The 53,063-nt window shown below is 43.1% G+C and overlaps 2 protein-coding genes across 2 annotated transcripts; both read right to left on the bottom strand.

Annotated features, from left to right (window-relative positions):
• Positions 1–10,938: 10,938 nt before the first annotated feature.
• On the bottom strand, positions 10,939–22,211 carry LOC140703709 (keratin, type II cytoskeletal 3). The gene is made up of 9 exons (XM_072987083.2): positions 21,971–22,211; positions 21,801–21,913; positions 16,839–17,053; positions 16,577–16,637; positions 15,780–15,875; positions 13,980–14,144; positions 12,850–12,975; positions 11,632–11,852; positions 10,939–11,053 (listed from the first exon to the last, which is right to left on the bottom strand). Exons 1-9 carry the CDS (start codon positions 22,209–22,211, stop codon positions 10,939–10,941), a joined length of 1,353 nt encoding a protein of 450 aa, XP_072843184.2.
• Positions 22,212–31,609: 9,398 nt separating this feature from the next.
• LOC110090293 (keratin, type II cytoskeletal cochleal-like) lies at positions 31,610–52,045 on the bottom strand. Its single transcript, XM_078384608.1, has 9 exons — positions 51,122–52,045; positions 47,237–47,448; positions 45,129–45,189; positions 43,961–44,056; positions 41,921–42,085; positions 40,827–40,952; positions 39,017–39,237; positions 37,782–37,810; positions 31,610–37,653 (listed from the first exon to the last, which is right to left on the bottom strand). The coding sequence occupies exons 1-9, from the start codon at positions 52,043–52,045 to the stop codon at positions 37,073–37,075; spliced, it is 2,415 nt and encodes an 804-aa protein (XP_078240734.1). The 3' UTR covers positions 31,610–37,072.
• Positions 52,046–53,063: the final 1,018 nt, after the last annotated feature.

Genomic DNA, 53,063 nt, shown 5'->3' with positions numbered 1-53,063 from the left:
AGTCGTTTAGTCATGTCCAACTCTTCGTGACCCCATGGACCAGAGCATGCCAGGCCCTCCTGTCTTCCACTACCTCCCAGAGTTGGGTCAAATTCATGTTGGTCACTGCGATGACACTGTCCAACCATCTCATCCTCTGTTGTCCCCTTCTCCTCTTGCCTTCACTCTTTCCCAACATCAGGGTCTTTTCCAGGGAGTCTTCTCTTGGGAGTTGTCACCAGAGTGCAATTTCTCCGTCCTGTGACATAATCCAGCTCTCTACCATATCAGACCAGCTGGCTTATAACCTAGACACATCTGGCCTGCAGCAACCCTTTCAGGCAGAGTGATTTCCTAGCCCTATCCTGGAGATTTGACATGGAACCTGTGAATGCCAAGCAGCTGTTTTAGCACATGATGACCCAAAACAGGTAGATTAGAAAGACAATTAAACATCAATAGCACCAGCTGGAGGGGACACTGACAGGAAAGTAAACCATAGCTCAGTTCATCTTGTTTATCCGGACTTTGGACCCAGCCTCCCAAACAAGACTGTTAGGAGTAGAATTGCCAGGGTAGTTGCATCCAATGACCTGAGATTCAGGGCTGGGGATCTGAGGCCAGGAAGTGAGGCCTTGAGATACCACAGGTATCGATAAACCAAGTAGCTGCGCCCTCAATCTGTGTCAAAACCTGACTCAGCAGCTAATATGGCAACCCAGAAGAGAGAAACTTTATGTGCAGCTAGGCAGGCAGAAAAGTACCCCTGGCCCCATTTCACATAGGGTTCACAGGTAAGCATCCATGTTACAGTTAGGAGTGTGCACTCTCTCAAAGGAGATCACATATCCATAACTACACAAGAACTGTTTTTGGGCAAAGGTGTAAAAATGAACCAAATAAGAACTATTTCTGCCCTTCTGGAAAAACTACAGTGTATAGCAAGGGGCAGCTGTTTTTCCTCAGGGCCCATCAATGCTGCAACAATCCCTTTGTATCCCATTTGCCAATCCTAGGTTAAAGAGATGGTGAACCATTTGAATTAAGGAAAAGGGAAATGGAGAGTAAGACCATAAACTGAACTGCTGAGACCAAAGCAGAAGATGAGTGACAGCTGAATCCTGCCCCCCCCGCCCCCATGAATCCTAAAATCTGTTCTGGACACACTAACTGCAGAGCTGTGAAGAGGCTCATACTGAAGTAACCAGATGATGATGATGTGTGTGCACATTTCCCATATATATATACCCACACGCACACACAGAATATTTCAGCTGCTGTGCCAGCCATTTAATGGAACTCTAGGGCAAACAGAAGGTCGTATCTTGTTGCTTACATAGCCTTTTTAACATTCTGGAATATTCTGATTTTTATTTGTCCTCTCCCTCAGCTTCACTGACTATATTTTACTGATGTATTAATATCTGTTTGGGCTTAGTGTTGGGATAATTGTGGAAGGATGATCGTTGTATGGGCTCTATGTGGAAATGTCACACAATTATGACATTGCATAACCCTCCCAGATCGTAACTTTTGTGTTTCCTCCTCCTTCAAGGCATTTTTTTTTTGTGGTAAACTGGAGTTCCAGAAACACAGAGATAATATGGATTTGAGGATGAAGGGAGTCGAAATGTTGCATCTAAGCTACAGAATGGATTGGCCCGGATTTGTATGGCTTTATTCAGGAACAGTATGTAGAGGGGCTTCCATAGACCCCCAAACAAAAATTAAAAGGTTACTATTACACCACAAAAGGAGTAAAGCTGTCCCTTTTCAAGTTGCAGCACTAATGTAACTTATTCTATTGTGCTTTTTTAGGGAAATTAACTTATTATAGACAACTAGTTATTTGGAAAGGTTAGAAGAATTACCTTTTCGGCCTACATTTCCCCAAAATACCCTACCATTATGGCCTGTAGGGAGACTCCCAATGTTTTAGTATAAAAGGTAACTTTCCAAGCTGTGGTCACAATTAGTTGCCTTCCAGCTCTGCTCTATGCCATGACCGAATCTATCGGCTTTCATGTTAATATGCCCCAAACTCTCCATACATGGCATTTGGCTTCCTGGGCACCGGTTGGGCACCCATGAACTAATGCAGACACTGAGCGTAAGATTATATCTATATCTATATCTATATCTGATTTTTTTGTTTTGTTTCCCATGTTCGCCAATATTTGAGCACATATATTTGCTCAAAGTGGTACCCAATCTTCCATATATATGGAACACTAATGCAGCATTAATGGCAGCATGCGCGCGCGCGCGCGCACACACACACACACACACACACACACACACACACACACACACACACACACACACACACTCAAAGTGGCAGATTAGCCAATATGGGAAACAACAACAAAAAGTGTATTGCTTGCATTAGTGGGTTTGGTCATTCCAGGAGCAATATTTGAAATTCTTTATATTCTACAAGAAAATCAAATACTTGCTCAACAACATACAAGACCCAAAGGACACGGCTAGCAAGATTCTCATACCAGCATTTATTCACATATTTCTGTCACCTGACTTGCAGAAATTACAAACTGCGGTAGAAAATGAGAGGGTGTGTTCTGTTTTCCGGTACTATGCTTGGCAAAGGTGTTTTGAGGGCATGGCTTCTCTGCCTTTAATACTTTGAGAATTTTAGCAGCTGATGCTTGACAATTCATAAATAAATGTAAGGAGGACCTTAAAAAATTAATCAAGCAGCATCAAGTCAATTTTGACTCATGATGACTCTTTTCAGGGTTTTTAAGGTAGAGAGTACTCAGAAGTGGCTTCCCATTCCCTTCTTCTGGGGTCAACCTGGGACTGTGCAGCTTGCCCAAGGCCACACAGGCTGGCTCTACTCCCAGGAAGCACAGGGGAGAATCGAACTCTCAACCATATCTAAACCATTGAGCTATCCAAAATCCAGTTGTTACTTCAACTTAAGTCAGACCCACAAAATCAAAGGACTGACATCATTATTGGTTCAGTGGGTCTACTCCACTTGTTATTAACAACTGGATTTATTCCAAAGGGCAAATCTAGCAGAGCATCTTTAGGTTGGAAGGATTTGGTCCCTGTAGTGGGAAAAAAGGCTTGCCCCAAAGTAACACCAAGAAACCAGAGATGTGCACATCTGTTCCTCGGGATTGTCAAAGGGAGGGGTGCTTTTCACTGGGACATGTTGGGTTTCTTTCTCCACAAACTATTGCAATGAGCTACCCCTCTTGAGCCAGTCCATGAGCTGCCAAGAGTCAAAGTGTATAAAAGAGGCATCCAAAAAAGGAACTTCTGCATGTTTTCTCATAAGTAAACTACAAGTTGCATTATTTTGTGCAAAACAAAGGCAATGGAGGGGGAAAATGCAGTTTGGAGCAGGAGTGTGCATTTTTGAGCATCTCACTACAACAGCTCCCTCACAACTCCCAGGAAATTCCTCCCAGTCCATGCCAGCAAGAAGACGGTTGCATTTTCTCATTTTTGCCTACAAGGTTGAGACAACCTGAATCTGGAGCTGTTTATCTGAATCTGTGAGTTATGGTGCACCCCGAGGAGAAGTTGCCTGCATCTTCTGTGACAGACACGATGACCCTTGAAATATTTATACAACAGGCCAAGAATTTCACTTTATAAGGCTGCATTTTTTCTTATAATGGACTGGCATGATGGATGGAAAAGCATTTTGAAAATATAAATATGGATTGTGATACCATGCACCGTTATCTGTTCCTTGCCAGCTTATATATTTGTGCCCGGGAGGGGAACCAATATATTGTGCAGGATTCAGAATTTCATAAGCCAACTCAAAAAATAGGGGGGTTCCCCAAACAAACAAACAAACAAACAAAAAACGCAGTAACTATGAACCTTGGATCAACACAAAATTTGGCAGTTGTTGAAAAACAGTCCTGGCAATTGCTTCCTGCTTGGTCGAGAAGTGGTCAATTGATGAAAAAAAGAGTCAGCTTCTAGGACTTCCCCCAGGCTGCCTTTTGCTATGTAAAGCTTGGCATCCTTTTTCCTGCTGACATCACAGGTACAGCATTGTGTGGCAATATTTGACCATTTCCTGACTTTTTGAATTGTGGGTATGGAAACACAATTCACAATTCCCACATGCATAAACCAGAGAGGGTTTTTTTTTTTTTTTTTTTGGTTTTGGTTTTTTGAAGAACTGGATCTATTCCATGCCAGTTCCAGGTTCAGTATCAGGTTATGTGTTGCTAAAAGGTTCTCAGTCAAGAAAGCTGTCTTCTGTGAGCCCTTGGAAAGGCACCAGAAGGCACAACAGACAGTGCTATCAGCCAAATGGATCAACCATCAAACACTTCTGCACTTGGTTGACCTCCCAGAATTAGGAGAACATCAGAGAGTGAATGAACACAATCTCATTGCTTTTCAAACAGGAGAAATGTAATGAGATTAAGGGTGCGCCCAATGCCAACAAAACAGAGGAAGCTCAGGCTTCAGGCTCTCACACTAGCCCTTCGTTCAGCTCACTGTGTGTGAGGAATGTGTGCAATGTGAAAGGTGGGAAGCATGCCCCATTTCCTCAATTAAATCTTTGCCAGGTTGGGCTCTGCTTCAGCCGCGAGAATCAGCTACACACCTCAGTTTCAAAAGAGCAATGTTTTCTGTTACACTCATGATTAACTGTTATCAAAGTCAATATAGGGCCCAGCTAGAATAGCATGGGACTGGTCTGAAGGCAGGAAACCCAGGATCAAGCCCACCCTTATGCAGAGGAGCTCACGGCTTGGCCTTGGGCGAGGCAAACTATCTCAATGCCTCCTGGGTATTGCCCAGAGCTGATGAAGGGTGAACCAAGATGGGACTTAAATCATGTGCTGAATTTGCCCTTATCAGAAGTGAAGTGGGCAGAAATGGGAGGAGGCCCCTTGGGCTCCGGTGCCCAGAATGGAAATCGTCCCACTGGCCCTTGTCACTCGTTGAAGAGCTCCTTGTACTTATCTCCTGCGCTATCCGACTGTTTGATTGTTCTTGTGTACTGGACTTCTTGGAAGGAAAACTGTAAAGTGTCCTGTAAATGAGGGAAACCAATGTCCATGATGCTGACCTCTTATGAGAAAGAGTGAAGCACAGATGTAGCACAGATATAGCAAATGAAGATAAGATAAAACACCATGAATTGATCAGCTCTGAGCTTCCAGACTCACAAACTGCTCCATGCTCTGTGCTTTCATTTCCTTTGTCTTGTATCTGGGCCATGTGATTTATAAGGCTGACTAGGCTGAATACTAGGGGCCCCACAGGGACCAACCTTGGCCCTCCAGATGTCCTTGGACTTCAACTCCCAGAAATCCTGGCCAGCAGAGGTGGTGGTGAAGGCTTCTGGGAGCTGTAGTCTAAGAACCTCTGGAGGGCCAAGGTTGGACACCACTGCTCTAAATGGACCAGGGTCAAGCTGTCGGCTGTAGTGGGGTGAAAGATTGAAGTGCTGGAGGGCTCCCAAAATACCTGAAAGCCCGGAGGTCCAGCCATGGCTTAATTCAGCCCTGCTTTGCAGTCCTCAAGGAAGAGCTTGAAAGCCTAACAACAGCTGGAAAAACCAACAAATATATCAGGATTATTCCTGAAACTCTTTGGTACAAGCGCCAGTCCTCTTCGTCTTCAACAGAGCAGTCTCCTGCTTGCACCACTGTAGCCTGGACGTTGCCTGAGGAAGCTTGGCACACTCTGCCTCTATAGCCTTGATGCCTTGAATTTCCAACAGGATTCCAAAGTTAAAGGTAAATGGTAGAAACTGGAAAGTTGATCCAATGCTATTAGCATTGAAAATTGGATTTTTTTAAAAAAAAAAAAACTTGCCAAATTAAAGCTCTCATCATGCTCACAGTATGTTAGTTGGTGTGGTCTGTGCGGAGGGCATATGGCATTCCAGTCTCCTTCCTCCAGAGGCAAAGCACATAAATCAGCCCAGTCTCTCTTCTCCACCCCACCCTTTTAAAATTATATGTATACTGAATAGACCAACTTTGGCACTATAAATGCGCTTGGCCTAGGTATATTCATTGTCTTTGAATAAATGTTGAAATGTTAAAAAGAAGAAGAACCAAATCAGTGGGGTTGTGTGATTCTGGAGCAACTACACGATGGAACATGGTAGGTGGTTTTCTGGCTACCTGTTTCAATGCAGACACCATGCCTGTGGATCCATCAGGGTATGAGAGAGATGGGGAGTGGGTTTTGTGGCTAAATGCTGACCACAACCCAGATCTCCCAACTCCCAGTTTGCAGTTCTAATCACCAGACCATAATGTATGTCAGCAAAATCACACAGGATAGGAGGGGGGAAAAATAGAGTTCTACCTTTTCATAATAGAAGAGGAATAATGAGATGAATGGAGGATACAGTTGGTTAGGCTGGCCTTTGATCTCATGCAGATCTCCATCATTGCGCTCTTATACTGTATATGTATGCATTCTATCTCAAGTATACATTACTTGCATCTTCCCAACTGATTGGAGAGTTCAGTGATTTAGGCAAGGATTGGGAGTTCGATTCCACACTGTGCCTCCTGGGAGAAGAGGCAGCCTATGTGGCCTTGGGCAAGCTGCACAGTCCCAGAAGGGAAATGATAAACCGCTTCTATGTACTCTTTACTTAGAAAGGGTCACCATAAGTCAGAACTGACTTGATGGCACATAATGAATTAATTACCTTATGTGTCCTCTCATCATGCATATTCATGCATCCTTTTTCTATTGTACTTTCAAATGTTCACATTTTATTTCTCTGAAAAGTCCTGTAAATCTTAGAAATATGCCAATACTTGAGGCAAGGTTTTTTTTGTAAAGGAACATTTTTATCCCACTTATTACCCCCACATGCTTGCTAGTGATTATATAGATTGGCTAGTTAACTGAACTTCAGTGTTCAGATTAAATTCATGTACTATTGGTCGCAGGCAGCTACTGAGCGAACAACAGAAATGTTTAATATTTGACAGAAGTAATGACTTGGGATGAAAGATCTGACAACCAGAAAGAGATGACACAATTTCTAATCTCAAAGCAATCTCTCCCTCAGTGAGTTGGTCAAACTGACAAAGTTGCTAATGGTGGTGATGGGGGAGCCTTGTAGAAGAGTCCTTTTCACCACAACACACAAGGCTTTATGTAATCAAGAAGTCAGATTTATTTCACTGAACAGGTACAAGGAAGGGAAGTTCTAGTCCAAAAGTGAAACAGGAAGCCAAACATTCTCTCCCCTCTCCCCCAACATAATACTTGCTGTAGAGAAGACGCATGGAGAAATTGTTTGTGAGCCAGAAACCTGTTTTCTTCTGGCAAAAACTGCTACAAGAAATTTAGTGATCATAGATTTTTTTTTTTTTGCTACCCTCCAACTAAATACAGTAGGAGAATTTTCTGTTCCTAGGATTTTCTGGAGGCCACTGGGGAACAATGAAATACAGTACTGTAAGAAATAAAATTGGTGTGTGTGTGTGTGTGTGGGGATGAACTATAAATGACTGGATATTCATGTCCAGTTCGGGAAAAATGGTATTTCAGATTGTTAAACCTAGTAATGGCCCCTGGTGACCTAATTCAACAGTACCTGGCTACTCTAGAAGATTTCAAAGGAGCTAGCATCTCTCTTTTAATCCCTGACGACAAGAAAGCATCCTTCCTTCCTTCCTTTGGCAGCTGTTGGGGCTGACTCATTTGGGTCAGGGCTACAAAAGACCCTTGGGGGACCATCTTTGCTCACCACTCCCTTGTAAGAAAAATATATTAATCTGGAATTAGTTAAGATTGCAAAGCAACAGAGGAAATTACAACAGTAGACTTGGAGAACTAAACTGGTTCTCCCATATAGAACATAAGGCAACATGAGGTCAGGCGTCTATAAGCAGGCCAGTAAAACAGCTCTCTCTCTCTCTCGCCTTCTCTCTGTGTGTGTGTGTGTGTTGTGTGTGTGTTCTGTGCTGTCAAATCGAGACTGACTTATAGGGACCCTATAGGGCAGTGGTCCCCAAACTTGGGCCTCCAGATGTTCTTGGACTTAATCTCGCAGAAATCCTGGCCAGTAGAGCTGGTGGTGAAGGCTTCTGGGAGTTGTAGTCCAAGAACATCTGGAGGCCCAAGGTTGGGGACCACTGGGCTACAGGGCTTTCAAGGTAAGTGGGATATTTAAGGAGTGCTTTTACCAGTTTCACTTCTCCAGTGAGTTGCCATGGCCAACTGGGGATTCAGACCCTGTTCTCCAGAGTCTTAGTCTATCCACTCTATTAGTGATGCTCGGTTTATGGGGTCCACATGTTTTGATTTAGACTGATCCATCTCTCCATGTTTTCGAGCTGTCCCACTCCTTTTTGGCACAGCGGTAGGGCTACAGTTCTTTTTGGAGTGATTCAGAGTGCTCCTAATTAGCCCATCCTAGAGCCCATGTAGATGTTTAGTGCTTAGAACTGTGGTGGTGTTATCTGAGATGACAACCTTGTGACATATTGGGTGGGTTGCAGCATTTGAAAGGGGTGACAGAGAACCACCCCTCCTTCATTTTCATTCACTGTACTATTTTTTTTAAATTAAAAATATATTTCCTATTGATGCAGTGCTCTTCTAGATAAACAAGACACATTGGCAGTATTACCGTATTTTTCTGTGTATAAAACACTTTTTCCTAGAATAATTACAGGGAAAATTGAGAATCATTTTATAAACGGAAGGCAGCACCAGGAGATGGAGGCGGGGCAAAGAAGCAGCCGGGCTCGGCCATCTTTCGCGGCTGCCCATTGACTGCTGCCCCAGATTGCCCCCTCCATCGATCGTCTCCTTGTGATCAGGCGGTGGCGGCAGTCAATGGGCAGTAGTGGGAGGCAGCCAAGCCCAGCTGCTTCTTTGCCTACGTCTCCCCATCCTGCTGCTGCTGCCTCCGCCACTGGTTGCGGGGCTCAGTGATCGTGCAGCCCTTTGATCCCTTTCCCCCCCTTCCTTTTGCTAAGGCCCGCGTTTAGGAAGTGGAGAGGGAAAGCAGTGATCAATTTTTCTAATTTGGAATTAGAAAAGGGGGGGTTGTCTTATACATTAGGTTGTCTTATAAACGGAAAAATACGGTATGTGTACCACGCTAGGCAGATGCATTGCTGTTTTACTATACCATACATATAAAGCTGCCATGGTTCGAACACACACAAAAACCTATTCAAGACAATGCAATCCATTATGACTAAAGGTAACACATTTAAAGCTTTAGACTAAAGCTTATATATCATCACATAGTACTTAAGTTTAAATTGTAAACCCCTGTGTAGTTTAATTATGCAGGCTACACAATAATCACAAACACACACTGCTAGTGAGCTGGGTACTCAGAAGGATGTAAGGCTGAGTCAACTTTAAGTTGGCTATCTGAGCCTTTCAGGATCCAATTCAGGTCATGAGCAGAGTCTTGACTGCAATTCTGCAGTTTAACCACTGTGCCACATAGCTCCTCAGTCTTAGGGTACTTAACAGTCAAAGAATACAAAGCTTCAAAAGTTTGAACAGTAATTTTGCAAAGCACATCATAATTCACACATTAGAATGGTTCCATAATGAGATCATCACTTCCCGTCACCCAGAGATATCCTCTTACAAGATAAAAGTTCAGCTAGCCAGAATCCTGTTAGTTAGGCCATCAGCATAAACTTCAGTGGTGAATTGTTGCAAGGTTCCAGTCTATGGGCCATTGTTTCGTTTTCCATTCGTTGACATATTTTTGTTAGAATTTTGATACAGTTAGTCTCTGTGGCTTGAAATAGCTGTATCAGTATCCCATCTACCCCTGGTGATTTATTCCTTCCTAGTGCTTTCAGAGTAGGTTTCACTTCACTTTGTATTGTCAGTGCACATCAAAGGAATCTGTCTTTTCTTTTTAAAAATCTCTTCTGTATACTGTTTCCATATTCTCTTGATTTTCTCCTGGTCAGATTATGTACTTCCCTGATAGTCATTCAACATTCCTAGTCTAGGCTTTAATTTCCCTTTTGTTGTTCTCCTCTGTTTCTTTATACTGCCCATTGTAATAGTTCTCTTTGTCGCTATGTGACCGTCCCAGACACATCTCTACATTTCTAAAATGCATCTGAAAACATATGCATGATCTCTCCCACTCTTTGCTCCATTTTTTATCTTTGCATGACTTGGTATTCACCTGAAGAGCCAGCCCTTCTGTGTTGTTGCAGAGTTCCCTCCAGGTGAAAAAATAATTCAAGGCTCAAAGGAGAAGTGGGCAAAATGTAACCTGTTGGCTGCATGTCTCCCTGTGGTTCCCAGCTGCTTAACACTCCCCCGTGTTCCAATTTCTTTTCAAAACAAGTTTTCCCCCCAAAATGCCAATTATGCCCACCAGGTGGATACTCATGGCCATTTCAGGCCATATTCACATAGGTATCCTAGATAGGAAAAAAATGGAAAGAAAGATAATATTTCCAACGTGTGTTAAAATTGAGTATAGCTTAATGGTTGTTTGGCTGGAGACCCTTCATCTACCAGGTGGTTTGGACTGTAACTTTTTGCTATCAATCATGTCATGCTGGCAAGGGCTTTTGGAAGAAGTTCAAACCTTCTGGAGGACTGAAGTTCCTCTTCCTTGGTGTAAGGTTTGTGTACAGACAGAGGTTAAGTTTGTTCCCATCATGATAAACCATGGTTTGTCATGTTACCTAATCACAGCCATAGTTTGTTGTGATGAATGTAGAGTTGAAATCCAATCAATCCCTCCATTAATGTACATGGATGCCCATAATCTTAGTAATCATGCTGTTTTTATACAGCTTATCTTTTAGGAGCTTCATGTGCTAATCCTGCAGACAGTACACCAGTTCTGTCCATGTATGCATCCAATGTTCATTTCACTTTTGGGCCATTATTTCATGTGATGGGCTGGGCCGTGGACAGCATGCATCGAGTTCACTACAGCTGTAAGAAAATCATGCATTTGGTGAGTGATTCTTACAGCAGTCTTTGCACTTCACAGGCAGGTAATTCAGGGAAATGTTTCAAGTTACAGAAGAAAGCAAGAAGAATCCTCAGCTTACCTTTGTTCACAGGCATTCCTGCATATATTCTGTTTTCAAAAAAGAGAGAGAGAAAATGGGAAAGGAAAGAAGAAGAAAAATTAGACAGAGTAATCATGAGTGCAGTCACACCCTCCCTCTCATGTTCCCCGGAAATTGGCATTGGGAGGCCGTTGACATGGGAGGTAGCCTACACTCGGCTTGTGAACAGATCTGATGGATTGTCTCAACACACCTGAAATAGCTGGCCAAGTATTTTTTTTCAATAGGCACAAAGGTTCTTGCCTCCAGCAAGAGATTTTTTTCACTCCCATTTGTGGCTTGCTGAATTTGTGCAAAACATCTCTAGTGACTTTTCCCTTTTTAAGCTAAGTTCCATGAGTGCACAAGAGTCGGGCTTCAAAATGCTCACAAAGTAGATTTAAAATTCAGTCTCACTGTTGAACCAGAAGTAGCCCAGAATTAACCAGAATGGATTTGAGATCCTTTTCCAGTACCCTACTAAATTACAGATAAATTAAATCTGATCTTGACTGGGAATACCACTGAACTAATCTAATCTAGTCTTTAAAATTTATAAAAAAGAAATGGAATCCTTCATTTTCTGGATATCGTATATTTAATTCACCTGTGTTCTTCTCCCTCTAGTAGTGACTTGTATGTAGCAATCTCAATATCAAGGGCCAGTTTGGTGTTCATGAGTTCTTGATAATCTCGCACAAGGGAAGCTAATTTATCCTTGTGACTCTGGGCTTTCTTCTGAAGCTCCTTGCATTTCGCCTCCGCAGTTTTCAAGGCATGGTCTCCATGATGTTCCGTGTCACGAATGGCTGCCTGAAGGGAACCAACCTGTAAAGGAGACAGGATAGAGGAAACTGAGTAAATATATTTATACTTTGATATTCTGCCAAGAAAGGCACTGAAAGGCACAGGGATTCCTCTTCACCTCAGATCAAAATCTGAGTTGGAGAAGGCTTATGCAGTTGGAATTCTTCCTTGGCCATTTCATTAAATATTTAGAGCCACCAAGGTTTTGTCTTTCTGAGTCAAGAAATACTGATTTTAGGAATATCTTTAAGGAGAATGTTGATCCCATAAAGCATCATTAAAATATTCCTCCTCATTGATTTACGCTGTCTCTTGAGAAGACACCTTGAAGAGATTGTGAAAGCCCATAAGTGTCCTTAGCTTCAGCCAAGAGCAAGACAAAGAACCGTTCCTCTCCTCTAAGTTCTCTCTAATTTGTGCAAAACATACCTAGACAGAACTGGTGTCCTTAGGAAGGAAAGCACGCACCAAGGGCAGAAGGATTGGCTGACTATGGAAAAAGAAGCAAGCAACCCATCCAAGGCTTAAAATGGTTTACTTTCCATTGTTTAAGAAGCAGTTGTCTTGGTTTAGCACAAATCTTCCACAGAAAGCAAAGAGCTGCACAAAATCTTCTACAGTCCTTGCAGATGAAGAGAATAATCTTTCTGTCCTTTATCTCAGAAGACAAGACATGTAAGGATTTACACACTCTAGACCAGCTATTGGTAATCCTGAAGAAAAAAGCAGTTTGGTCTTCATGTTTGCTCTGCCTTAAGACTCTTTGAGTTTCACTTCGCACATCCAGGTTTTTAAGTTCTCATATTGATGTATCACATCTCTGCCTACTACACAAGGATTATTTAAGTAATTGCTTACTCAGACCAGTGTTGCTTGATTCCACCAGAGTACCAGAGCCAAAGGTAGTGCATCTATTTGTAATTATACTTTTTTAAACCACGAAGGCTTAAATCTTTGAGGTTGGAAACTGTACCACAGCAGGCTTGATTCGGATCCACAAACGCAAATGGTTCCCTACCTTCTTCTTCTCCCGTTCCACCTGGCACCGTTTGATCTGGACCAGCCGATTCAGCTCTGCAATCTCGTTCTTATTTTTTTTAAGGTTCTCATGGAACTCACAACATTTGTTCTGGAGATGCTCCATCTAATACCCAGAGAGAGGACAGAAGAGCCATGAAGGTATTAACCATGGGGTGTGGGGTGTGGGGTGGCAGGAGAGCAAAGTTTGGAAAAAGGTGCCTTTTTGAATACCAATGAGCTTTTAGGTAATATCAAACCTAACACCTCCTCAGACAATATCAAACAACCTAGAAACTCTCACATTTTAACCTAGCAAAGGTGACGTGTGTGTGTGTGTGTGTGTGTGTGTGTGTGTGTGTGTGTGTGTGTGTGTGTGTGTGTGTGTGTGTGTGTGTGTGTGTGTGTGTGTGTAAATACAGTTCCAGAATACACCAACCAGAATCGGCCACGATGGCTGAGATACTCAGAAGAGGTAATCCATGAAGTAACCTTTTCCCTTCTTTATGTCATGCGGGGCAATGGTGCAGATGAGGAGAAAATCAAAGAAAACAAATATGGTGGGTATATAAACACCTCATTTTCTATGATAATCTCTGCCTAAACTCTTTTGTAAGGAGAACTATTTCGGTTTTGGTTAATTTTATTAATATCACTTATTATTGTATTATGATACTGCACTGCCATCACTCTAACAATAATAATTATTTCTGCAATAAATTTGATTGAGATGATTGAAATGTGGCTTTTTTTTAAAGACGGTCAGGCATCACCTTTTCTTCTACACCTGGCAAACATTTTAAAGCCACTGAAAAGCATTGATTTTGCCAGTAGGATGCAGAAAAGAGACAATATTTCTGTTGAGAGGGAAATGTGAGGAAAGTTGGCATCAAAAATGTTACAATGAAATTGCAGACAATTAATTCCAAGGTGGCCTCCCCAGAACCCTACTCAGGTCAGGGATTCTTGGTATTTTACTCCAAAATATTTGGAGCCCCCATGTTGCAGAAGCTTGTTTTATACCCTAATTTCTTATATTTTCTTGTTCTCTAGCCCAGTGTTGGCATTCTAGAGTACCAGACTTTTCAATTTCTTAATGGCTGCACCTTATTTCATGCCCGTTGATCTTACCTGGTTCCAGTAAAAGAGATTAACTTCTTCCTTGCTTCTTTGTGCAATGCTCTGATACCAGCTTTCAATGTTTTGGATTAGGGCATCCATATCCAGGCACCTCCTGTTGTCCATGTTGACAATCACAGATGTATCATGGAGTTGGTAATCCAACATCGAACATTCCTGTTGGTTGCACAGAATTTGAGATTTTAAACTTCAGACATGGAGACACATGGAATTAGCAACCTCTGTTAAAGCAGAGGAAGATCAAGTAGTTTACCTAAGTTAGGTCACAAAACGAAAGAAAAACCTCACCAAGTCTTCCAGCCTTGAAGAACACAAAGCTTTGTGACTCTTTTGCAGTCATAGTGCTGGTTCACAAAGGATCCTATCATCTTACACAAAGGATCAAATTGTAGAGATGGTTTTAGCTGACTACAGTAAATCAAGAGTGGGAAACTTTTTCCATTCCAAAGTTCAAAATCCTTTTCAGAGAAGTTTTTGGGAGCATCATTCAATGTCAGGTGGGAGGTCCCAAGACAGAATGAAGAGTGAGACTCCAAATATCAGCATACAGTATCTATAATACTGTCACGTGTTCCCCATATATATACTGTATATATACCTCATATATATGAGTATGTGTGTGTGTGTGTGTGTATAAATAAATAAATAAATAAATAAATTAATAAATAAATAAATAAATAAATAAATAAATAAATAAATAAATAAATAAATAAATATGGGGAACACATGACAGTATAACTTGGGGCTATAGGCAGAGGAAAGCCCACCACCCTTGCGGTGGGCCCTGGGCTAAATGGCCCTGCTGCCCCTCACTAGTAGGGCCTACCCTTCACCCATTTTCATGGTCCCTTCCTCAGGCAGCAGGAGAGAGAATTAGGCAGGAAGTTGCTGCTAATTCACTTTGCTATGACTTTCATGGCTGTCTCCTGCCTAAAGAAGCTGGGAAGTACTGAGGACACTTTAAGAGTGGGAAGACCTTTAACCTGCCTAACATCACAATGCGGTGTATCCATAGATAGAGCATGAACTGTACAAAATGCCTTTGGTTGACCACAAACATTAGTGAGTCAGTAGGATTCCCATGTGGGAAAGGATACCAGCTCTTAAGAAAGAAAGAGCCAATGGCTGGAGCTCATGGGCAGACAACATTCTTTGCATGAAGACGGCCCCAGTCTTATTCCACAGATAGATGGATGGGTAGCCTCCTTTGGCTACAGAAGAACCAAAGCTTCTCTTCCAGGCTGGCCTTATCATTAGACAGAAGGAGGCTCCTGCCTCAGACAGCAGGTTCTGGTGGAGGTGGCAGCAAGGTCCTGGCTGGGTGTGTGTGTGGCAAAATTCTAGATGCCAGGCAGCCTGCCTTGTATCCCTTGATTTAATCTGGTGGCCTCAGGGGCCATGAAGAATGCCCTGTTCCTACCTGTTTCCCCGAAAATAAGACCTAACCTGAAAAATAAGGCCTAGTATGATTTTTCAGGATGCTCGTAATATAAGCCCTACCCCCCCTCAAAAAATAAACCCCAGTTCAGAAAAACCCCGCCCTCCACCCTTGTGCAGCAGCCAGAAGAAGATGACATGACTGTAAAATAAACCATCCCCTGAAAATAAGCCCTATTGCATTTTTTTGGAGCAAAAATTAATATAAGACCCTTATATTACAGGGAAACACTGTAACTGTGAAGTAGAATTCAGCTCAGCAAGATATGGATGTGTGCCAGAGTCAACCTGATACAAATGGCTTGGCTGAGGGAATAAGATGTGCTTCCCATGGAGAAACATAAGGATACAAACCTTTGCAAAGAAATTTCTCAGGAAATCAACATTTTCTTCCAGAAGCTCCCTCTTCAGCTCCAGTTCTTTCTGGTGTTTAAAGGCTCTATCAACATCCTGAGGGAGGTGAAAAATGGGAAGAACTATTCATATATTCTCAAAGTCAAGGACATTGGTGTTGAGGGAAACCAGACTGCCACCAATCCTTGAAGAATAACACTATTTAAAGTGGAATACCTCTGATCAGAATCTGATTCTAATTTCCCAGCGTGTGGGTGGAATATTCTTCATTTATTTATAGGTATTCCACAACTGCCACATCACATTGTCTAGAATTATTTACCTCTTGGGACTCCTGTCTATGTAATGCTGCAAATGTCTATTCACTCCCCCACGCTTGCTTGAGGCATCTTCAAAGTCCTTGTACGAATGATGAATAAATTTTGGGCAGGAAACTCATGGAGTGAGGGTAGCTTAGGGTCTAACCAATGTGTGCGCGTGTGTGTGGGGACTTCACCTGCAAATTTGGGGATCCCACCTGCTCTAGTCAGAAGCCACCTGTACCAGCAGCGAGATTTAAATCTCACCTACTTGTGCATGGTGGTTGCAGACCGAGTAGGGAGACATGCCTGCTTCCTTGTGTATAAAGAGCCAAACTGCATCTTCTATATATTTAGAATGCCGTAGCTGAATTGTCAGTTGTCTCTAAATTATATAATTTAAAATTGTGTAATTTCCTTTGTATTTTATTTTTTCCCCATTTTTAAATACTTTCGTATTTTTCCCCCATTCAAAAAACTATGTAGTGCCTTCCTCACCTGCTTGAGCAAGATAAACTCATTCTCTGCATTTGTCCGTCTGTTGAGTTCTTCCTCATATCTTTCAGCATGTCAGAGAGAGAGAGAGAGGGAGAGGGAGAAAGGGGTGTGTGTCAATCAATACAAACAGCAAGTGGGAGCTGCACTAAAGTACCGGTACTCGAGAGCGCGCATCTGGAATCCTGTCTGGCCCCAGGATCCCTCGCACAGTGAGAACCGCCTGGGTTCCTCCAAAAGGGTTTAGGGTCTCTGTCATCCTTACTTGTGTCGATTCTCTTCAATCAAATCCTGTAAGGCTTTGTGCTGGCTCTGGAGCTGGGCCTTCTCACACAGGAGGGAGCTCAGTTTTCCTCTCAGGTTGCCGATGTAATTTTCACAGAGGGATGTAAGATCTTTCTGAACCATGGGTGCTTTGTGGGATTGCAGAAGCTCCCACTTGGTTGCCAGTGCCTGGTTCCTCTGCTCCAAACATCTGACCTGACACACACACACACGCACAAAAGAGAAGGTTGTTTTTTAAGGTTAAGCAGGAGAGTTCCCCCCCACCCCAAAAGGAATTAATGTGTTAATGATACTGTTTGTGGCTACCAAGAATCATCGAGGGGGAGGAACCTTTGTCCTTCCAGTTGGTTTGGCCTACAACTCCAATTAGCCCCATGTTGTCAAAGGCAAGGGATTGTGGGAATTGTATTCCATATGTCTGAAGGGTGACATTTCCCCCCACCCATGATTTAGGTTTTGGCGTACAGCTCAGTAAACTACACACTTCTCAGATCTGCTTTGTTTTCAATAGAACCCCAGTTCCACCTGGATGTAAAGCAGAGGCTCGGGAAGGCATTCAGAGAACTGCAGAACTTGCCAACGTGCTCAGCCTGGGCATTTATTTTCAGTGCCACAACTGGAGCTTGTACACAAGTCCTTTCATATATGAATCCGCTCCTATTGGCACCATTCCTCCAAGATCTGCTGATTTTAGTGGCCGAATACAGGAAGTAAACAAATTACATGTTTTTGGTTGCAGCTCTAAATGGGTGAAATGATTTTGCAGTCTGAATGTTAGGCATGTGCTCTGTCTTTGGACAAAGGTATCAATATATCACCCACATCGGTGATATCTGTTCATTGCTGGTGTGATCACAGGGCAGGGCGAAGAACCACTGGTCAGCCATGGGACGGAGCGACAACACCCGCCTGGATCCCTCCTATTGCATCTGACATTCACCTACCACATTTAGAAGGGGGGAAAGAGAAAGGAAAACTCAGGAAGATAAAGGAGAGGACGTGATTCAAACATGAGCCCTTTGTGGCTACAGCAGCACTAATTTCATATGTTGGGGAGGCAGAGGGAAAGGACAGGAAACTTAGGACTGCTGGCCTGCTGCCTTGTCCTTTGAAGAAGGAATCAAAGAGAGTTGCACCCATTTCCCTTTTAAGGCTGTTCTTATCTTCATTTAGGTGTGTGAGAATTTCTCTTGGTAGCTGGGGTTAAAAAAGAAAGGGAAAAATAAAAATCCAAAACAACATTGTTGTTGGTACCCTTCTGGCCTTGCCATCTATGACCTGGCCTTGCCATAAGTGTTTTTTCATTTGCAGGAACTGGGTCTTCATGAGAACTAGAAATGCACAAATACGATGTTATGGAACATGGCCAAAATGGCCCTGAAAAGACGCGGTGCATGTTGACCCCAAACCTGTGTGCCCTTTATTCAGGGACAGAGGCCAGGGGTGGCTACAAATTCGTTCTGGACATCCTTGAAGAAGGAAAACCGAAGCACCAGAATGGAATATTCTCCGTTGCTTCTCTCTTTGAAAAATAAAAACCTGGTCAACAAAGCAGTGTGATACCAAGTTTATCTCCTGGACAGCTGTCCGTTCTGTGGGGAGTGGAGCAGGGGATCAGGAAGAGGATAGCTCAGCACCCTCTTATCAAATGGCAGTTCCTAGGATTATGATGGGGTGTGTCATGGTAATGGTATGAAACAGGTAGAATTCTATAATGTACGCATATCATCAGATGGTGTGGTAAGAAATTATATACCAAAAACAGGGAGCTCTTGGTGTTTAATTTCTAAAGACCTAAGGCACTGTCTACCTCAAAAGTTCTTCATAATTTCGGGTGTTGGGAGTGCCAGTGTGGAGAAATGAAGTGGAAAATATGTTTGATTGAGACTCAGGTTCAAATTCCATGTCAGCCACAGCATTTACAGTACTAGGAGACTTTGGACTAGTCACTGCCTCTTCACCTGTTCTATAGCTCACAGGGTTGTTCGGAAGATAACACTGAAGGGTCATCTATGATAATAATTACATGCAATCAAGTCAGTTTCATCTTATGGCAACTTCCTCTAGAGTTTTCCACATATAGAGAAGCAGATGACCATTTCTTTTTTCTGGGAGTGTACAGCTTGCCTAAAACCACATAGGATGTCTCATCACATAAGAAAGATCATGCAGAATCAAGCCCCCGACCTCTATTTATTTATTTATTTATTTATTTATTTATTTATTTATTTATTTATTTATTTATTTATTTATTTATTTAATTTTATTTTATTTTATTTTATTTTATTTTATTTTATTTTATTTTATTTATATCCCGCCTATCTGGTTGGGTCAGGACCACTCTGGTTCCTCAGCCAGGTCCTGAAGTCACTGAGCTACCCAGCTAGTTGAGATCATCTGTACTAACCCACCTCTGCTTGAACAGAAACTCATGCACAGAGGAAGTTGCATCCAATTTAGCTTGAAGGCCAGTGGGCTTTTGTCCGTCTCTGTGTGCTTTGCTTCTCAAAAGGAAAAAAGGCATTTTAAGCAGATTACAGAGACCCTGAGCTCTGTTGTTTGAAAGCAAAGGATGTTGCAGCTTTAAAATTCCTTAGCAATCGGTTTCATGTTGAGACAAGAAATGAGAAAGATGATTTCAGTGAAGAGTCACTCCATCCCTACTCAGGATTTACACCACATGGAAAAATAGAATTGGATAACATATCCATATCCTCTGCACCTCTGCATGTATTACAGTGGTGCCTCGCTAGGCAGTTACCCCGCATGACAGTTTTTTCTCTAGACATTGACTTTTTGCGATCGCTATAGCGATTCGCAAAACAGTGTTTCCTATGGGGGAATTTCCCTGGATAATGTTTGGTTCCTGCTTCGCAAACCAATTTTCGCTAGACAACGATTTTGACAGCTCCCTCTGTGCTCGCAAAACAGGTGTTTTTGGGACTTAAGCTTCGCAAGACAGCGATTTAAACAGCTGATTGGCAGTTCGCAAGGCAGCTTTCCTATGGCTGATCTTCGCTAGACAACAATGATTCTTCCCCATTGGAACGCATTAAACAGGTTTCAATGCATTCCAATGGGGAAATGCTTTTCGCTAGACAATGATTTCGCTAAATAGCGATTTTAGTTGGACGGATTATCATCGTCTAGCGAGGCACCACTTGTATTAAGATAATGAGATTTTTGCATGACTGTCCTCCCCAGAGCTAAAGGGTGTGATATATGTTGTCCCTCCTTCACATGGTGAAGCTTTAATGTCTCACAAGGTAGCCATTGCGACAATCTCCATCACCACAACACAGCAAAAATAAAATAAAAATAAAAATATTTTTAAATCAACAAACCAGACTAGCAGCTTTCATCCCTAAGAGGAGCAGGGCTTTTATAAAGCTAATGATTCTTAATTCTTCCTTCAGAACTAAGCAACCAAATCACTTTGACTTGCAACAAGGGCAGTTCAGCATAAGAGACTCTTCTTGGGGAAATCCACCATTTGCACTTGCTTTTGTGCCACTGTTCTCATGCAGTTCTGTTAGTTTCATCTTTCAGTTTGTGGAGGAAGCGCATGAGTGGGTGAGTTTTGTAGGTAAAGTTGTCATCCCTGCTAATGATTTAATGGTTAAATCAGACGTTGGTAATTGGTTCCATTGTCATACTGCTCTAACAGTAATTTCTTAGCTGTTAGAGCAGTACAACAATGGAAGCAAATACCTCAGGAGGTGGTGAGAGGTCCAACACTGAAGGCATTAAAAAGAAAATTGGACAAACATCTGTCAAATCTGTTTTGATTTGGATTCATGCATTGAGTGGGGGGTTGGACTTAATGGCCTTCTAGGCCCCTTCCAACTCAATTCGTCTATGATTCTAATAAAAAATGCTTAATCTTCCACCTCTTTTAGCTCTGCCCACTACACCAGGCCTCCTTTATTATTACAATATCCCTATGTGGTTAATCATTTATTATTTTTATTACTGATTTCATTATTAGCTTTCATAAGCTGTATCTTCATCTACCCAACAACCTAGGACAATGTACAATAAAATAAATAACATGTTAAAACTTTATACACAAAAATAGGGAACCACAGGAGTACAAATTATCAAAGAAAAAACCCACAATATAATAACAGCTAAGAACATGTCAAATTTAGAATCAGAGATGGATTAAATATGAAATATTTAAAAATGGATGGAAGAGAGCTATCTGCATTGCCTGCATAAAGCAAAATAAGGAAGGAGCCAACCTGTGGGAGAGACAGGGGCCAATATTTGGCTCAAAATCCCCCAGCAAATTTGAGGGGTAAGTTAAAAAGCTAATATGGTTTGAATATGAAACTGCATTTAGATTGCACAATAAGCGATGTTACTTCATAATGAAATTTGAAGCCATATCATGAACGATGAGTACATATTTTCCCCCACCTCACCGCCTGCAACTGGCTTTGATTCCAGCCACCCTAACATAGTCTCTATCTCTGTCTCCCCAAAACCCTCTCTCTACCACAGTGAGTAAAACCTGTGGGCTTTAAAAGTCACCGCCCTTCCTTAAAAGAAAAAAAAAAAGAACATTTGTTCTCAGCACAACATGTAGTTTAGGTCTTATCGTAATGATTGGGCTACTACACAGGGAACCCCAGAATATTCCACCCACCACCAGCACCAATCTCCAGAAACACTGCTTTTCCATGGAATAATTCAACACAACCAGCCACCATACGTATATACAGTAATTAAGTATTGTGACACACACAGGTGTATATTCCTCATGCCTTAGTCGGAATCTGATGATTATAACACAAAGTTAATGTTTAGCACTTCCTTGAGAAGTGAGACAGATAAGTTAAATTCCAAATCTAGTCCTGAATCTCCAACCACCTGTGTAAGACAGTCTCCTTCAGCCTTGGATGAGAAGCAAAGAAAAAGGAAAACAAGATTTTCTCACCTTGTCAATGAAGGAAGCAAACTGGGTGTTGAGGTCCTTCATTTGCTCTTTCTCGTGTGCTTTGACCTGATGATCTTGGGGGTCAACACCCAAACATAGAGGTTCTGAGATCCCTTCATGGATCCTTTCACTTTTGCGTCTAGTAGTGGCTGGGCTGCCAAAGCTAAAGCTTCCTGAAATAAAACTATCTCCACGGTTTGTTCCTCTGTGCCCTGAACCATAGGAAATCCTATGCATTTGACCAAAGTTATGGAAACTTCTGCTGGTGTTGCCTTCTCCACGGTAGCTAGTGGTTATGGAAGGTTGACCGATGGAGGTCTTGCGGAATCGGATCCCACCACCGTCTCCAACTGAAGAGGCAGACGTAAAGCCTCTTCTTCTGCGAGAGCAACTGAAGAACTGTTGGCCCATCGTGCCTCAGCTGGTGAAGTTCCCAAAGAAACAGGGCCAATGAAGGACAACAGTGGAAAGAGCTCCTTTGATGGAAGTTCTGGAACAGCTCCTTATATGCAGTAGACAGTCTGAAAATTCACGGTGTTAATTTAGGATATTACTGGGTTTGTCTTGCCTAGCAGCAAGGCATAAATGAAGTACCGGATGAGAACAGGAAACCTTCTAAATGCACCCTTTGCAGAATTCAGTCAGAAGGCACTCATTTCCTCCTTCACTATGAGGAAGATGCATGTGACATTAACCTGGAGGGCAAAGACATTGAACAAGTCTACCATATCTGCTCCTTCTTACACTTGTCTGGTTCTATTCTCCTCCTTGGCACTGTCCTCAGAAATGTACCCTTTACTTTCAAACAAGTGGGCTGTAGGAATACAAAAATCTGTCCGTTTTGCCTTCCCCTACATTTTAATGCATTTTTCAAACATCCACTTGTTTCCATCCCAGATATCTGACTTGCTAAATTTAGCATGTTCTTTTTTAAAAGAGTACTTAAATGAAAATATTACACCTCTGTGCTGGCCAAATTAAATGGGGCAGTGATTCTCAGAAGGGAGAAGTTTTACCTGCCAGCAGGGATGAGGACTTGAGTGGTGGGACTCGCTGTCAAGTCAGACTTAAGTCATACCAGTTGACTTGACTTAGGACTTGACTCGGGTTTTTCTTTCAGCGACTCAGACTTGACTTGTGACTTAGAACCCACTTATCCCCTCTATTTTATATGGGGAAAAGAGTTTGCTTTTAATAGGAGCTCCAACTTGGGATTTGGGATTCAAGACTTGGACTTTGGACTTGGACCCAAAGACTTGCCAACATCCCTGCCTGCCAGTAGATGATGATGATGATGATGATGATGATGATGATGATGATTGTTGTTTGTTTGTTTGTTTGCTTGTTTGTTTGCTTGTTTGCTTGCTTGCTTATTTATTTATTTATTTATTTATTTATTTATTTATTTATTTATTTATTTATTTATTTATTTATTTAACTTATATACCGCCCATCTAGAACTCGTCTACTCCGGGCGGTTTACATAAAGCATAAAAAAATAAACTAAAGGTAAAATCCAAATTCATCACAGAGTCCAAGATGAGAAAAGAAAAAGAGGGAAAAAAGAAAAGCAATCGGCTAGGTGATGGCTGCAGGGAAGGCCTGCCTGTATAGCCATGTCTTCAGATTGGTCTTGAAGGCTGTGAGCAAGGGGGGCAAGCAGATCTCTGCAGGTAAGTTGTTCCAGAGGCGAGGGGCCCGTTGCTGATGGGAGGAGGGAGAAAGGGATGCTGACCTTAATTCAGCATTAAAAAGGGTTGGATTCAAGCTCAGTATATCTGGATTAACCACTAAAACCCTGGGCTTGGATAGACAAATCACACAGGTCCAATTTCTTCCATATTTGTTCCTGTTGGTGAATACGTTCATTGATCATCAATGGAAGATTTGACAAATACAAAATCAAAGATACAATTAACATCCGCCTGCCCAAATAATTCTCCTGGTCACTCATTTTAGGGTGCTGCTCTGAAAAGCGCATTCAGAAACCACTGTTTCTCTTGTCCCCAGCAGCAAGCTGAAGTTGCTCAGATATGCAAAATCTTGCTTAAGAAGCAATAGCAGGTTGTGCTAACAATGCAGTCGTTAGTTCTCCAGCACAATCATCCCTGAGAGCCTTTTGATGCATGAGCCCTCCCTATAGATTCAGGCATGAAAACCTGATGCTGTGAATGGATGGCCATATCAGTTTGGCTGAAATCATGCTGCTCAACTGAAGCCATGACAGGCAGATGTTGTTATCAGCTACAGCAGTTTTTCGGAAATTAAAAACTTCTGATTAGGATCTTTTCAACATGGGGAAATTTATTTTATCCTTGCGGTGGCAATTTCAGAAATTAAAGGCTCCTCTTCCATCCCACAGCCCCCAACAGCTTCCCCGCAACAAAAGAGAGCTTCATCAGCCTTACACAGTGCAAATTAAGGGAACAGGATTTCAGCCAGTACATCTCATATTTCCATTTTGAGAAGTTGATGGACTGTTATTGTTGTTGTTGATATGTACTGTCAGGTTGCCTCTGACTTGTGGTAACCCTATGAATGAGTGATCTCTAGCCTGTGGCCTCCTTTATTTGGTTTTCATCTTTTCTTGCCACCTTCCACCTTTCCCATCATTATTGTCTTTTCCAGCGAATCTTGCCTTCTCGTGATGCCCCCAAAGTAGAATGGCCTCAGTTCCAACATTTTTGCCTCCAGATGTTGTTCAGGCTTGATTTGATCTAGGAGTCACTTGCTCGTGTTTATGGCAGCACAGGGTATCCTCAAAGCTCTCCTCCAGCAACACATTTCAGACAAATCAATTCTTTTCCTGTCAGCTTTCTTAACTGTCCAACTTTCACCCCCATACATGGTGATCAGAAATATATGTGTGTGGATGGTCTTAGTCTTGGTCTCCAGTGACACATCCTTGCACTCTATGATCTTTTCTAATTCCTTCATCACTGCCCTTTCCTAGTCTCCTTCTGATATCATGGCTACAGTCTCCATTTGGACTGATGGTTGAACCAAGGTATACAAAATTGCTAACTCTTTCAATTTCTCCATTGTCAACCTGAAAGTTGTGTAGTTCTTCTGTAGCTGTGGTTTTTGTCATCTTATTGTTCATCTGCAGTCCTGCTTCATTGCTTTCCAAGGTTCCTTCTAAGGTGCGCACTTGCATGCGCCTGCACAACTCTGCCTCCTTCCATACAGCTTTCCTCCTCCTCCTCTGTGCAGCAATTGTTTTCAGGGGTTTATTTTGGTTCTGGGACTGAGTTGCACATAAGAGAGGCGCAATCCCACCCAGCCGGGTGAAAAACGAAAGGGTAGGTTGACGTACAGTGGTGCCTCGCATAGCGACGTTAATCCGTTCCGGATTAATCGTCGCTATGCGAAAACATCGCTGAACGGAACGGAAAAAGCCATAGGAACACATTAAACTTTGTTTAATGTGTTCCTATGGAGGATAAACTCACCGTTCAGCGATGTTCCTCCATAGGGGTGACCATTTTCGGTGCCTCTAAAGCGAGGCAGCACAGCGGGTCGGCCATTTTGGAACCGCCGACCAGCTGACCGAAAATGGGGCCTTTGGCATTTTCCCCCAGCTGAGTGGCGGGAGCTTCAAAGCCCCGCCGCTCAGCTGGGGGAAAATGTCAGCAGTCGGCGGTGGCTTTGGATGGACCCCAAAGCCACCGCCGACCGCCGACATTTGCCTTCCGAGCTCTCAAAGGGCTTCCCCGCCACACATTGGAGAAAGCCCTTTGAGAGCTCAGAAGGCTCTCAGCGGCGGCGGGGACAGGGTAGGGGGTGTCCGAATGGCTTCCAGGCGAAGCACTGGAAGCCATTCGGAACCCCTCTGCCCCCGCCGCCGCCGCTTGGATCCAGCCCCCGGCCGGTTCCCCTTGCATGGTCTGATCCGACCATGCAAGGGGAACTGGCCGGGGGCGAATCCAAACTCCTACCACCACCGCCACCGCTTGGATCCGGCCCCCGGCCGGTTCCCCTTGCATGGTCGGATCCGACCATGCAAGGGGAACCAGCCGGGGGGCGGTTCCAAGTGGCGGCGGTGGCGATGGGGCTTGGATCCGCCTCCCGGCCGGTTACCCCATTCATGGCCGGACTCCTGAGAGTCCGACCATGGAAGGGGAACCGGCCGGGGGGCGGATCCTAGCCCTGGATGCCTGATAGGCATCCGGACCCCTGCCGCCGCCGTTGGATCCGCGTCGCGGCCGGCTACCCCATCCATGGTCGGACTCCTGAGAGTCCGACCATGGCGGGGGTAGCCGGCCGCGGCGCAGATACAAGCGGCGGCGGCGGCAGGGGTCTGGATGCCTTTCAGGCATCCGAAGGGGAATCCCGGCGGTGGCCTCGGAAGGACCCTTCGGAAGGGTCCTTCCGAGGCTACCACCGGCATTTTCCCCCAGCTGAGCAGCGGGAGCGGTCCTTTGGAGGCTCCCGCCACTCAGCTGGGGGAAAATGGGGCCTATGGGGAAAACATCACAAAGCGATTTTTCCCCATAGGCAACATCGCAAAGCGATGGCAAAAGAGATTGCTTTTTTGCCATCGCTATTCAGATTCATCGTTAACCGGGGCACTCGTTAAACGAGGCACCACTGTATTCTTCTTTCATTTTCACTGAAAGTCATTTGAAGTCATTGCGATTCGCATATTTGAAATTACGGATGTTTCTTCCACCATTTTTCACTCCTCCTCCATCTGAATCTAGTCTGGCTTTCTATACGATTTGTTCTGTGCATGGATGGAACAGATAAGGGGATAAAATGCCTCTTTGTCTTGATGGACGGTACCTCCCAGAATCCCTGAGTATTCACATTTTGTTTAGAGCTTCTTGGAGTTGGAGTCCAAAAACATGTAGAAATAGCAAGCGTGTTAGAGAGAACAGTTAAAAGAATGTAATAACTGTGTTCCTCAAGTCAGCTCCAACTGATGTCCACCTTTCATGGGGCTTTCTAAGCACAGAGTATTCAGCAGAGGTTTCCCATTCCCTTCTTCTAGGGGTGTTCTAAGGGTGGCGCAGCTCGCCCAAGGCCACACAGGCTGGCTCGTTTTTCAGGAGGAACACCAGGGCATGAGACTCCCAGTCCCTGGCTCAGCAGCCAGGTGCACCGACTCAGTGATAGACATCTCTAAACAACAGAGTGGTAGGAAGAGATGCCCATGGAAAGTTATGAATATTCTGTGATTGATACCCTGTAAATGATATCATTATAAAAACAACCCGTACTACCCCTGCTAATTGTCATAATAATAGATTGTACTTGGCATTTGGCAGTTTTCAAAAGATTAAATGAATGCGAAAGAATGTTTACAGTCCCCCCTGGCAGTGTCCTCATGAACGACAGATTATTTGCCCCTTGGTGTTAGGGCGCAGACGTTAATTCAAATGTTGTGGGGGAAAGCACTTGTCTCTTATCAAACGTCAGAGGGTTGTGCCCACTTGGCACCCACTTTTCTGGCTCCTTTTTTTTTGCTATCCAGTCAGAGCTAAGCACCATTCTGAGCCTTAGGCCAAGGCAAGGCTGATATTGCCACTGCGTGTAGACTCACTCAGCGAGAAGCTGGGGCCAGCTAGCACTTCTTGAAGAATCTGCCTGTCCAGCAGGCAGGTTTGTAAACATATATTTATCAGACTTCCTCCTGACTTTTCCAGGTGTGAGCTTAAAGCATTTCAGGTGCACACCTGGAAATGTAATTTGTAATTAAGCACCCTGTTTACTGTGGCCAAAAGGAAGTAAGAGTATGCTATGGGTTGATTTCAACACCGTGGCCATGCTAATCTCTTTCATCCTGTATAAGAAAGGTAAAAGCACTGTGGCACCTTATGGACTAATGTATTTATTTCAGTGTGACCTGTTGGGAACAACAATCTGCACCCACACACACACAGAGAACAACGTTTTCAGACCAGTGGTACCCACCTTAGGTCCCCAGATGTTCTAGGACCAAAATTCCCAGAAGCCTTCACCACTAGCTGTGCTGGTCAAGATTTCTGGGAGTTGCAGTCCAAGAACATCTGGGGACCCAACATTGGGAACTACCGACTTAGACTATAGATTAATATACAGAGAATACATGATTGGAGAGTTAGGGGTTGATGATGGTCAGCAGTGTCTCTGTGCAATGTTCCCTCTCTGCTGCACACGCTTGCATGTGCTCAGCACTGCATCAATCCCACACAGACAGTTTCACGCTCTGGCCATTTGCTTCCAATTGCAGCCAGAGCCCCACTTTATGGATGGGGCAGAGCCCCACACAGTGCTAGAAAAAAAATGAGAGGTGATGTTGGAAACAGGACAATCTGTATGCAAGAGATTGTTGTGGGTTTTTTTGGGCTCTTTGGCTATGTTCTGAAGGTTGTTCTTCCTAATGTTTCTCCAGTCTCTGCGGCCGGCATTTTCAGACAGAGTGCTGTCCTCTGAGGATGCCAGCCACAGAGACTGGTGAAACGTTAGGAAGTACAACCTTCTGAACATGGCCAAAGAGCCTGAAAAACCCACAACAACCATTAGATCCCGGCTGTGAAAACCTTCGCGAATACATTGTATGCAAGAGAATTTATAAATGGGCACAGATCAGAAATGGCAATGAATATAACCCAATTTCGGAACACTTCAGCCCTTCGTGACACTCTGTTACAGATCTCAATGAACCTGTGGGGGAGAAAAGGAATGGCAAAGGAAGAACTGAAAGAGTGACTTCTTTAAGTGGACTGTATTCACAGATTCAAATGTACATCTCAAAGTTTAAATAAGGAGCAGGGATTGTTAGCATATTATACATAATAACCCTCTGGGTTTATCTGTAATCTTTGGTGTTGCTTTAACTAAGTTTTCTTGACATAACCCCACTGCAGCACAAACACATGATGGTTGATGATAGGAGGTCTGTGTGATGAGCATTTTAGCTTATTATTACCAGGTTATTATCATTCTAAAGTCTCGTTTTCAGTGTAATTGTCCCCCTCCTTTCCTCATCTCAATTGGTCCCATCTGTGATGTCTCTGGGTAGGGTTGGATTAGCATATATTAATGCATGTGCCTAGCCTATGCCTGTATCCTATGTATTCTCACTTCTTCATATTTTCTTTTTTGTTCTGTACCAAGTTAAATTGTTGGGGGATTGAACTATTGTCTAAAGCAGTGGTCCCCAACCTATTTGCCTCCACAGGCCGCTTTAGCGTAAGGGCAGGGGAGCATCCATGCTTGTGTAGGAGGGGCTGTCTGTGTGTCCGTGCGTGCATGGGAGGGTCCGTGCGTGCGTCCATATGTTAGTGGAAGGGGCCATGTGTGTGTGGGAGGAGCCATGTGTGCATCCATGTGTGCATGGGAGGGGCTACGCGTGCATCTGTGCATTAGTGGGAGGGGCTGTGTGTGCATCCGTGCATGCGGGGGGGGGGAAGGAGATTTGTACCCGTGGCCCGGTCTTGGCAAGGCCACGGATTGGGACCAGTCCCCAGACTGAGGGTTGGGGACCCCTGGTCTAAAGTACATGAATGCTTTGGAACCATCAGACCCATCATGCTTATAGTTAGTTATGTGTTACCAAGTCGGTTACATCATTTCCCATAGCTTAGCAATACTGTGGTATAACAGACAATTTGTGAAGAAAGTGCTCAATAATGAACGATAAGATAATGAGCGTTGTCTTGTACCCCCATATGATTACAAACTTTAATTAGTGTCTCAGCTTACTGGTAAGCTGGCTAAATAGGTGGTGGCATGGTTGAGGAATGTACCACTACTGATCTTCAGCTGTTGTTTTCATGGAATTCTTGTTGCAAAACCAATGTAAAGCTGAGGTCCTCCCTGATTACGCAGTGGGGCCCCAGTTTGCAGCCCAGCAAGAAGGGGCACTTCCAGCCGCCACCATGCAGGACACCTTCCTCTTGGGTGTCCTTGCATGTCAGCAAGGTTCTGGGGGAAGCACTGCTGGGTGTCCAATCAGGGGCAGCCAGCGATGCCTGGTGGAGGAGCCCCCAGGAAAGCCCAGGTCTGCATGCATATCCCTTGCTGGTTAACAGCTCTGTGGTTACCCTTTAATGCACTCATATGATGGAGATTGGATGACAGGTGGCAATGGCATTTTATGCCTAATACCCACTTCTTATCTTTCTCCAAGAAAATGGTTAATGGAATTGAGGTGAAGAAAACACAAGCAATGGGCCAGGGCATGGACTCACCTCCCATATTACCATCTCTACACAAGAACTGGAGGTTGTTCATGATTTTGTGTACCTTGGCTCAATGATCTCTGACACACACTCCCTAGAGGTTGAGCTGGATAAACGCATTGGCAAAGCAGCCACCATGTTCTCTAGTGTCACAAAGAGAGTATGGCTCAATAAGAAGCTGACGGCATATACCAAGATCCAGGTCTATAGAGCCTGTGTCCTGAATACACTCCTGTACTGCAGTGAGTCCTGGAGCCTTTGTGCACGGCAAGAGAGGAAGCTGAACACCTTCCATATGCGTGGTCTCTGACACATTTTTTGCCTTACCTGGCAAGACAAAGTTCCAAATGAGCTGGAATTGTTAGCATGTATATATTACTGAAACAGTGATGTCTATGTTGGCTCGGGCATGTCGTGAGAATGGCTGATGGTCGGATTCCAAAGGATCTCCTGTATGGAGAATTAGTGCAGGGAAAGCGCCCCAGAGGGAGACCACAACTGCGATACAAGGACATCTGCAAGTGAGATCTGAAGGCCTTAGGAATGGACCTCAACAGATGGGAAAACCTGAGATCTGAGCGTTCAGCCTGGAGCCAGGCAGTGCATCACGGCCTCTCCCAATTTGAAGAGACCCTTGTCCAGCAGGCCGAGGCAAAGAGGAAGTCACAAAAGCAGCAAAATCAGGGAGCTGGACAGGGGACAGATTGTATTTGTCTTCAATGTGGAAGGGATTGTCACTCTCAAATTGGCCTTCTAGGCCACACTAGACACTCTTGAGACTGAAGGATGCCTACAAAAATTAAGGTGTGGTTGTCTATTTATGAGGAATATGCCTGGAACCACAATCCATTTCACAGAATTCATGTCTAATTGTTTTCTATACTGTGGTAGCACTGAAATACGTAATTATTTGCTTAACTTGCTTTCAATAATATGAGAGGAGAGCATTCATTCCAAGCTTTGGGTGTGGTTAGAGAATGTATGTATGTATCTGGTGAGGGTGTCCTTTCAAGAACACCAGATTATACATTTGTGCCAAAGGAATCCAAACTGCAGTATGCCACATGACACCACATGACTCTGAGTTGATTTAACTCAGTTTCATTTAGACTGACATATGTTACAAATTGTTTCTTTAATATAAGCTGTAAAAAAACCTCTAAGTACAGTATTGTTAATTCCTGGAGAAAGCTAGATCAGTTTTCTTAGGGAGTAATCACACATGGCCAAAGAACACCAGTTTACAGTATATTGATTTTGTGGTTATTTAAATTGTTTGATCAGTTTCCTTTCACATGACACACGTATAACATCGATTCACTTGGTCATCCTATTACCTTTTCATAACTTTGCTGGCATGGCTTTTATATATATAATGCTTAGCAATAAATTGCTTATTATCCTTGGAAAGTTCTTACAGCAGCAGCAACAACAGAAAGTACATTGCTCAGAAGGAGACTCCCTTCCCTCCTGCTTTCTCAGCACCCAGTATTAAAAAAAGGAAGGAAGGAAGGAAGGAAAGGCTGCAGGTGACATATCCCACCAGGTGATGCATTGACCAACTGTTGGAAGTGACAGGAAAATAGTGATATAGCACAAGGTTTTTTAAAAAGTAAAGAAAATTTTAGGGTAGTGGGGAATCAGAGACAGGACAGGAAATGAACTGATTTATATGAAATGGCATGCATAGCCTACAGAACCAGTACAATTCACAAGAAATGTACTGATTGAAGTGACAGTCATGTGAATTGGGTCCAGTGGGATATATACCATATGATTATACATACAAAAGAAATAATTCAAATGGTCTGAGTGATTGGGCTCTTCCATTGAGGGGGGCTCTATACTTTGGGGGGGGGCGAAATGGACAATGTCCATTTCACCAAATGCAGTTGATGCTGCTGTTGGTATCCCCGTGCCTCTCAAAGCTTTGCAAGCAAAAGCCATCTGCCATGTAGGACTTAAAGAACCATGCCAGCCTGCAATTGTCTACCTGCCTTTGGGCTCCATTTCTGAATAGTTCAAAAGAATGTGTGATGGTCCCTCTTCTGTAATATTACATTACTACTACTACTACTACTACTACTACTACTACTACTACTACTGGTGGTGGTGGTGGTGGTGGTGGTGGTGGTGGTGGTGGTGGTGTGCATCTTTCATCTAGTTCTCAGTTGTCATTATGAATCATGAAATGATGTCTATAAATTATGGATGCCATCTTCAGTGCTATCACACCTTCTTATTCTTTTTTGGTTTATGACCAGCTTACATTAAAGTATATGTCGGGCCCATGATTATATCCTATGTAGTTTCCTTCGTTTTCTTTTTCATTTGTTTTTTTAAAATTGCAATTAAACATTTAATTCAAAAAATGTCCATGTTTCAACTTCCCGTGCCCGCAATGCAGTAACAGGGCATGTAGGTGGGAACAGAGGGCCTTTCCTGGAGTAAGTCTCTCTCCTTCTTCCCAAACAGTCGCATGTTGAAAGATGCACCAGTGGAAGGATGCCAGAGTAGCCCCACAGAGCAGATAAAAAGAGAAAAACAAAATGCAGAGTAGAGAAGTATATATTTTATAAATCTTACTGTGCAGGAGATAAAAGTCCTCTGCAGGCATACATAGCTAGAGAGTGGAGCTAGGGAACTTATTCTACTTGAGATGTTTTTAGGATCCTGTTCCCATCAGCTGCAACCAGTCTGCTGATGGTGATATTATGATGAAAGGCATAATAGTTGAGCAACAACTGGAAAGCCAGAGGTTCTCCAGCCTATGTACATAGGTATTAGGGCTGGCCCAAAACATTTTACTCTCTGAGGCAAAAAAGATGTCGTTCTTTTTCACTTCATGTTCTCCAAAATTGACTGGACTGGCAGTTGGTCCCACCTTTTCCATCTGGATTTAGTCCTGGATTTGGTCTTTTCCTGCTATGGAACTCTCTTCCATGGGAAGCTAGCTTGGCCCCCTCTTCTTTCTTTCCACCAGCGAGCAAATGCCTTTCTCTTTATTCAAGGGTTAATCCACTGACTTGCTTACAGAAAAAGTTTTTCATTTATTTATTTATAACAGGGATACCAGCTTTCTCTTTGTCCTTTAAAACTCTTTTTCACATCTGCATTTCTCCCTCTTCTGTTCCTGTTTTTGTTTTTAAACTGTTTTTAAGAAACTTTCAATCTGGGATAAGGGACGTGGTGGCGCTGTGGGCTAAACTGCAGAAGCCTGTGCTGCAGGGTCAGAAGACCAGCAGTCATATGATTGAATCCACGCGATGGAGCGAGCGCCTGTCGCTTGTCCCAGCTCCTGCCAACCTAGCGGTTCGAAAGCATGCAAATGCGAGTAGATTAATAGGGACCACCTCGGTGGGAAGGTAACAGCGTTCCGTGTCTAAGTCGCACTAGCCATGTGACCACGGAAGATTGTCTTCGGACAAAACGCTGGCTCTATGGCTTGGAAACGGGGATGAGCACCGCCCCCTAGAGTAGAACACGACTGGACAAAAATTGTCAAGGGGAACCTTTACCTTTACCTTCAATCTGGGATAGAATCCTTTTGCTAGTTTACCCTTTCATAAGGGGAACTGTGTAAGACGCGATGGGCAAATCCCAAGTTATCAATGAAGTTCTAGTTGCATTCCTGCACATTCCCAGGAAGACAACCCGCACCTTGTTTATGAGCGACAATTTGCTACCAAGCCTTACACAATTCCCTGGGTACAAGCAGCTATTGGCAGTTGGATTCCAGCCATTTTTTTTCTTTCACCAAATTTTCAGTCTTTTTATTTATGTACAATATGTACCATTCCACCCTCCCCACCTTTTGTAAGTCGCCTTGACTCCCTGAATTGAGAAAAAAAGGAGATTACAAAAGAAATGAATAAATAGATATCCTGCCAAGTTTGCAGAACCCATGGTGGCTTCTTGAGATTCCTTTCTCTTACCATTTTGTTCAGAGCCATATTTCTTGGAAATTCAGTATTGCAGTCATGGGCAACAATGATAGGTCTATCCTCCGTAAATATGTTGGCTCTTTTCTAAAGAGCTTGTGAGAAGTAATAAACGAACAGAATCTAATCTATATGAACACCAATGAGGAGGGGTTACACAGCTCAATGCCTTGTCAGCAGAAGGGCCCAAAGCCAAGCTTTAGTCTCTCAAAGTAGGGTTGGAGAAGACCCTTCCCTCCTCTTCCTCCCAGGCAGCAATTACACCTGGGGATTTGAAACCTTAGTTCTCATGCCAGAACTGTCCCCCTAACCCCCCCCCGGGCTCCCAATCCAGACCTTGTAAGCTTCCCAAAATGGCTGCATTCCCCTTCCCCTGAACATCATAGTGTTAGCTTTTTTATATAGGCCTTTTCCCATTCTAAAAAATGGGAATGCATTCTCTGAGGTCTAGCTATGAGCAGTAAGAATTATAACCTAACATATTTTAGAATATGCTTCTTAATTCTTTCTAAAACATACTGGTGTCTTGAGTCCCGCTCTTTGGCCCTTCGGTGGGGCAAGAATATCTCTGTGCTCAAATTCAGACCTCAGTCTGAAAAAATCTTTCCTGTCTTTTCATTAGACAAAACTGAGTTGGGTGGGTCAGGGGTCAGACGTGGTCAAAAGCAGACTGTTGTGTTCTTCCTCTGTTTTCCATGTGCTATTTTCTATTTGGTTTATATTCATTTTTCCATATCAATTTTCTATTTGGTTTACATTCATTTTTCCATATCAATATCATGGGTGAATATTTTACCTTAGAGAATACCAAGCAGAACTTTTCCTTCCCATCTCTCCTCCATGGATAACAGTTGGTTCGTACAACTGTCTGCTTCCAGGAAACTAGACATATTTCTTCTGGCTTGCATTTAAATATATAATATATTTATGTAAATATATATATGTATGTATTTTGGAAGAAGTAGCTATTTTCTGGTAAGCTTTCCCTTTGTATTCTGATTTTCCTTTCCTCTTCAAAAACAGGGTAGCAAGATAACAATGTGTCACTAGGTGTCAGTAGTGGTAGTTTCTATCTGGAAATTTACGAGCCTTACTGTTGTATTTTGTCAGTGAGTGTCATTGTTTTCTATTTGTCTCCTTTCAGCCCCTAATGCTCTAAAATGCTTTATTATGATAAATACAGAACCACAGAGGGAGATCCCAAAGCCACCCATGTGCTCCTAAAGAGACTGCTTGCATAGTTAAAAACAATTCTCATTACCAAATTCCTGCTTGCGAACCCAAAATGAAAGTGTAATGGATATGCACGTTTTCTCTGAAATCTCTCTGTCCTGCTCAGATTCCTCTTATACTGTCCATTCCACAAATGCAGCTGAAGTGAGACTCGAAGATAAGAACTCGCAAAGATGCTTCAGCTACAGCAGCGGAAAGCACTGCCAGATAATCATGTCTGGGCAGACTAGGAAAAGGTGTAGTTCTTCCTAATGCTGTGAATGTGGACATAACTGCTGACAGCTGAGACTACCCTGTGTGGAGATCATTTTGACTGTAAAACAGCCCTTTATATATTCAGTTCCAGAGTGTAGTTCAATAGGATGAAGTGTAAGAGTGGGATAAATGTCACATAGTATGACGTTGCAGGTGAATCTGGTCTGGAGGCTTATGCGGCAGAATGAGTCATTAAGAGTGGAGATGATAGGAAAGAAATCACATCAGATGAATAATGAATCTCAGCATTCCTCTATGCAGAACAAAACTCCAAAGCTTCATTGCAAGTAGAAAGCTAGCTCAACAGTTATAGCTTGTTTCCTATCTGCTAAATTTCTCCTTGAAAGCTTGTAAAAAAATGTATATGAGACATTGAAAATGCAGTTCTCACTGCAAGTCTGAAGAGGTACAGTTGATTCCCTTCTGCCACCCCAGCAGTTTACTACCTCATTCTTCTCCAGCTATACCAACATATACAAATGGACATTTTGGTAGTCTCGTAGACACAGAAAGAAGGGAGAAATACTTAACGTGAGGCATAAGCTGAGCGCATGCATGCAGTTTATTGGAAATATAGAAGAAGGTCTAGAGTTTTTGATTAGAAAAGTGTAGCAGTGATGTTACACCTATGCAGTTACAGAGAACACAGGACGATTTTGACTTAAATGGAATAAGTAATACTTCTATGTTTAAACAGAATAGTAATGCATGCATTGAGTGGCGGGTAAAGCGTATACATGTGATTAACTTATTCCAACTAGAGCTGAAACAGAGTTTCAGATAAACTATGAAGATTCTCAATGTATTCCTGAATTTCATTAACACTCTCTCTGTGGCTGAAAGTCAGTTGTGGGGTACATATGTAGCACAATGACAGATCCGCCCATTCACTCTGCCACCCTCAAACTCTGGGAGAGTCCTTCTGAAACTAAAATGTGGATTTTTAAAATTGAGTTTCTAAGGATTTGGCCCTTGGAACCACCTGCCTAATCTGTTGCAGGTCTCGTTGTAATAACACAAGGACCGATGCCAAAGGGAAATGCTCTAGCTGGCTGTGGACATGTGCCCAATGGAAAGCAGTTCAGTAGTAAAATATAATATGCAGGAATTTCATTCCTGGAGGCAAGAAAGAGAGAAAGAGTTTGGATAGAAATGTTATGAGTGATCCCATCTTAGGCATTGCTCCCCTTCCTGAAATGATTTACAAGGCACTGTTGAGGACAGAGGGTAGGAAGATAATATGGGTTCTAAGTTATAGTCTGTGCAAGAACATCTAGGGGTGAAAATCGGTGGGGAGAATGAGCAATCATGGAAGAAGATTGCTTGGCCAGCCACATTGATTTCCCCAAAGGGAGCTACCCTGCTACAGCAATCCAAAAGAAATAATTAACTGTGATGACTGGAGAGAGGGGAGTGATCTGGCCCTAAAAATTATATTTGCCATAGCAGTTTCTTGCGGGTACCTGTCTGCTCTCAGCCAATCGGAGCCTGGCAGAATCCCATTTTTGGACTGCACACCCCAGAAACCCCCTAGTGAGCAGGGACTGGGGCCATGATGGATGCAATATTCTGGAGGTTGTAGTTCAAAACATGTAACTTTGCCAAGCTTGGCTGTGCATGTCTGGTTTCAGGCAGGTGTCTGCCCGTGGGGCTCCTTCCCCCAAACCTTTGGGCTTCAGTAGGTAATTTTTCTGCTAGAAGAGCTGACTGAGCCCGTGTGCACGTTTCTAGCATCACCTCGGGATCCACTGTGCACAGCTGCTGAGATTCCTCCCCCAGATCCGGCGCCATAAGCCCCTCCAGCTCCAGAGCTGTGCACCCCGGCCCCATGGACCACGGTACTGAAACCCCCACTTCCATGGGAACCAGCGATGCCTCCTGCTGCTCCGACTGCGTGGTGGATCCCCCCGTGGTGGCCACTGACGCAGCTCCCATCCACAGAAACGCCTGAGCTGTGCCGCCCTCCCCCGGCGCCCACCAGGTGCTTCGCAGTTATGTTGGAGGTGTAACCACCACCACTTCTGGAGCTAAACGCTCCACTGTTTCCTGCCCCCCCAGAGGCATGTCCGACGCTATAAGTAGCTCCTGCTGTCCGGCCCACTGAGCCAGCTGCAACTCTGGGGCCCATCGTGTGGATACATCCTGCGCTTCCGGAGGTGAAGCCTTCACCCATGCCGCCATATGCAGCACCATAGGCCACTCCGGGTCCAATGCCAGGGACACATTCGCCCACTGGGTAGCCGCCACTGACCATAGCTGGAAGGGAGACAAACAACAACAGAGATCTGTCATCTTCATGACCCATTTGCACATAACAGTGGAAACCAAAAGGGTTATCCAAAAGGAGAATAACAAATAGATGGGTGTACGTGGAATAGACTCACCAACACTGACCGGGTTCCCTGAGCATATCCTGTTAGGAAGACGAAAACAAAATGTATGCCTTATTCCATAACTGCAAAAGTTGGTATCTACTTTTTTTTAAAAAAAAAACAAAGTAGTGCAAAATGTTTCCAGAGCCCGGAAATTTTACTGTTCTGACTATATCTTCCAGAATCCTCCCCAAACGATGACCAGAATATGGCATTTGTAGACCAAAAGGAATCTTTTGGAGTTATTATTCTTTCAGATACATTAAGATTACAAAGCCCAAAGTTCATCACCCAAATGAGTCAAATCTCTCCATCTGCAATTCCCCTAAATTTCACAAAAGTGCATTAAGAAGAACAGGATCTTTTGCATACTGTGTTCTCTTCAGGTTGAGCAGGGACAAGAATCTGCAAGCAGGGATCTACTCTGAAGTCCTGCCCCATGACCAGTGGAAACCCTTTCCTGGCTTCCAAAATGCCATTAAGCAGTGCCCATATGCTTCAAGAATTTCTCCATGGCCATGAAGACTAGAAACTTTGAGAACAGATTCTCAGGCTGCTATACGTTTTATACAGCAGCAATCTCTGTACTCCTGTGTTTTTCCCTTTTATCTTGCCTCTTCTTCACCTTAGATCAAATTGCCATGTAAATCACGGCCTTCCTTCCTGCTTTATCCCCACAACAATTTGGTGAGGTAGGGCAGTCAGAGAATGACTGATCGGTTAGTGGAAGATGGCCCAGTGTTGGTGGGGATTGGAATCTGGACCGGCCAAGTCCCAGTTTTGCTCTCTAACCACTGTACCTAAACTACCCTGTTTCCCCAAAAATAAGACCAAACCTGAAAATAAGACCTAACCTGAAAATAAGCCCTAGTATGATTTTTCAGGATGCTCGTAATATAAGCCCTACCCCAAAAATAAGCCCTACCTAAGTCAAAGCCCACCCTCCACCCTTGTGCAGCAACCAGAAGAAGATGACAGGACTTCATTAGAATAAATGTAGATTGCTGTACATTAAAAAAAATCCCCTGAAAATAAGCCCTAATGCTTTTTTTGGAGCAAAAATTAATATAAGACCCTGTCTTATTTTCGGGAAAACGTGGTAGCTTCTTTAAGAACCGATCATTTCATCCATACGCTGCTCTGCTATAACCTGTGGGGCTCCAATGCCAGCTTCCCATGTGTAGCATTGTCCACCATGTGCGTCTATTCAAACAGAGGTATTGATTTTTTTGCAAAACACCTCTCACCTGCTCTCCTCGCCTTCCAGCATCATTTTATAGGTGGCAATCTCAATGTCCAGAGCTATCTTGGTGTTGAGCAGGTCCTGGTAGTCACGGAGCACAGACGCCAGTTTGTCTTTGGCCTTCTGGTAGGCATTCTGCAGTTCAGCATGCTTGTTGCGGGCATCCTTCAGGGCAATGTCGCCACGATGCTCGGCATCGCAGATGGCCGACTGCAGACTTGCAACCTGGGGATGGCAGGAAAAGGCAAGAGAGCATGTCAGGAAGAAGAGTGCAAAAACAGAGGGAGTAAATAAATGATGGGGCTCCCTTCTGTGATTGAGAGTTGGGGACCCAGTGGGTTCTCCAAGATCAGAAGAAGGAGACTGAGGTTGGAACTGCAGGTACACTGAGATCAAGAATTAAGTTGTCTGCTTCTTGTGTGTGACAAATATTTGCAAACTGTTTCGTCTTCACTGAAAAGGGATGACTCAACAATTGATGTTGTGGTAAAAAAAAAGTATGGGTATTTGTTTTGACAGTCCCATAGCAATCCCCTCTCCAAGGAAAGTTGAAAAATGCACGCACCTGATACAGACCATTTTACAAATGAAAAGCAAGTCTTTTGTAGAGCTCATGGCTCTTACTTGCAAATTCAAGACCTGACTACTGTCATATACTTGTTATGACCACAGGACGTCTTGCACCAATATCTTGTTCCTCAGAAAACCCATATGTCTCCCAGCCACTGTGAGGTTTGCAGATAAGTAAGTGCAGAGGATAAAATTAAGATCATGGCCACTGGTCCCATCACCTCCTGGCAAATAGAAGGGGAAGATATGGAGGCAGTGACAGATTTTATTTTCTTGGACTCCATGATCAATGCAGATGGTGACAGCAGCCATGAAATTAAAAGACACCTGCTTCTTGGGAGGAAAGTGAAGACAAACCTAGACAGCATCTTAAAAAGCAGAAACATCACCTTGCTGACAAAGGTCCACATAGTCAAAGCTATGGTTTTTCTGGTAGCAATGTATGGAACTGAGAGCTGGACCATAAAGAAGGCTGACCGCCAAAGAATTGATGCTTTTGAATTGTGGTGCTGGAGGAGACTCTTGAGAATCCCCTGGACTGCAAAGAGAACAAACCTATCCATTTTAAAGGAAATCAACCCTGAGTGCTCACTGGAAGGATAGATCCTGAAGCTTAGGCTCCAATGCTTTGGCCATCTCATGAGAAGAGAAGAATCCTTGGAAAAGACCCTGATGTTAGGAAAGTGTGAAGACAAGAGGAGAAGGGGAGGACAGAGGACGAGACGGTTGGACAGTGTCATTGAAGCAACCAACATGAATTTGACCCAAATCCGGGAGGCAGTGGAAGACAGGAGGGCCTGGCATGCTCTGGTCCATGGGGTCACAAAGAGTCAGACATGACTAAACAACAACAAAAGTACAGAGAAAGGGGGAAACCTGCGTGGAATGGCAGGTATTGCCATAGTGTCTGCTACACAGAATATCTAATCACATCACCAAAGAATCAGAACAGCTTGTGGAGAAAATGGTCAGTCCCTATGAATCTTTTGTTACCTCAGCACAAGCATGAAAGCAGCAGAATCTTTTGATCAGTAACAATACAAATCATTTGGCCTTTGGTTGACAAGAACTTTTAAAAGACAATTTAAGCTATTTTTGTGCCACACACACCATCCATTCTTGTGCTGGTTCTGGAGGATAATACTAGATCTTCATCTATTCTATGATTACCAGTTTTGCCACTGGAAACAAAAGAGATTTTCAGGGCAACTGATAAAACAAGAAAAGGACATGCACTGCCTTACCTGCTTCTTTACGTTGTCAAGATCAGTATGCAGCCGCTGGACCACCCTGTTGAGCTCTGCAATCTCATGCTGGTTGTTTTTAAGTTCTTCGTTGAATTTGGTGCGGTTGTCTTGAATCTCAGCAATCTGGTCAATGGAGAAATGATTTGAGATTTGATGAAATTAGTTTTGATGGGTGGGTCATGTTCAGCTTTTAATTTTAATAACGTGTTTTGAATTCCTTTAAATTAGAAATCAGTTCTGTATTTTATCTTATATATTAGTTTTGTAAACCGACACAAGCACCACTTGTAGTAGGAAGACAGGATATGAAATAAATGAAGATTCCACTTGTAATGGGCAGTCTAGGGGCACAAGCTTGCTGCAAGAGAGCCCTACTGCTGGATCATATGCACTCCAGTCTAGTGAAGAAGGGTCCTTCCTTTCAGACTAAGTGCCAGCGCTTGAGTCAAACATGGAACGAGCAGGAGTGTGGAACTGATGGGCTTCCACCTCAAAACAGTGGAAGCTTGTGATTCCAGGGCCATGGGGTGGTGATCTTTTTCTGGTTTTAGCTCAGACTTGTTCAGATGCCATCCAAAGTTGCTGATTGCTGTCCCCAAAAGAGCTTCAGCACCTTGGACAAGTCTTTTGAAAGTTCAGATGTGAATGAGTGGATTCAGTCCTATGGCCTTAGAAACATCAGTCTCTGTTATAGCAGGCACTATCATAAAGGGACCTGCCAGAGGCAATATGCCCAGGTATCCCAGTTGCTGTGGGAGGTATGAGATGGAGGGTGCATTTGCCCTCCTAGCAGGCTCCCCACAAACAACTGATTGGCCCCTGGGTGAACAGAATATTTGTCTAATGAGATCTTTGGTCAGATCCAGATGGGGTTTCCTCATGTTCTGGGCTATATTTCTGACTGCACTCCAAATCTCAAATGGCTCCAGATGGAGCCACGTTCTCCCAACAGCTGCAATGCTTTGCATTTTGAATGATGTAGAAATGTAGTAGCACTGCTAACAGATGAGGTGAATAAATAGCATCTATGTGCTTGTCCTATGCATACATCAACCAGGGTTATCTGGCTACCAGATAAATACTGTACTCACCTTGTTATGGTAAAAGGCTTCAGCTTCTTGTTTGCTGGCATGAGCAATGTTCTGGTACCAAGTCTCCACATTCTGAAGGATCAGGTCCATATCCAGGTCTCGTGTGTTGTCCATTTTCAGAACCACTGAAGTGTCTACGATTTGGCTCTCCAGCTGAGATAACTCCTGGAGAATGTGACATGGCATCATAGTAAGGCTACACTTCACTTACCTTCTCCCTCTTAATGGGAAGCTGATCAGTTATTTTGGCAAGTTAGAGCCATGCAAAATAAGTCTAGTGAAATATGAGCTATTTACTACAAAACTCAAATTTCTCTTCCTAACGCTTCTTAAGAAAAACGTGTCTGACAGACTGGATGATGATACATGCTGTGTTAAGAGGGTGGCCAAATAAAATGCCTCTGGTTGCCCCTCAAAAGCTGAGATGTTCCTCTCTCACCCACAATATCTCTGCTGATGCTCTCTCGCTTTCTGTCCCCACCATCTATCAGCGCCGTCTTTCTCTCCCTTACCAGTGTATATCCATAGACATTCCCATCTCCTCTTTCTCCACCCGCAGTGCTCTCTCTCCCCTCCCTCTGTTTCTCTTTTCTTTCTCCACCTCTCAGTATTTTCTCTCCCCCCTCCTCTGCTTACCTTCCCTCTCTTCCACCCCAACACCTTGTCTCTTCCCCTTACCAGCCATTGGCACCTTTCCCCTTCTCCCTCCCATTTCTTCAACTCCCCTTTCAGTTCTTTGAACCTTTAGAAAGAGTTAGTGTGTGGTTCAGAGGCATCTGTGGTTGTGTTCAATACCTCCACTTCCCTGAAGTGCTTCTGGACTCACATGGGCCCACCTATAAACTCTCAAGAGATATGAAGATGGGGAACAAAACTGCACCTTCCTCCACAACACACCTGACTTCTAAAAGTTTGAAGAAAGAAAGAGGGAGAGGTGAAGGAGAGGAGAGGAGAGGAGACGAGAGATGTGTTGCTGCCTGGCCAGAAAGAGGGGAAAGGGGAGGTACTGGGAGAGAAAATGAACAGAGAGGGAGCATGCCAGCAAAGGAGCACTTTTTCTGGAAGTCTTTTCTGAGAAAGATGTGTTAAAACTGCATCTGAATCCCCAGATGGGCTGTGGGGCCACTGACTTGTGCCCAGAGGTTCAGCCTTAACAGTATCTCTAATTACAATAATAACCGACATTCCTAAACTCCTTCTGTCTTGCTTGTATGAAATAACTTCAAACACATATAAGAACACAGAAGAATAGACAAGAAGCCTATTGATGTTCGTGTAAGGTTTGCTTAACTTGCCATAGTTATTAGCGGCTAATTGACTAGGTGCAGAAGTACAGCTTGGTCACGCCCCTGGTTATGTGCCTAATTGCCCAACCATGATGTACCTTTTAATTAGTGGCAATTAGGCAACCAGACAAGACAGGGAGACTGCTGTCCTGGGTTGATTAGGAGTTTCTTATGACAGTTAACTTGTTGCTGTGATTTATACGGAATGTTTAATTATCCCAAGCAGTTTTGGAACCAGACGTCCATATTATAGTTCAAATCACTAGAATTGTCACTGGTTTCACAGGTCACCCACACTCCTCTGTTCTTAGGACCATCTTCTTTTTTCCTTTAAAAAAATTGGCAAGTGATATAGCGCTGAATTGAAATAACTTGTGAAATGGCAGCACTTATCTAATTTAAAAAATTATAAGAATGTTTTGGAGGGAACAAGAAACACTCACTAGAAGGGGGAAGTTCCTCTTGCACTGGTATAGTGCACCCCTCTGAACCCATGGAAGGGGGGAAATCTGTCCCCTGGCTTCCGAGATCACTGCTTTCCTGCTGAAGTATGTGCTGGCTGGCTGGCTCGAAATTGTATTTGTGTGTAAATGTGCATGTGTGTGCCTTCAGAAATGAGGCTACAGCTTTACCACCCATTACCAGATGTGTCTCTCAAGGCTCAAAACATTGTGTATCCCTACTCTGTAAATAACTTCTATATGGGGTCTGGGGATACATCTGTCACATAGCTCTTATGAGATGGGAATCTTACCTCTGCAAAGACTGCTCTCAGGACTTCAAGCTGTTGTGCCATCACATCTACTTTAGATTCCAGTTCTTCTTTGGTGAGGAACACACAGTCAACGTCCTGGAAAGAGAAAGAAAGCCAGCACACAAGAAATTGTGTTTTTGATAAAAGTAAGGAGATTTCCATATTTAGAAACTAATCCATTCCTTCTGTCTATAACAAGTCTTTATTCGCATTATTTAACAGAACAGAAATTACAATAGCAGGTACTGTACATGTGTTTTTATATTTCTCATCCCTCCAATGTTATTTATTTATTTTATTTTATATTATTTTATTTATACCCCGCCTATCTGGTCATTGCGACCACTCTAGGCGGCTTCTAGGCAAATTAGCTCACAGGTATCTCCACCACAGTACTGATATTTGTGCAGAAATATGTTCCATGGAGTTCAATAAAGTTTACTTCCCAATAAATCTGAGAAGGAGTTTTGATAGCTAGGTTCAATCACCAATCCAAATAGATGTCGCTGTCAAGGAATCAGAAGACGAGAGAGACTTTGAAAGGCAGTGATCAAAGCAGTAGGACAGATCCGCAGGTGTAAGGATGTGTGCATGGAGACGAAGCCCAGATCATCCATGTTATTGTACCAGTAGTCAGCAAAGAAAGCTATGAAAGGGGCTGTTTCGTTCAAAATATAGAGCTGGAGAAGAGCATTACAAATGCTACAGACTGTCAGGAAGATAAATATGTGGATGCTAGATCAAATCAAGTCTGAATTTTCTCGAGAAATGAATTGAGGCTGTTGTACATTTGAGCACATTGTGAGAAGACAGGACTCACGGGAAAAGATAATAATACTAGAAAAGTTGAAAGTAGCAGGAAAAGCAGACCTAATGTGAGATGAATTGATTCAATAAAGGAAACCGGGGACTTTAATTTGCAAGACATGAAACGGTCTGTGAATGACAGGGCATTTTGGAGACCACCAATTCATCTGGCCACCAAAAGCCATGAGGCTTGACAGCATGGAATAACAAGTATTCATAAGTTACAGCCTTTCCCTCCCCCCCCCAGGTCTTTTAAATCAGACAGGGAAGTTGAAGTCATTATTATACATGGCACAAAGTTTGGTACTGGCAGCATTTGCATGTGTATTCCGATACGCATCTTGTTCAGGACACAACTTACCTTTTTGAGCACCACAAACTCATTCTCCGCTGTCGTGCGTCTATTTACTTCATCTTCATATCTGTTAAAAAAAGGAAGGAAGTTTGTTCTTACTATCAGAAAAAGGGTTTTGAAGCAAAATATTGCAAATATGGCTGAAAAATGTTATTTGGAGGAGAAAGTAATAAGGGAGCAACAACAGCCCTTTTGTAAAACATTGCAACAATGGTTAAAATTGCCTTATTAACACCATGTGTAACACTTACTTGTCCTACAATGTTTTTATGGGAATTGTTTCAAGTAGTAATTTTTCAATTTGTTAAGTGTATTTTTATACAATAATGTTCGAGTAACTGAAAAGTAACATGTTGCTCTTAAAATAATGATTTACTGTGGCACTTTGTAGAATCTAATGAATCATGCCTAGTATATTACTTTTAAAAAATAAATTTTCAGTCTTAGGTCAGACAAAATTCTGCAGAAAGGAGCTCTCATTGGAATACTACGATCAATCAAAGTAGAATATAATAAGGCCAATGTCCCACTGCTGCCTCAGTTAGAACATAGACCCATTGATAGAAATCCTATTACCATAAATTTACAGCATGTAAACTGGCTGATGACATGGAGATTACCATAATTTTAGAACTGCAGAACTGGAAGGGACCCCATGGATCATCATCAACTGAATTAAATTTTGAGTTTCCTATTCCTTCCTTTCATGTTTCAAGTCTCCCTAAGGATCCCTTTTGCCCTCGGGAAGCCTTTGGGAGCCTTGGGATGGGGGCAAGGAGGCCTTTCATATGGAAAAATCGCCATTGGATTGCCAGCAGTGGTCTTGATCCAACAGCAAGCCTGTTGATGGTGATGTTCTGATGTTCTCTTCCAAGTCCCTGAAAGACTTCCCGAAGGCAAAAGGGATCCTTAGGGAGCTTTGAAACATGAAAAGAATGAGATTTAATTTAATTTAATTAAAGATTTCATCTCTGAATGATGACATTTACACAACATATATTTACACCCTTAGGATTTCAGCCATTGAATCCATGTTACGTCAGCACTTTTGTGAATCCCATTGACTCACTTGGGAGTCCACTGAGTCAAATCTGCCTACTCTCACTGGCACTGCAATAGGAGAGTGTCATTTGGCTTTAAATATAAATGACCATGCATTTGCTTTTGTGAGTGTTGTAGTGTTTCAAAAATGTGTATGACCATATCCAACAGGGGATCAAAGCAATCATTTTGTACAATATAGAAAGGATGCTTTTCAGTGATCTAGTTTGCTAAAATTACCCATACAACTGGCATACAAGTATTATCCTTCCACCACATTGGAATGATTTATGTCCAATGTCATCACTGGATAACCATGTCTGATTGATAGCACCCACAGTGCCTAGAACCTTATATCCATCCAATTGAGCAAGACAAAAAAGGATGCCATCATTTAATTTTTGGTATTTCACAGCTTATTTATATTTATACTGTTGTTTTGCGTTTGTTTTTTTTTTTTTTTGCTTTTCTTCTGTAATTGCAAGTGCCATAATATTATTTTTAAATTGTTTGACTTTATGAATTAAACCATGTCATAATAAAATTACATCTTTCAGTATATTGCCAAAAGCCTTGCAGGGGTTACCTTTGAAAATTGATCTATATGCATTCCTAAATTTAAAAAAAAAATACAGTTAAAGAATTGGGAGAATGAATTGGCATGGAAACAGCAGCAGCAGAGGAAGAGCAGGTGAAGCAATGCTTGTGAACTACAAAAACGTGCCTCCACCAAGATGTAATGTGGCGCCAAAGCTGCATTTTCAGTCCCCTATCTAAACTGGGCAAGCGTTTCTCACATAGCTAGTGCACACCATAGGCAACAATACCTCTGAAACACCATCTCCACCACGCTTAAAAAAAATCTCTCTCCCTGACCTAGGTCCATTACGGTGAAATAATGGTCTGATCTTGTGAAAACGGGACTTCAGCTTCTTGTACAAGAGAAGTCAGAATTGAGACAGACCCTTGACATTGAAAGAGGGCATCCATTGCTTTGTCCTGCCAGGGTGAGATGGGGGAAAGGAAGGAAGACTGCCAGTCTTTCGCCTACCAGACATACAGCTTTTACTCACTTTGACCTGTATTCCTCCACCAGCTCCTGCATGTTCTTCTGCTCATGCTCTAGTTTCCCTCGCTCACTCAAGAGACATTCCAGCTGTTTCTTCAGCGTGGCAATGAAATTCTCATAGTAGCTCTCCATGTTCTTCCGTGAAGGTTGGACACACTGGTTCAGCAGCTCCCACTTGGTCGCCAGCACTTTGTTCTGCTGCTCTAGGGAGCGAACCTGAAAGGAACAGTCGGATATCCAGTCATGCTTTCCTTTTTCTGGCATGTCTGCCAACCAAGATGAATGTCTTGCTGTACATTAAGCCCAGAGCGCCCAGATATAAAAGAAGGACAGGATTCCTCTCTCTGTTAACAGTTGGGTAGAACACATGAGTGCAACAGGGTGCATCCAGGAACTACACAACTGTGAAAAACCCAGAAGTCTTGTCCCCTTTTGAATTGGCCTGTCCATATTACGGAAACTCAGTTCAAATCTATAAATCCTTACTGCTGCTTTCCCATCACATTTTCTCTTTCTCTTTCCTCAACAATGTGAAATGAAAAATATCAGCCTTTTTAAAATATGCTTTTAAAATTTAATTTTAAAAAGACACAAACACATAAAGGTAAAGCTTCCCCTTGACATTTAGTCCAGTCGTGTCCGACTCTAGGGCGCGGTGATCATCCCTGTTTCCAAGCCGTAGAGCCAGCGTTTGTCCGAAGACAGTTTCCGTGGTCATGTGGTCACCATGACTAGACATGGAACACATACACACACAAAAATTTGACCATGTTCTAAAATCTTGAATATTCCAAAAAAAGTCCTCTCAATTCTCAAGTCATTCATATTTTAGGACTGTTTCACACGTCCTGGACTAGCAAAGCTGGGCTGGTCACTGATTTTTCCCTCAGGAGGGAAATAAGGGCCTGTTGCTGCTCTCTGGAACGGAAGTAGCCCTTGGGAGAACCACATGTCCCATGGTGCCCTGGGAGTTGCCTTGACAGGCTGGTTCTCAACGGCATGTCTCGGAAATGGAGAATGAAGCTCAAAAGGAAAACTCCCCCACATCTCCTCTTTCTGCCACTGCTTCTGCTCAATTGGGCTTGTTCTGAGCAGGGAGGCTGGGACTTAGTTATCTTATTATGTACACTGTCCAGAGCAGTATTCTTCCCTTATCAGGAGGTATAGATATTAAATAAATAAATACATAAATGATTTGGTAAAAAATAGGGAAGGGGTGATGGATTGAGTGGATTTGCAGGGAAGGGTTTGGGCTACAGCAATAGCTGACAGGCTAGCAGAGGCCGTATTCAGAGCCCTTGGTTTGGCTCAGGAAAATAAACCCCAGTTCCTACTTCTGTTTTTTAAAATGAAATTATCCCTCAGTTCTCAGCCATCTCTGCTTTGGAATATGGTGTACAATGCGTTTTAGAGAATGAGCAGGGAAACTGAAGGCTGTCAACCATCTGACTGTATCACTTCAGAGACTGCATCTGGTGACAGTTATGGATCCCAGTTGTTATGTCAGAACTGACTTACAGCAACCCTAATAGGCCTTTTAAGGTATGTGAGGTATTTAAAGGGTGGTTTTACCAGTTCCACTCTCCCAGTAAGTTTTCATTGCTGAGCGGGGATTCGAACCCATTCCTCCTGAGTCCTAATCTGTCACTTTATCCACTATACCGCACTGAGGCTACCCCTGAATCTCTAGCCAGATAGGCAGTTTCCTGTGCATAGTAAATCAGACAGGAGACTACATTTTTCAAAAAAATTACCTTTATTATGCTAATTTGCTACAAGCAAGAAACTGCACGTAGGTACATTTTAGAAAAACAAGGCCCTTTCACTATGGCTTAACATTCCAAAGTGTTACAGTCTACCTTTCTGTCACCTCAACTGATTACTTCATTTGGCATTATGAGGCTTTTCTCACAATCCTTTTGTACAGGTTTGTCGGCTCATCTCAGATGAGATCACACTGTCTCTACACTGTGGAGATCTTATACAGTAATGATACTTTAGTGGAGTTCAGTCATAACCCACAAATTGTTCATAAATATCCTACAACCATCTACAAAAAACTTTTTTTGGGGGGGGCAACCAAGATGGGTATCCCTGACTTCCACTCCCTACTGGAGATGACCGAGTCAATGATAGGTCAAAGGAGAAGGATTAGAAAGTGCCACCTTGATGCTATTTCAGTTGGGAAGACTCTCCCTGGGAGGGAGAAGGTCTAGAAAGGGGCTAGAAAGGTCCAAAAGATGCAAATGATCCAGAAAAGTTGAGAAGGACCACAAAATGATATAGAGTCATCAAGGCATTCAAATGTTTCTTGACCAGTTGACTTCCTTGACTAAAACTAGGGGGGGGGGGATACGCCTGTACACATACATAATTTCCAAATGCCAGTATGGTCCTCATTTTGGAGTGAAGGGGGAAACCTCTTACAAGCAAGGAACAGGTTGTTGAACTCTGTAGTCACATGATATTTGTGGTTTAGGTTTTGACCACTTTAGGGAAGGAACTTTTTCCCCTCACATAAAATAATCATGCAGCGTTCAGCACCACAAAATTTGTCACTGACTGTATGTAGCCTGTTAGAATCCCGAGACAGGAGAAAAAATGCAGAATAGAAAGGAAACTTCTTTTCTTTCTAATTTTGTTTCCAGCAGAGTTGGACGGATTCTCAAGCTTCTAGTTCCAGAGACTTTTCCGTCCTGCTAATCTTCTCTGTACTACTACCAATGGAGATCCACTATGTATGTTGATACAAATAATAATTTCTTCAGACAAGTACTACAAGTCATACAGTTTTATTGTCTCTCTGTAGCTCAAGGCAGTTAAAATAATTATTTTTTTAAAAACCCAGCTGCCTTTATTGTGTCATTTTGACAGTAAGACAGGTTCTTCAGCTCATCAGATAAGAGTCTATAATTATACATATTGGTACACAAATATGTATAATTATAATAATTATTATGTGCTTTGTGTTAGAACGTTATGTTTGCTATTAAGATTATAGACACACAGAGAGAGAGAGATGTAGATATATGCAGAATATTATATTTCAATAATATATACAGTGGTGCCCCGCAAAGCGACGATAATCTGTTCTGAAAAAAATGGCGCTATACGGATTCTTCGCTATGCGGGGCAAAAAAGCCCATAGGAACGCATTAAAACACGTTTAATGTGCTCCTATGGGCAAAAAACTCACCGTTCTGCGAAAATCCTCCATGCGGCCGCCATTTTCGCTGCCCGGTAAGCGAGGAAAGGGCGTGAAAACACTGCGGGTGGCCATTTTGTTTACCCGGCGGCCATTTTGGAACCGCTAATCAGCTGTTTAAAAAACATTGTTATGCGATACTCGGTAAGCGAAACGCTTACCGATCATCGCAAAGCGATGTTTTCCCATCTAAAACATCGCAATGCGATCGCTTTTGCAATAGCAAAAAACACATTGCTATGCGGATTCGTCATTAAACGAAGCGCTCGTTATGCAGGACATCACTGTATTGAAATATATATATTGTATTGAAATATATCTATTTATCTATAGTATAGACAGACAGACAGATATGTGCTACTGTACTATACTATACTATACTATACTATACTATACTATACTATACTATACTATACTATACTATACTATACTATACTATACTATACTATACTATAAATAGAGATCTAAAAATAGTTGCTAAGAACACAGAATGGACATTCTATACTAATAGTGTTAACACATACCAAAAAGTCAAAAGAATGAGAAAAGAGCAAAGGGTGGAAACCCCACCTAAAGGTGGTCGAAACTTCGTTGGACACGTATGTCTCTTCTTAGTTCTAAAACTATGGGTAGAAAAATGAAAACCAGTTGGTTGACAATGGGTTTTTGTTTGTTTGCTTTTACCTTATCAATGAAGCAAGCAAATTGGTTGTTCAAGGTCTTCATCTCTTCCTTCTCGTGGGTCCGTGCTTTTTGCTCCTCTGGGTCCACTCCAACCGAAAGTGGCTTTAACAGGCGCTCATCGATGCTGACTCCTCGGATCCCTTCACCTCTGCATGGCAAACCACCACCCATGCTCACCATCCTGGCACCCATGCCAGCAAAGCCTCCCGCACACTCAGGACCACCATAGCTGAGACCACCTTGACCTCCAATAATCTGTCCCCCTACAACTTGTCCCCCAATGCCTTGACCTGATATACCTATTACTTGACCCCCAACGCCAATGCCTTGGCCTGGAATACACGGACCCCCCATTCCTTGGCCTGGAATACACTGACCCCCTATTGCTTGGCCTGGAATACACGGACCCCCTATTCCTTGGCCTGGAATACACTGACCCCCCATTCCTTGGCCTGGAATACACGGACCCCCTATTCCTAATCCTTGGCCTCCAATACCCTGACCTGGAATACAGTGACCGGGTATACCTATACCTTGACCTCCAATGCCGATCCCTTGACCTGGGATACAGTGACTGGGTATACCTATTCCTTGACCTCCAATACCTGGACCCCCTATACACTGGCCACCAATACCAACACCATGCCCGGCTAGTCCTATCCCCTGACCACTAAAGCCTAACCCTTGACCACCAATGCCACCATAGACAGGTCCTCCATAGCCCTGGCCGCAAGCAATTCTTCGGCTTGGGCCACCAAAGTGATTCAGGCTAACGCTGGAAAAGCCACCAGCCCCGTACGGTTTTGGCACTGGCTGGCACACAGGAGCACAGCTGCCTCGGGAGGCACCCAGGCCACCAATGACCGAAGCAGAAGAGAAGCCCCTTGGTCTACCAATGTATCGAGGTCCAGCACATATGTTCATGTTAGCTGTTTGAAAAAGGGAAGCAAAGCTGGATTAAGGGAGCAAGAGAGAGAAAGAAGCGTGAAGGAAGAGAGGCAAGAGAATTCCTTTGGATGGGAACGCAGGTGTTCCTCTCTTATATATGGCTCAAGAGCTGCATGGAGTGCAAAAAAATAAAATGAACCAGCTTGGGTTTGGTTTGCCTAGCAGCTAGAAAGGGTTTCTCCAGTGCAGCCTATGCTCCAGAGCAAACACTTAGAATTCACAAAATGGGATGAAATTAAAAAACTTGCTTGGCTTGCAAGCTTCGCTCTCAGAGGCCTTTGTGTTTTTGGTTTAATTAATCTGCTTCTTCAGTGTGTAATTATCATTCAGCAAAATATTTCAAGTGGCTTGTTTACTGGTGAGTTTCACTTGAAGCTTCATTCCTCTTTGGTTCTTAATTACGTGAGGGAATATGCCATTATTATTAATGATGAGCCATTGGTTATTCGGGATTTATTTATTTCTATGCCATCTGAATGCAGCCATGGAGACAGAAAAGAATGTGTTCAGGATTTCCACTAAAATGCCATTCCTATCAAAACACAAAGCAAAGGTGAAAAGAAATCCTCATTTATTTATTTATTTATTTTTAATGTCAGGGAAAGTCCAGGGGCCAATACAATAATGCTAGCAGCGTTTCTTGAAGAAGCTCCATTGAGATGAGATTCTGCCTAAAGCAAATTCTGAAGTGGATTTTGAAGGTTGCCCTTAATTAAAAGGTCTGGGCCAGTAGAAGATGGATGAGATTTCTCCGGGATGTTTTATACCTGTTTACCTGCATATATCCAAGGAAACAACACATATGCTGGCAGCAAGGAAAATATGAGTTCTCGTCGGGGGAAGCCTTTGTCATCCCACTTCTCTCTAGCCTACTGGACATAATTGAGCAATTTCTGAATGCGTCTTTCAAGTATACATCACAATTTGTGAGAAATTGCAAGCGCAGATCAAGGGGAGCTGATTGAACTGAGCATGACGTGCAAAGTCAAGAAAA

The sequence above is a fragment of the Pogona vitticeps genome, chromosome 2 (genome assembly GCF_051106095.1).
Source record: "Pogona vitticeps strain Pit_001003342236 chromosome 2, PviZW2.1, whole genome shotgun sequence".
NCBI lineage: Eukaryota > Metazoa > Chordata > Lepidosauria > Squamata > Agamidae > Pogona > Pogona vitticeps.
This window is presented reverse-complemented; position numbering and strand designations above follow the sequence as displayed.

What these genes read in the sequence shown, in the direction of transcription:
- LOC140703709 (XM_072987083.2), bottom strand. Translation starts at nt 22,211, where the DNA reads ATGGGCCAACAGTTCTTCAGTTGCTCTCGCAGAAGAAGAGGCTTTACG. An exon ending in AGATAGTTTTATTTCAGGAA is followed by an intron (nt 21,914 to 21,970) that starts GCTTTAGCTTTG and finishes GGATCCATGAAG; the next exon opens with GGATCTCAGAACCTCTATGT. An exon ending in ATCTCTTTTACTGGAACCAG is followed by an intron (nt 12,976 to 13,979) that starts GTAAGATCAACG and finishes TCTGGGTATTAG; the next exon opens with ATGGAGCATCTCCAGAACAA.
- LOC110090293 (XM_078384608.1), bottom strand. Translation starts at nt 52,045, where the DNA reads ATGAACATATGTGCTGGACCTCGATACATTGGTAGACCAAGGGGCTTC. An exon ending in GTGGAGGAATACAGGTCAAA is followed by an intron (nt 45,190 to 47,236) that starts GTGAGTAAAAGC and finishes TTTTTTTAACAG; the next exon opens with ATATGAAGATGAAGTAAATA. An exon ending in CTGGAAGGCGAGGAGAGCAG is followed by an intron (nt 37,811 to 39,016) that starts GTGAGAGGTGTT and finishes TCTTCCTAACAG; the next exon opens with GATATGCTCAGGGAACCCGG.